The 72,089-nt window shown below is 33.0% G+C and overlaps 4 protein-coding genes across 4 annotated transcripts; 2 read left to right on the forward strand and 2 right to left on the reverse strand.

The window, feature by feature from the left end:
• Positions 1–23,151: 23,151 nt before the first annotated feature.
• BDBG_06153 (ubiquitin thiolesterase) lies at positions 23,152–27,533 on the reverse strand. Its single transcript, XM_031722479.1, has 6 exons — positions 27,362–27,533; positions 26,364–27,291; positions 25,501–26,277; positions 25,328–25,434; positions 25,086–25,248; positions 23,152–25,025 (listed from the first exon to the last, which is right to left on the reverse strand). The coding sequence occupies exons 2-6, from the start codon at positions 26,994–26,996 to the stop codon at positions 23,904–23,906; spliced, it is 2,802 nt and encodes a 933-aa protein (XP_031579717.1). The 5' UTR covers positions 26,997–27,291; positions 27,362–27,533; the 3' UTR covers positions 23,152–23,903.
• A 172-nt stretch (positions 27,534–27,705) lies between these two features.
• Positions 27,706–31,865, forward strand: BDBG_06154 (RING finger domain-containing protein). The gene is made up of 3 exons (XM_031722480.1): positions 27,706–28,419; positions 28,501–28,670; positions 28,735–31,865. The coding sequence occupies exon 3, from the start codon at positions 28,906–28,908 to the stop codon at positions 30,625–30,627; it is 1,722 nt and encodes a 573-aa protein (XP_031579718.1). The 5' UTR covers positions 27,706–28,419; positions 28,501–28,670; positions 28,735–28,905; the 3' UTR covers positions 30,628–31,865.
• Positions 31,866–31,898: 33 nt separating this feature from the next.
• On the forward strand, positions 31,899–35,403 carry BDBG_06155 (Delta(24(24(1)))-sterol reductase). The gene is made up of 6 exons (XM_002622929.2): positions 31,899–32,340; positions 32,407–32,668; positions 32,787–33,833; positions 33,922–34,253; positions 34,325–34,542; positions 34,618–35,403. The coding sequence occupies exons 2-6, from the start codon at positions 32,631–32,633 to the stop codon at positions 34,627–34,629; spliced, it is 1,647 nt and encodes a 548-aa protein (XP_002622975.1). The 5' UTR covers positions 31,899–32,340; positions 32,407–32,630; the 3' UTR covers positions 34,630–35,403.
• BDBG_06156 (TAM domain methyltransferase) lies at positions 34,710–39,099 on the reverse strand. The gene is made up of 11 exons (XM_031722481.1): positions 37,996–39,099; positions 37,147–37,917; positions 36,983–37,026; positions 36,838–36,882; positions 36,731–36,737; positions 36,595–36,639; positions 36,486–36,521; positions 36,296–36,417; positions 36,096–36,121; positions 35,469–36,001; positions 34,710–35,341 (listed from the first exon to the last, which is right to left on the reverse strand). The coding sequence occupies exons 2-11, from the start codon at positions 37,168–37,170 to the stop codon at positions 35,108–35,110; spliced, it is 1,116 nt and encodes a 371-aa protein (XP_031579719.1). The 5' UTR covers positions 37,171–37,917; positions 37,996–39,099; the 3' UTR covers positions 34,710–35,107.
• Between the last annotated feature and the right edge of the window lie 32,990 nt (positions 39,100–72,089).

The raw sequence follows: 72,089 nt of genomic DNA on the forward strand, positions 1-72,089 counted from the left end.
TATCTAGGTTTTATCATAGAAGCTGATAAGAGAATTTGAATAAATTCTGAGAAAGTCTTCATTATTCTTGAATGAGAAGCTTTATATACTGTGAAAGATATATGAAGCTTCATTGAATTTACTAAATTCTATCAGCAATTTATATAAAACTTCTCAGATATTGTGAGATCACTTATAGAACTTATTAAGAAGAACTCAGTATTTCAGTAATTAGTGAACACTGAAGCTGTATTTACACAGATAAAGAAGATGTTCATCAACATCTCTCTACTAATAATATTTAACTGTGATTATGAAATGATTATTAAAGCTGACTTCTCTGACTATATTATAGAGAGAGCTATATTACAATATAATAATAAAGATGTCTTACAATCATGTACTTTTATATCTAAGAAACTGAGTTCTGCTGAATACAACTATGAGATTTATAATAAGAAACTTCTTACAATTATACACTATCTAGAAGAATGAGACTCTGAACTTCAAAGTATCTTCAAATTTGAGATAATCATAGATTATAAGAATCTTAAGTATTTTATAATTATCTGTAAGCTTACTGAACATCAGATGCAATGATCTGAGCTATTAAGCTGTTTTCATTTCACTATACACTATCATCTCAGCAGTCAGAACTCAATGATAGATGCTCTCTCATGATAAGAGTAAGATATATCATTCAATATAACAGATACATGTTGAATGAACTGAGAATATCAGCTCTTGAATCTGAAGATATTAGTTAACTACAATAAGATCACTTATAATACTATAGATGCTTTGCTGATCAGAACATCTTCTGAATCTATACTGAATAAATTATAATATATAACAGCTCAAACTGATGAACTTCTTTAAACACTCACTGAAGCAGTATGTCAAGAAGCACTCTGATTCCCTTCAGAACTATGTATAAGAACTGACATCTCAGAATACTTAATCAATAACAATAATACTCTGTAATTTTATAAATAATGCTGAGTCTCTCACTCTGAACTCTTGCATACTCAGATAATACAAGAGATGTATAATTCTTATATAATCAGTTATTCAGGTTATAAACAACTATGTTAAATGATCTCTCAAGAGTTCTACTGATCTGAGATATTAAACAGTATCAGATGTTTTATCTGAAACTGTAATCATTATTATTTCATTATCTTGTAAAAGAACTGTAGAAAAGACCTGCTGAAACTGTTTAATATCTCTAATAAAATCTGATAAGATATGATAATTAACTTCACTATTAATCTCTCTGAGAGTAAGAGTTGTAGAAACATTCTGATTATTATGAACTGATTGAGTAAAGATATAATATTGAAATCTTATAATAAGATGAATACTGAATAAGTCACTGAAGCTTTTCTATAGAGCTCATTTTATTAGATGCATGAATTACTGAGATCTATAGTATCAGATTGAAACTATCAATTCAAAAGTACTCTCTGAATAAGAATCTGTCAAGTTCTCAAGATTATACACTGTTTATCAACTATCTATCACTCTGAGGCTGATAATATATTAAAATGGATAATTCAGACTATAAAGAATTACCTTTATAAGTTCTGTAATCACTTATAAGATGATTGATATGATCTTCTTCTACACACTGAAGTTGCTATCAATGACTGAGATGCTGTTTCAACAGATGTAAGCTTATTCTTTCTTTCATATAAATATCATATGAAGGTATTGAATCTTCTAAAGATTATATATTTCACACTGAATCTCTGCAGTCTGATTTAGATCACTGATAATATAGTAATAAAGCTCTGAGATGTCTGTGATTGAGCAGAAGTCTTCATAATAAGTGCTAAACAGAATTAAGAAGATTGAATTAATATTCACTGAGATCTCACTGAGTAATATGAGATAGAAGACCTGATGTGATTGAATCTTAAAAATATATAAATTATATACTCATCTTATACACTGAATTATCATCATATCAAATATAAAGTAATAGAAGTTCTAGACAGTTATAATTACTATCTTAACATATTATCAGAGATTTATAATATCTTTCATATAAGCTTGCTTCACTGCACTATCACTGATCTGTTTCCTTCTTAACTGACTTCTAATTAACAGTTATCAGAAATTGTAGAAGAAGACAATGAACTTGAGTAAGAGATTGAAGATATTCTTGATAAGAGATCTCACAGTCACAGCTGATAATATCTTATGAAATGAGTTAGTTATAATTATCTGATCTGAACTCTGAACTCTGTGTTATCTGAAACAGTGACTCTTGACTGATAAGAACTATACATAATCTCATCTCTGAAAAGAGAGAACTAATGTAACAGGCTGCATCTGATCAATTATATAGACTATTTTATTACACTTCATAGATTCTGCTGAAAGCTTCAATTCTCAGTCACTGATTCTTGACTGAAAAACTTATGAAATTCCTGTTTTTCCACCCTGAAGCTTTACTGCATACACATATAAATATTCACTTCAATTGCTGATTCTCACACTTTCTCTTTCTTTCCTTCTCTAATGTTTTTCACTTTTGTATTATATAATCTATATATTATACTGATCTATTCGGCGTAGGCCTCTTACACTTCACTTTCATATTTTTCTAAACATTATACATACTATAAAGATAATAAAATTCAATCTAGACTCGCTATCTCTCTGAGATTATAATTCAAATATTCGAGTTTATAAATCTTTCAACTCTCTACTCATCAATTCAGACCTGCTGTACTCTTCTTAATGTATTTCAATGCTGTGACAGAGACATTCTTGATAAATACTGACAGACTACTTTCAATCTTGCTTACACATTTCATCAACTATTATCTCTTATTGATAATAACTTGATAAAAAGAGATATTGTACTTGTTTTTCTGATGAAAACTACAGTGAAGTTTCTGAATTATGATTAGACAGATCTACTTATCTCAATTTATATCAAGTTTGTATACACACTGTCTAATGAAATTGATTTTCTTCAATGAATTTGAGAAAGTAAACTGAGACTCTTGACACTTTATTCAGTAAGAAGAAGATTGACATTCTTACTAGACAAACATGATGTGTTTAAGGTAGAGAATGAGGCAGAGATTCTAAGAGTTGATTTTGAGTATCTATCATGCATCAACATTGAAAAGTTGTCACTTGCTCTTGTTATTACTTCACACTTCTACTTTGATGACAATCTGTTGACTTCTGAAATGTCATTCATCTCTCACATATGCTTTCACTGTGAGTGTGATTTGTATTGCTCTTATCACTCTCAACAGATCTAATTTAGTTTGACTGAGATCTTATTGATCTCACAACAACTATGCTAATACTACAAGTGTAAGAATTGTGATCAGAAAAGTCTTTTATTAAATGATAGCTCAATACTAGTAAAGTTCAGAGATGAATGAACTTCACATTCAGAGTGTATAATATTTCACTGTAAAAGTTCTTAATCTCAGATACAATGTTAATTTAGCCAGTTATAAATACTTTCTTCTCAGTCAACCGCTGGCATTGTAGTATATATACAGGTTCTTCAAAGAGCTATAACAAATTGAAGTGAATCTGACAGAGAATATACACACAGCAGAAGGTGTGATTATAGTTTTATCATATCTGACTTTGCTCAGATACAGAGATGAGCTCAGAAGATTATTAAAGCTGCTAGAATAATGCATTATAATCTATATAGCAGATTAATCTTAAGTGATGTGAGATGTGATTTCACAGAGAGAGCTCAGCTAATATCAAGAACTCTCTCACAGATTTTATTCTAGTCTGATTAGTCAAATGCATCAAGATGTCAAAGAGATGACTTGATTTAAAAGTATAAAGATGTTCACTTTTCTCATTCTTCTAACATACTTATTCTTGCTATAATTATTATTTCTATTTTATCAGAGATCTAGAACTTAAACTAGTGAGATAAAAACTTGAATTGAGAATTCAGCTCAATTAAACAAGATAGTAGTATAGCTGAGATTAAATAGTCTGAGAAGTATAGCTTCTGACTCTATAAACATTAGAGATTTAGATACTTTGAATTTTAAGTAATAATTTCATACTCTGCTTCTGTATGAATTAAAAGATTCTTCAGAGTATTCAGTATCACTTTACAGATGTTATAATTGAGCTTCTTGAAATTCTTCAGATGCTTTCACTCAAAGTGTTTAATTATACTACTCTTATAATAGAAGTGTGTATGTTTCTGAAGCTTTGATTTCTCATTTTGAAGACAGAGAAAACATATTGTTAATCACTTGCTCTTCTTTAGCTCTTCACTACTCTTGATGAGAACCGAGCGGATAGCTTTCTCAATGAAAGATATGTGTGACTTATTTATCAATAACAGTGTATTCTCTCTGTCTTGAATTATTTTGTTTCTGACATTCGGGCTATAGTACTGACGCAGAAAGCTCTTCTGAATCTTGCAGTACAATGTGATCACATTGATTGTCTTGACCCGTCTATACTGCTCTATGTTTCAAAAGTTCTTCAGAAGAATCAGAAGAAAATCAATTAGAATTATCATCTCTGAGATCATATATTCTGTCTGCTCTAGCACACTCTTCACTACTTCATCAACTATTAGGCCTGTAAACTGGTGCTCACTGTCAATGATTTCGCCCCGGTGGCCGAATGGTTAATGCGGCCACCGGGTAGCGCCTTGGTGTGGGAAACCAAGGCGTGTAGGTTTGAAACCCGCAGGGGATACATTAAATCTGAAACCCAAGCACCTCAGGTTTCTAATAAATACAGAGGTGTACAAATCACTTCAATAAATCACTCTATGTTTCTGAACTGGGAAGTTATTATCGCATGTATCTAATTGTCACTTCTTTGTATTTCCTATGTTCTTGTTATATTGACATGGTCTCAACACCTGTATTTCCTCCTGTATAATCAACACTTGATCTGTATTTAACATCACACAAGAACTCATCATAAGCTCTGCTTGCATTGGAGTATAATGAAAGAATAATAATAATAATAATAACTGTCAATGATCAGCTGCTCTTTGTTATATCTTTTCAGCTTCTTTCTCTTCAGCTTAACTCTTGTCTACTGCTTGACATTATTCAAGTGTGTAGCGGGCTGCGCCCGATCAATCATATAGACTATTCTGTTACACTTCACAGATTTCAACTGCTTCATTCTTGAACACATACACTTCAATTCTCAGTCATTCTCAATCACTGATTCTCAGTTATCATGAACATGTATAGATTCTTTCACTCTGAAGCCTCACTGTGTACATCACCACATATGTGTATAAATATTCACTTTAATTACTAATTCTCACACTTTCTCTTTCTTTTCCTTCTCTAATGTTTTTCTCTTTGTTATATAAGACCTATAGATATTATATCAATCTATTTAACATGAGTCTCTTATACTAGAAAAACATTCATCATCTTCTTATTAGAAATAATTATTCATGTATTATCTCCTCATTAGAAATGATTATTTATCAAGAGATATTCAAACATATAACAATATATAAGAAAGAGAAACAATTAGTTAAAGCAGATACTGAGTTCTCAGATAGAAGCTTACTCATCAGTCACTCTGACTCTGTAACAAGATCTTATAAAGAGAATGTCAGTGAAAGATCTGAGAGTTCTGACACTACAGATATCTAAGATATTTATATAATTATACTTCTTCTGATTTCACAGATATCACACATTCAATGATTAATATAATCATGTCTAACAATGATATAGAAGAACTCTTGAACATGAGTATAGATACAGTGTTACAGTGACTCTGAGCAATGTTGAAATTACAATAACAATAAATAGCTGATATGCATGCAACTTAATAACATCAATATGAAGAAATTCAACAATTATCTCAATAAGAAATCCCTGTACAGACAATTTCAATATCAATAGAATTGAATATAAAAGTACTGAAAGAACACTTGAATACTTCTGTATATTTTAATACTTTCAATCTCACTCTCTACTCATCATAGAGAATGAAAATGCTCATGAAACTGAGTGTAGATGAAGATGTCATCAGTTTATTAATTAATCAAGATTAATATATCAATGAACAATTAAAGAATTGTGTGAAACAGAAGTTTCATTTATAGATAAAAGTATATGAATCAGTGTTATGAACATCTGATAATATTATCAAACATCTTAATATTCTGTTTCAAGACACTGTTATATAATAGAAAGTGTTAGATTGATTACAGAGTATCTGACAGAGAAACACTTCTCTTATAATATTCATTCCTGACTTTGACATCAACATTCTAGAAGCAGGTGATTAATGTTGAGAGAATTAAATAAAGATTAGTATACTTAAGAAGACATTAACTTTCAAACTCTTACAGACTCTTGTAAGCATAGATGAAGATCAGACTTATGAAGATTTCTACACACAGCTTCAGATATTGAATGATCATCTTACTAAGCTTAAAAGTATACAGAACAGTGATAGAAGATATTATACTTATACATCTGCACTGAGAAATAACTCAGTCACTCACACATCTGCACTGAGAAATAATAACAATGATACAGATGCTATGAACTGAGTAGACTTAAATATCTATACATAAGCAAGAGTCTCTGCTATCTGAATAGACTTCTAAGTCTCTGAGATCACTTCTGAAGAAGTCACTGATCAATATTAATAAGAAGTATGTATTAACTGTAACTGATTGAGACACATTGCTTTTAACTGTTGATTAGTCTATGTGTCTTCTTATTCAAAAAATGAATCAGCATCTGTCTGCATCAATCATGTTATATTAGAAGAGAATTTAGAAGATAACTATAAGAATACTCTGATAAAATAGAAAAAAGATTAGCTTCTGTTCAAATTTGTAAACAGAAGCTTGAAGAGATTAGATAATAATAATTCAAAGAGAAAATAATAATGAATATGATTCTTATATCTACTGTGGTTAATAATATGTATAATATAAAAGTTATGATAGACAGCAGTCTATGTTACTATGCAATGAATAAATCTTCAGTTGTAAGATATTATAACCTTCAGTGTATTCTCTTATCAAAATCCTGACTTCTTGCAGAATTCAATGATTTAAAAGACATTTGCATCTATTACATGATAAAACTAAATATAGATGTCAGAGAACATCAGTGTGAAAACATCTATGTATATAAAGTTGATAATCTTGATTATAATCTTATATTAGAACTTGTCTGACTATCTGAACAAGACATCTTATTAAATACTTGAAATAGAGGTTGAATATTCTCTAACAATGATAGAGTTCATAAGAATGACATTTACAAGACTATAGACCTGACACAGATCTCTATTAACATCTATAAAATGCTTAGAAAAAGAAGTTGCTGAAAGAATTACTGATAGCAGAATTATATATCAATCTATTCTATCAGTCTGACTAATATTAAAAAGACTCTAGAAAAGTTATTCTGTGTTATAATAAGAAATTCTTGTATAAAACTCTCTTAATAATATCATGAATATCTAGATGTCTTCTGATAAGATAATAATACTATAAATCTATCTCTCTTACAAGATTCAGAAGTGAAGCACAGTATCAAGTTAGAAAAGAAGAATGATAAGAACTCTGAATTATTATAAGACTCTCTTTATAACATGTTCTGAGATGAACTTCTTCTTCTTTGAAAGATACTCAATAATCTATTGAATAAAGAATTCATATATATTAGTAACTCTTTCACTGCAGCCTCTATTCTCTTTGTAAAGAAATCAGGTAAAGAACTCTGATTCTGCATGAATTATTAAGAATTGAACAGATTAATGAAAAAGAACTGGTATTCTTTATCTCTTATTAATGAATCACTAGCTTGCATTGAATAAGCTCAATGATTTACAAAGTTAGATATCATCACTGTGTTTTATAAGATCTGCATTGCTGACGAAGATGAGTAACTTACAGTATTCTGAACATAATATGATCTCTTTGAATGAGTAGTCACACTCTTTGAACTGGCTAATGTTCTCAGCATATTTCAGAAGTATATCAACTGAGTACTCTGAGATTTTCTTGATAAATTTGCATCTGTATATCTTGATGACATTCTCATCTTCACTGATGAATTCAGAAAAGAACATCAAGAATATGTGTGAAAGATATTATAACAGCTATGAAAAGCAGAACTGCTGATAGATATAGACAAGTGTAATTTTAAGATTAAAAGTATAAAATATCTAGACTTTATAATAGAAGCTGATAAGGAAATCTGAATGAATTCTGAGAAGATCTCTGCTATTCTTGAATGAGAGATCTCACACACTGTGAAGAATGTACAAAACTTCATCAGATTCACTAACTTCTATCAATAATTCATACAAAACTTCTCAGATATCATCAGACTACTTACAGAGCTCACTAAGAAGAACTCAGTATTTCAATGATCAGTAGACACTGAAGCTGTATTTACATAGATAAAGAAGATATTCATCAATATCTCTCTGCTTATAATATTTAATTCTGATTATAAAACAGTTGTTGAAGCTAATTTCTCTGATTATATCATAGAAGAAGCGATATTACAATATAATAATTAGACTAGCCGCCGGGACCATGAATTTCACATTTGATTCCATTTGGTCTGGTCTCATACATTTCTTGGCGTGAATCCCGCTGAGACTGGCTATCAAAAAAACATGTAAAGTGACTATATATCAGATCTTAAAATGAAACCATGACTTGAAAAAAATGAGAAAGTGATCTCATTTGATCTCATTTAGTTTCATTCTTGACATAAAGTTACTATTTTTAGACATTTTAAGGTTTTTTTTAGATTATTTTTAATTTTTTAAAAAGTAACACTTTTTGATAACACTCAAATGAGATTTAAAGTCATTTAAAGCAATAAAAATAATTTAAATTGAGAAGTGGAAATCATGGTCTCATTTGAAAAATGTGACAAGAGTAGACAGTAAGTCTCACTGAGACAGTATAAGACTACTATCTAATGTTAAAACTGTGTAATGGGATCAGTCAAATTGGTGATGAGACTATCAAAAAATCTGGTCCTGGTCTCAGACACGGTCACACAGTCAGTCTAATAATAATGAAGATGTCTTACAGTCATGCATCTTCATGTCTAAGAAACTGAGTTCTGCTGAATGCAACTATGAGATCTATGACAAGAAACTTCTTACAATTATACACTGTCTAGAAGAATGAGACTCTGAACTCTGAAGTGTCTCTGAATTTAAGATAATCACAGACTATAAGAATCTTAAGCACTTTATAATCATCTGTAAACTCATTAAATAACAGATATAATGATCTGAATTTCTAAGCTGCTTTCATTTTATAATACACTACTGCCTCAGCAGTCAGAACTTGATGACAGATACTCTCTTATAATGAGAATAAGATATACTGTCTGATGTAACAGATTGTAAGAAATCCCGCTCCTCGCGGATTCTTTACCTCTATTCCTATCTCTTGTGTAATCAATAGGGCTAGCGGCCCTTGGCTACACACAACTATATAGACTGGAGTTTGTGAATACTATTCATAACTCAGCTTGAATACTATTATACATTTGATCTCTACATTTTATCTTTCTACTTTGAATACTTCTAGTAGTTAACAGTACATATCACATCAAGCTGCAAACACCTGAATAATTGCCTGTAAGCACTTATTCTTACATTTCAAGCTCAGTCAGTCAGCAATCATCTGTTATAACTGAAAGAACTAGAATCTTGCATACTTCAATCTCTGCAAACTCTACTGCAGACACTCAGAAGCAGTCACTCAAATCATGAATAGCTCTTATAAAAGAAGTTTCAGAGAACTTATTAATTACTTACAGAACATCATTCTCTGTATCTGTGACAGAGAAACTCTCTGAACTCATGAATGAATCAATCTTAGTAAAGAATATTCTTGAGCATCTCTTACAGAATTAAGCTATTTTTTTACAAGAAATGCTTACTGTCTGTAAACATTCTTGAACTGAGTCTCTAGACATAATCTTCAGAGACACCTGTGAACTGAAAAGAAACTTTCTTAAGCTGCAATCACTTAAAGTCACTTATTAAATCACAATTTATAAAAGCTTTTATAAGTTTGTATTTGAAATTAACTTACAAGCTCAGCTGTATAATATGAAAGATGAAGAAGCTGTTATCTATATAATGACAGATCTCTATTACACTGAAGTCAAGAACTGGCTGAATTATCTAGAGAATGATTATAAGAGATTCTACTAATCTGTTCTCAAGACCTATCTAGAGAATAAGTGAAGAGACTCTGTAAGTCAGACAGAGAACACCTGAACTGCAATTATTAATATTAGAAAAAGAGGTGAGAAATCTGATAAAGACTACTCACAGTGCTTTATAAAATTGTGATGTGAATTAAGATCTGTGAAAACAGAGTTCTGAAACAAGATCTGAATAATGATGTTTATAAAGAGACTGAATAAAGATATATAGAACAAGCTCATTGAGTAAGACTCTAAGTTCTTGACTCTGAAGAAACTGATAACTCTTATTCACTACTTACAGATCACTGTGAGAGTCACAGATCTATGAAGAGTGAATCATTAATTAGCTCTGTAAGAGTCAGAACAACAGAGAACAGATTTATCAGAAAAAGATGACAAGATATAGAGAGATTTATGTCTGACTGTTGAGCAGAGAGAAAGAGCTTTATAAGCTTCTATGAACAGAGTGTATAACAGAGAGATTAAGAAAAAGAGACTCTGCTTCATCTGTTCTAAATCAGAATATCTCTATATAAACTGTCTGAATAAATTAAAATAGAAATTTGAGAAGTTACAGACAGAGTCAGCAACAGCCTTCTTAAGAGTCTTGAAGCTGATATCTGAATCTGTTACTCTCTCAATGAAAATACTTACTTATAAAAAGAGACTGTGCTGCAGTACTACTACTCTGCAAGTATAAAAAGTATTAATAAACTCAGAATCCCAGGTCACTGTAGTGTCTCTAAAGCTTGTAAAGTGAATAAGCTGAAAGATGAAAACTGAGAACCTGCTCTTATAATAAGCAGAGTGTAAGAACTCAGATCTGAGAACTGAGAGACTTATAAGAATTATCTTTGAATTGCAAGATCTCTCTGAAATCTGAAGAAGATTTACAGAAACTGTGATCATTGCAGACATCACAGATGACATGTACTTGAGACTTGTATAACTTCAAAGACATAATTCATATATAGCTGTCTGTGAGTCAGGTTTATACTTCTGATCAGTGTTAACAGACTCACTTATAGAGATAGAATCAGTTAATGCTACAGAGTTAATTAGAGAAGATAAGCTCATCTATATAATAACTTTATAAGTGTCTGAGAATCTCACAGTCATGAAAACTGAGCTTCAGATATCAGAGAAATATCAAAATCTCACAGAGATATTCAGCTCAGTAATGACAGCTGAGCTTCTCTCTTACTGTGAGAAGAATCTGATAATAGATTTAATAGAAGAGTAGAAACTCTTCTGAGAATCAATCTATAAGCTCTTTTATTATAAGAGAGAGGTCTTGCAGATCTATGTAAAGAAGAATCTGAAGAATAACTTTATCTGATCTTCACAGGTCTTTATAAGAGTCTCTGTGATATTTGTAAAGAAGAAGAATAGAGATCTCAGATTGTATGTAGACTATTATAATCTGAACTTCAAGATAATAAAGAGCTGTTATTCTCTGTCTCTGATTAAGAATATGATCAATCATCTTACAGAAGCTGTTATATTCACAAAACTGAATATAATTAATATATATACACAGCTGCAAATATAATCTGAGAATGAATGAAAGACTGTCTTTAGAACTGCACTGAGATTATTTGAATATCTAGTGATGTCTTTTAATCTAACTAATACTCTCACAGTATTTCAGTCTTTTATCAATAAAACACTTCATATATATCTGAATGTCTTCATGATAATATATCTGAATAATGTGATAATGTACTTCATAAAGAAGAAAGAACACACTGAGTATATATGAAGTGTGTTAAAGATCTTAAATGAGACAGAATTATATATTAAGCTTACAAAGTACAACTTCAGTATCTGTTAGATTAATTTTCTAGAATATGTAATCACTGCAGATGATATTCAGATGAAATCTTCACAGATTGAGATTATTCTATCATGATCAGAGTCAACTAGTATTTATAAGATTCAGATCTTTCTGAGCTTTATAAATTTCTATAGACAGTTTATCTTTATATTTACAAGAATCTTCTTAACTCTTACAGACATGCTGAAGAATGAAAATAAGAAGAAGTCATTCTATAAATGAAGAATGAAAAGATTATTAAGAAGAAAGAACTGTAAGCACTTTCTTATCTTAGAAGCTTGTGAGATCTTTATAAGATTAAAATAGATATTCACAGATACAGTGATACTGTTTCACTTTAATCTCTTACTCTTAATTAAATTAAAGACAGATGTCTTCTTCTTTACACTTTCAGAAATAGTCTTGTAACTACAGTTAAATAAGAACTGAGTTTCAGTGATCTTTTTCTTATAAAAGATACAATCTGTAGAGATTAACTATAGCATTCATGATCAGAAGCTTCTTATAATAGTGAAATTCTTCTATCACTGATATCACTACTTTTGAGAACCTTATAATAGTGATTACTGTTAGAACTGATTATAATAGCTTATAATAATTTACTTTAATTAAGAAACTCTCACAGTAGCAGATTTACTGAGCTCAGAGACTGAGTGAGTTCTGATTCAAGATAGAATATATCAAGAGAACTAAGAACTCAGCAGATGAACTCTCTCACAGATCAGACTATATTAAGAAGATCAGAATAACAGACACAGAGAGACTAGAGAAGACAGAAAAGCTTCACAGAATGCTCAGACTGAGTATTATAAAGAGATTGACTGAAGAGTCTCTTAATTCTCTGTGAGAGAAGAAGAAAGAGAGAGAGAAGAAGCCTGTACAACTACTCTCTATAATACTGAGAGTTAACACTCTGAGAATCTCTGTGAGAATTCTTGAAGAGAGTACTCATAATCTGAAGAGTTTGTAAGCTTTGAGAAGCACTGTGAAAGACCTGATATAAGAGAAAACAGAGTATAAGTCTTTATAAAATCTTCTATTCAGATTGTCTGAACTGTAACTGAAGAATGAATATACTTAGTATATTCAGAAACTGCTTACAGCAGAGATCAACTCTGCAGAAATAAAGAATTAAAGAGATTTAAATAATCTCTTATAAAGAAAGAACTGAATTTATATACCTGTAAATGAGTTTCTATATATAGAACTTATTAAAAGATATTATAACTCTTCTCTAGCAGATTATTTTACAGACACTAGAACTCATGAGTTACTTATAAGAAAATACTTCTGACTGAAAATATGAGAACTTATAAAGAAGATAGTGAATTCTTATACTATTTATTAGAATTCACAGATAGTGTAGTTCAGATTATATGAAGAACTTACTTCTCTACTCATCTCACAGAAACCTTAGAAACAGCTAGAAATGAATACTCTTATAAGTCTCTCTGAAAGTAAGAATATATATAATGCCTGCTTTGACAGTGTGCTGATAATAGTGAATTACTTTATCAAGATAACACACTTTATACTCACTTTCAAGAACTTGAAGTCAAAGAATTTAACTCATATCTTTGTTTATAATATGATTCAGTTATATGAGTTGTCTGTGAATATTGTCTCAGATAGAGAATTAATCTTTATAGAAGAGTTCTGATCTGATCTGATAACTATACTAAAGATTTCATAAGATCTAAGCATAGCTTTTCATTAACAGACAGATGATCAGATAGAATATCTGATAAGTATATTGAAACAGTATCTGCAGTGCTTTATCAATTATAATCAGAATAACTGAGTATATTAATTATCACTCACAGAGTTTATATACAACAACTCAAAGTATATTAGCACAGATAAAACCCTCTTTGAGATGCTCACTGAGACTTATCTATGAATAATCTTGATAAATCTGTGAGAGTACACTATAGAGTGTGATGATGTCTGTGAATGAGCTGAGAGAATTCAGAAGATTCAGAAGAAAGCTTATGAATTCTTGAGAAAGACTCAAGAGTATTAGAAGAGATACTATGACTTTAAGCATATTACAAAGAGTTTTAAGAAAGATGATAGAGTCTGACTGAGTTTAGAAAATATTATTATATAAAGATCTAGTAAGAAGCTGAATCTCTTACAGATAGAGTCTTATAAGATTATGAAGAAAATTAGCTTATAGTTCTATAGATTGAAACTGTCATCTGAGTTATAGATATATAATGTTTTTTATATCTCTTTACTTCACAAATATAAGAAATTCTTAGAAGAGAACTCTGTGACTCATCACTCTGTCTGTAAAGTACTAGAGAGTGAAAGAGAATATCAGATTAAAGAAATTATTAACTCAGAGAAGTGAGATTATGAGCTCTGATTCAAGGTTCAGTGATAAGAATATTCTGATAAGATGAATAAGTTCATTTGAGAATTATTCAGATAGATAAGATATCTGCAGAAGCTGAGACATGACTTTTATACTGTAAATTCTGATAAGTCAGAATAATACAGTCTTCACTAAGAACCTGATTATAATAAAGATATTAACACTGTTATTTATGAATTCTAGTCTATAAGATAATAAGTTTCTACTGAAATGAACAGTCTGCAGTATACATAAGAAAAGAAGAAATTATATTCTTATTAAAGCTAAAAAAAAAAACAAGAAAATAAACAGAGCTGTAAACACAATTTAGAGATTAATAAAGAAAAAATAAAGAAAACTCACACTCACATTCTCAATATCTGTAACACTCAATTCTCTCATAACTATCAATTTCTCTCTTCAAAGAAGCAGAGAGTATCATATTCACAGTACAGACAATTGTTGCATTTGACATGAAAACTGTCAGAAATGCACAGACTTTAGAAGAGTCAGATATCAGAATGCATGCAGTTATAACAGAATCTTGAGAGCTGGCTATCTGTGTATATAATCAGATATTTCTTGTAAAGCTGTGTTCACTTCTCTAGTTATGCTGAAGTATTCAGTCTGGAAATAATTAAGATGTGAAGAGAAGGCTCATCTGCTCAGATTAACTTCTGTCACAAATTCATGACATTCACATTGTCTTGATTACTCAGATTTTACAGGTATCTGAAGACTCATCTCTCATTAATAATGAGATTGCAGAAATGCACTGCAGTGTGAGGATCATTGATAGAAAACCTAGACATATTCACATATACCTGGTCAGAGATTGTATGAGTAGAAGAGAGGTGATTGTAGACCTGCAGAACTGCAGAAGACACTGACAACATCAGAAGCTTTGCAAGAACTGTCAGCTAGAGTCTGTAAGAAATTACTTATGAGAAGACTTACAGCAAAGAGAAGAACTGCACTGCTTAGAGTCAGAGACTGGTCTGAAAGAGACATGGAATTGACTGCTGACCTGAAGATCAGATGCAGTGATGAGACTGAGAGAAATGAAGATACAATTATAAACAGTGATACTTCTGCTTCATCAGTCAGTAAAAAGTGATCAGAGAAGTCACAGAGATATTCATAAGAAGCTCAGCAGCAGTCAGACATTGTTTATAAAGATATTGAAATTGAAAAAATTTTTTATTCTTAAGAAGTTCTTGAATCAATATGTGAATATTGTCAGAAACACTCTCTCTCTATTATCTGAGTGAAAACACTTTGTAAATGAATGAAAATACTCACAGTTTATAAGAATGAGAGCTATTATAGAAAAAGAGAAAGAAAGATAAGATTCTGTAGACAGATCTGAGATATTTATACTACTCTAGAGAGATTTACTTACACTGTGAGTGATTCTGTGAAATAGTCAGATCACTCTAGTAAATAAGAGTAATTATAAATCACAGATCTGAATCTTTCTATATGACTATAAAGAATGATTGCAGACTATAAATATCTTAATTCTATAATTCTACAGAGTTGATGAAAGAATGAAAAATTCCTCACAATTTTACAGTGTTAAAAAACAATGATTTATAAGAATAAGTAAAAGATCAACTTATAAATACTTCTCTTTAATAAGAGTAATCTCACAGAGAGTGATTTCTCTGTAAGATGAATCTGTGTGATGATTACACAAGAATCTCATGAAAATGATTGAGAGTTAACTGAAATTCTTTTATATGAAAGATATGAGATGAATCTGCATGATAATCAGAGAAGAATCTGTAGATTACAAAGAATCTTGTGAAATAAGAAACTAAGTGACAGACTCTTTTTTCTTCACAGTAACAAGGGATTTTTTCTTACTGAGATTTTTTATAGATGTGAAGAGTTTTTAGTGAGTATCACTGCAGTGCTGAGCTGATTCTATGAAGTCACTCAGTGAAAGACTTCATGAACAAAGCCTTAGAGAGAAGAGAATATGTAAGAAATCCTGCTTCTCACAGATTCTTTATTTCTATTTCTATCTCTTATATAATTAATAGAGCTAGCGGCCCTTGACTATACACAACTATATAGACTAAAGTTCATGAATACTATTCACAACTCAGCTTGAATGCTATTATATATTTAATCTCTATATTTTATCTTTCTACTGTGAATACTTCTAGTAGTTAACAGTACATATCACGCCAAGCTGCAAACACCTGAATAATCGCCTGCGAGCACTTATTCTTACACAGATACACACTGAATAAACTGAGAGCACTGACTCTTAGATCTGAAGATATTGATTAACTAAAATAGAATAACTTATAACACTATACACACTTCTCTGATTAGAACATCTTCTCTCTAAACTAATACTGATATTAATATCTTCACTTCTTCTACACTGAATGAACTGTGATATACAGCAGCTCAGACTGATGAACTTCTTCAGACTCTTACTGAAGCAGTATATCAAGAAGCATCTCAATTTCTCTCAGAACTATGTATAAGAACTGATATCTCAGAATGTTTAATTAATAATAATAACACTCTATAATTCTATGAATGATAACTGAGTCTCTTACTCTGAACTCTTATACATATGAATAATGCAAGAGATGCATGATTCATGTATAACTGATTATTCAGACTATAAATAACTATATTAAATAATCTCTCAAGAATTCTACTGACCTGAGATATTAAATAGCATCAGATGTTTTATCTGAAACTGCAACTATTGTTCTTCTATCATCTTATAAAAGAACTGTAGAAAAGACCTGCTGAAATCACTTGATATCTCTAATAGAATCTGATAAGATGTAATAATTGACTTCACTGTTAATCTTTCTGAGAGTAAAGATTATAGAATCATTCTGATCATTATAAATCAATTGAGTAAAGATGTAATATTGAAATCTTGTAATAAGATGAATACTGAACAAGTCACTGAAGCTTTTCTACAGAGCTTATTCTATTAGATATATGAATTGCTGAGATCTATAGTATTGAATTGAGACTGTCAATTTGTGAGCACTCTCTGAACAAGAATCTGTCAAGTTCTCAAGATTACATACTGTCTGTCAACTGTCTATCATCTCAAGATCAATGATGCATCAGAACAGATAATTCAGACTGTAAAGAATTATCTCTATAAGTTCTGCAATTACTTATAAGATGATTGACATGACCTGCTTCTACATGCAGAGATTGCTATTAATAAATGAGATGTCATTTCAACAGATGTAAGCCTGTTCTTTCTCACACACAGTTATCATATAAAGGTGTTGAATCTTCTAGAGATTATACAGTTCACACTGAATCTTCACAGTTCAATTCAGATCACTGATAATATAGTAACAAAGCTCTGAGATATCTGTAACTGAGCAGAGACCTTCATGATAACTGTAAAACAAGATTAAGAGAATCAAATCAATGTTCACTGAGATCTCACTGAATAATATAAGATAGAAGACTTGATATGATTAGACTGACCGTGTGACCGTGTCTGAGACCAGGATCAGATTTTTTAATAGTTTCATTATCAATTCAACTGATCCCATTACACAGTTTTAACATTAGATAGTAGTCTCATACTGTTTCAGTGAAACTTACTGTCTACTCTTATCACATTTTCTAAATGAGATCATGATTTCCACTTCTCAATTTAAATTATTTTTATTGCTTTAAATGACTTTAAATCTCATTTAAGTGTTATCAAAAAGTGTTACTTTTTAAAAAATTAAAAATAGTCTAAAAAAAACCTTAAAATGTCTGAAAATAGTAACTTTATACCAAGAATGGGACTAAATGAGACCAAATGAAATCACTTTCTCATTTTTTTCAAGTCATGGTTTCATTTTAAGATCTGATATATAGTCACTTTGCATGTTTTTTTAATGACTAGTCCCAGCGGGATTCACGCCAAGAAATGTATGAGATCAGATCAAATGAGATCAAACATGAAATTCATAATCTCAGCGGCCAGTCTAGATATAATTGAATCTTAAGAATATATAAATCACATATTCATCTTATACACTGAATTACTGCTCTGTTAAGTATAAAGTGATAGAAGTTCTAGATAGTCACAACTACTGTCTTAACATATCATCAGAGATTTATAATATCTTTCACACAAGCTTGTTTCACTGTACTATCACTGACCTGTTTTCTTCTTAACTTACTTCTGACTGACAGCTGCCAGGCATTATAGAAGAAGATAATGAGCTTGAGTAAGAGGTTGAGAATATTCTTGATAAGAGATTCTGCAGCTGCAGCTGATAATATCTTGTGAAATAAGTTGACTATGATCAACTGATCTGAACTCTGAGTTTCATGTTATCTGAAACAGTGACTCTTGACTGATAAGAACTGCTTCTGAAAGAAGAGGACTAATGTGACAGACTGTGCCTGATCAATTATATAGACTATTTCATTACACTTTATAGATTCTAATCACTTTATTCTTAAATATATACACTTTGATTCTCAGTCATTCTTAATCACTGATTCTTAGCTGTTATGAATATGTATAGATTCTTCTGCTCTGAAGTCTCATCATGTACATCACTACATACACATATAAATATTCACTTTAATTACTGATTCTCATACTTTCTCTTTCTTTTTCTTTTCTAACATTTTTCTCTTTGTTATATAAGACCTATAGATATTATACTGATCTATTCAGTGTAGGCCTCTTACAAAGTGCTTCTGAACAGCTTTGTATCAGTCTTTCAAGGTATTGCACTTCTTTTCAGAAGCTGTGATGTTAAACTTCTGTCTAAGCTTCTTAATCTTTCTTGCAAGCTTTTAGATCTTTAACTGTTCATTGACTGATCAGAACTCTTTGACTGTGAGCTTTCAGAGTTATTATAAGTTAATAGATAATCTTATTATATTTAAATTAAGATAGTCATCTGCTTTTAAATTAAGTCTGCAATAGTTTCTGTAGATGTTAACATTGATATTACAGTTCTGATAATGTTTTACAAAGATAGCAGTGTTTAGACTGATTATATAACTGTGTCTGAGATCAGAATCAGAATATTTAATAATCTCACTATTAATTTAACTGATTTCATTACACAGTTTTAACATTAGATAGTAGTTTCATACTGTCTCAGTGAGACTTACTGTCTACTCTTATCACATTTTTCAAATGAGATCATGATTTTCACTTCTTAATTTAAATTATTTTTATTGCTTTAAATGACTTTAAATCTCATTTGAACATTATCAAAAAGTGTTACTTTTTAAAAAATTAAAAATAGTCTAAAAAAAACCTTAAAATGTCTAAAAATAGTAACTTTATGCTAAGAATGAGACTAAATGAAATCAAATAAGATCACTTTCTTATTTTTTTCAAGTCATGTTTCATTTTAAAATCTGATATATAGTCACTTTGCATGTTTTTTTGATGACTAGTCTCAGCGGGATTCACGCCAAGAAATGTATGAGATCAGATCAAATGAAATCAAATGTGAAATTTATAATCTCAGCAGCCAGTCTAGTCCCAGCGTGATTCATATCAAGAAATGTATGAAATCAGATTAAATGAGATCAAATATGAAATTCATACTCTCAGTGATTAGTCTAGTAGTGTTAAAGTGTTTCAGAATCTGATTCTGAAGTGAATCACTCACATTCACTGTATAATTATTATCAGAGATATTAGATAGAAGTGAAGAAATAACTTACAATCTGAAGAAGCTTATGATTTTTATTCAACATATTTACACTACTATTATACAGTACATATAATTTAACTGTTTACTCAAACTCTGTTAACTTATCATCTTTTTTCATTTAATAGCTTATCTTCTTAGATGATAGTCACACTCTCTGAAGTAGCTTGATAGTCTTCTCTTCACAGATAGTCTTATAGAATAGAAACTTGTCTCTTAAATTATTCTGCAGAGATAGCTTTTACTGATTTAACTTTTCAAGAATTTCTAGGTTATACAGTCTCTCAGAGAACATGAGACTAAGTGATTTGAATACTTGAAAGTGAAACAGTATATCAAGGAGAAAGACATGAGAGCTGAGAATAAGTAATGAGTTGTAGATAATCTCTGAGAGTATGAAAGTATTACTATCTGATATAACTTAGTCAGTTAAGAGCTGCAGTATTGAGATCTAGATTCTGTGAGTACTAATCTCACTTTCTTACTCAGAAATCTCTTGGTGTAGTTAAATGTGACTTTGATCATCAGATGAGATCTTTTATATATTATATCTCTTACAAGTGTCAGCTTCAGATCTTCTAAGTGAATATTTAACAGTGTAAAAGACTGATTTACTTATACTCAGTAAAGTGACAGAACAGAATCAGCTGAATATGTAAATACTTAACAAGAAAGAGTATCTCTGTTATTATGAGAAGTATTCAGTAATACTTCATCAGATTCTGTACATATATTATTCTCTTCTTTATTTCCTTCTCACTGAGATCTTTCTCTTTTATGATAAATCTAAGAAGCTAAGTTGAAGATCTGTTCTAATACTTTCTGATCAAGAGAAGAGTTAATAACTCATATTATAAGACTGAGTAATAATCATCTAGTCAATTCTTCTATCAGTCTTGACTTTGTAGATTATCTGAAATCATTTTCAGAACATCTGTGAAGAGCTGAGTTACATAATTTCTCTTCATCTTTCATTCTGCTCTTGACAGCAGTCACAGACTCAAGAGAGAAATAAATAGAGAATTCAGATACTGATATTATCATAGATGTTAATAATACTCTAACTGATATAGCTGCAGTATCTAACAGAAAAGACAGCTGTTAATGAAGTCAATTATATATATTAACTGTTAAAAGTGAGATAGCTTATCTCTCTCAGTGCTCTTCAACCCAGTTGAGTCTCACCTGCGTGTTTAAACTGTAACACAGCTGTCAAAGTATAGAGGAATTGAGACTCACTTCTAACTATATGTAATATTTAAGTAGGTGATCTACTTTGTTCTACAGTCATTCTTCATCATTATTATAGTTCTTCTTATTACTTTCATTATCACTCTTCAGAGTAGATGAGTAGTCTGTCTCAGTATTTTCAGTATCTGAGAAGTAATTATTATTATAGTTGCTTTCTTAGTCACTATCTAACATAAGAGAATCATTATTACCTTCAGAAAAGATCATTCTCTCTCTTGAGAAAAACTAAGACACACAGAGAGTAGAAGAGAGAGTAAAATACTAAGCAGATCAGCAGAGATAAACAAAGTAAGAGTAGTCTGAATAGAAAATTATATAGAGAGAGAGAGAGAGATAGAGTACTAAGCTGTAGAGTTGAAAGAATAAAATAAGAAAGAACTGATCTTCTTTGTAAAATAAAGAGAGAGAAGAAGATCACTCACTCTCATATTAAAGTCAGATGAGTAAGAGAGAAGGCATTTTCAGTCTGTAATTCAGAAAAGTCTTCTAAAGAGTTGTAATAAACTTATCATGCAGGCAATTGAGCTCACTACATAGAGAGAGAAGTGTTATAATTATAGAAGCTCAGAAACTGAAAGATGATTAATATAATAAAGATAATATGTGTGATGATATAGATGATGTGTATGAAAACAGTTCTGGTGACTGAAAGGCTATAAATAACTGTGAAGAAGAGTCACTTTCAGTTATCTACTTATCAGATAAAAATGTATAAGAGATATATTATAGTATTAATTTTTCTATAATAAAATAGAGAGATGAATTGAGACTATTCAAATGCACTGAGAGAATGAGAATTCTCACACACTAGACAGTAGTGAAATAAGTATATTAATAAATATATAAGTTGTAAACTTGTAATAAATATAGAGAAGAGTATAAAGAATGTAAATATAGTAGAAAATATCTATAAAGAAAAGAATAAAGATTACTACAGAGCCGGTTACTATTTTATCTTATTTTAACAAGCTCAGACACTTCTTCAGATATTTATTACTATTTTAATACTGAATTAATAATTATATTATAAGTTAATCTCAAATAAGTAATAAGCTAACTTAAATAGTAAAATCAGATTATATAAGTAATAATATCTTATAAAGTATCTGAGAAGAAATAATTTCTGATTATTAATAACACAGAAATAATTTACTTAGTACTCTGAGTATAAAAGAGAATTTTAACTTAACTTTATAAATTCATTATTTCTGTATTATCTTGAAATCTTAGACTAATAATATTCTTATAATATATCTGATTTTTATATTTATATCTTAAGTTCTTAGAATAGAAGTATCATCTCAAAGTTAACTAGTATGTTTTTAAACACAGGAATTTTAATTCAATTTCTTATATAAAAAAAAGCTCTCAGAAATTCTGAGATTAAAAAATATAATCATTTTCAAGAGTATATATCTATCTTAAATATAGATTTTTTAGAAATATTAAAGAAATATTTCTATTCTTCTTCTCTTTAGCTATAAGCTAAGGTGATTTTCAAGTCTTAAAGATGTGTGAGTATATAGTAATAGAAAGTCAAAGTTGAAGAATCTGAAAAATTCTTGTAAATCTCAGAAATCTTCATTGAAGATGAAACCTTTTCTTCTCAGATTCTCTGACAAGGATTGCTCTGAGCACATGACTTATGCCAAAAGTAGGTTAGTGTCATGCTGGATTAAAAATGCTGCAACCCGCCCAAAACGAGCCAGAGGGTCTGAGCCCGCTGAGATAAGTTCCATCCATGGATTTGATGGGGTGCATGTGATATCACATGAGGTCACATTACAGGGCATTTTGCACAGAAAAGTTGAAAATAGAGAGATAAATAGAGAGATATTTGTATTTTTAATTTATTTTTTTTGTTGCTATTTGTAGGTTTTTTTTGCGCTTGTGAATGGATATTATTTATTTTTAATTATTAGAAAAATCATCTCCTGCTCTCTCTTGGAACAAATTAAGGGAAAGGTATTTACCAAGGTACGGTAATCAATGTGCATGCAGTACATACATATAAGCCCCCGTCGGTTAGCATTACAGTATCCTCCTTTTACTATTTTGAAAATAAGAAGTCACGTAAATAAAGAGGCAGGAATGTCATATAAACTCGGTAAAAATTATCATATTATGTATTTCATCTTTACCCTCCTCCGGCGCATATAGTTTTATTTCTCTTTTCTCTCCCATGTCTTGCGTTCCGTTTCAACAACGCCCAATATACAACAATGCAGTTTCACAACGACAACGACAACAACATCATCATCAACATCAACAACAATATTTTGTCATATTTTCAAGTGTAATATAATAGATCTCATGCATTGCCTAGGTAGAATGGGGCGCGCGCCCTCTGGATTTGGCTCATATGAGAGGTTTCGAGATACATGTAGGCAGATGGTAAGAAGGAAAAGACGGGATGGGGTGACAAGGGGGCGAGGAGGAGGTTGGATAGATGAATGGAACGGAGGTGTGGGTGTGGGACACGGGTTTGGCATTGAGGTTGTGAGGTTGAGTTGGTAGGAGTTCGGAATTTGGGGGTTTGAAGGAGTTCAGACAAATTAGGGTATTCATGAGGAAGATTTTGTTTAAATCTTCTGGTAGAAGAGGAGGTAGGCAACTTTGTTATCACGTACTCCAGACCCATATCGGCTGCTGCTCGGCGTCCGCTTGCCAGACGAAGACTCTCCTGACGGCGAGGTGGTTCCGTTAACAACAGCAGCCATGGACTTCTTGCCTGCATGGCCACTGCCACTGCCGCTTGTGTGGCCGTTGACATGGCTCCATCCTTGCTCATTCTCATGTCTTTGCTGCTGCTCCATATCGAACTGTTCGAAGATATTTCCCTGTGGTGTTGTATTCGCAATCTTGTGCTGCTCGAGGGCCGCAGCAAGAACCTTGGGGTCCTCCTCACTTCCAGCATTCGCGACGTCCTCGCTCCTGACGCGGCGGATCACAGTGTCATCAAGGCGGATCCATTCACGGCCATCTTGCCTGCGAACATCAACAGTATAGTGGCCGCCGCTCGCGTTTTTGCCGTGGTGGTATATGACTCCGGTGAGACGGTATTTGGGAAGGCCGCTACCTTGAGCAGAAATAATGTTGCGTCGATGAGGTGGGAAGGCTTCCTTGGGAAGCTCCAATTCCAGAGGATATCCAACCTTTTTCCAAATCTTTTGGGTACCCTTGGTAACGTTATCATATTGGAACCGCTTTAGGTGAAGAATGAGGACGGGGGGTAAGCTTTCGATGAAAACTTGCTTTGTAGCCGTAACTTTGGGGCCACGCGACGAGTTGAAGTCGCCTTGCATGGTCTCCGGCTTCGTGAGGCCTTTAAGCGCATCAATGATATTGTTGACCTGTGGAGAGCCAATGTCAAGTTGAAGAGACTGGTAAGGCTCGAGGGTAACGGAGTTTTTGTTTCCTGGCACTCTAAACTCTGATCTGAGTTTTCCACCGAATATTTTCGTAATTGGAGATTCTGCAGAGATGTGCCCAGATGACCGGGTGATTGCAGGCTTCTGTTTGTGGCCAACTTCCAACCATCCTTCCACAGAAGGTTCGGACGTTGCGGATACGAAATCAGCTTCAACGGCCGTGGAAATGTCAGATGCAGTAGATGTAGCTTGTTTAACTGCCTGGGTGCACTCGTCATGAAGCTCTTCAAGCAGGAAGCCAAGAAATTCTTGTGCGTCTTGTTGGTGGCCGCGCTATAGGGCATTAGCTTGACTGAAACAAAACTGCTAGGCGCAAGGAGCTTGTAGACTTACCCGCATGTCTCTAAACCGCGGAAGATGTCTAATGACTTGATAAACATATTCCGGAATGAATGATTCGCCGTATAGCTCTAATTCGTTTTGCTTCAATCGGAGTCTTAATTTCTCAACGGAGGTAGCAGCATCAATTACCCGAAATTCTCGCATAAACATGATCCTGAAAGGCGGAATAGCTGTTAGAAGCGGTAATAGTAATAACGGCAATGATATCTGGAGTTGGGGGTAGTACAACATACATAGCATCAATTAGTGGAAGATCGCTCTTAAAAGAATGAACCGCTCGCCGGCCGATTTTGTCAAGAAACTCATAGAACGGAACACAAAAAACCAGAATTTGAAGAATCTTGATAAATAAACAGTTAGCACCTCTGAGAAAAAAACTATTTTTAGAACTATAAGGGCTACTTACAGAATTCATATAACACATATTACCAGTATTTAAAAGCCCGCGCGGCTCAATAAATGCAATTTTGCCACCATCTCGTTCAGAGTTGGAGCCTAGATTGTTAATAACATCAAAGAGAGATTCGCCTTTAGACACTCCTAGGCCACCGATCCCAGTAGTTGTGGGCGAGGCGCCGCTAGTAGCCGTAGGTGCCGCGGTTCGCACAAGATCAGCCCACGACTTTGGGGGAGCTCGGACTGGAGTTGTGGGTTTAGGAGCTTCCTGTGTTACGGTGGCGGACTCCGTTGGCGAGAGTGCATTATCCGTCGTCCGCGCCCCATCTGGGGTGGAACTGAGTGGAACCTGTCCATCGCGTTTCAGGGTTTCAGGGGTAGTCTTAGCAGTGCTGGTAGATGGTTGTTTTGCTGTGTTGGGGCTGGAAGGAATTATTGGCACGATAGGAACAATAGGAGCAGCTTGCCGCGCGCCGCTAGTCTGCGCTGGGGTATGTTGCGACTGTGCCGATGTTTGAACAGGAGCAGTGGACGAAGGAGTGTTGGGTTGGACGGGGCTCGTTTCTGAGGAGGGTTGAGGAGATGCAGGGGCTTCTCCTTCTAACTCTGATGGTGCGTTCTTCGAGTGACATTCAATGGGTGTGCATTCCTCGGCCGCCACATCAGATTGTTCAGCGTTCGTTGAAAACTCTACTCGTACTGTGGATGTTTGCAAAATTCGGGCCTTCCGTCGTCGACGGGGAGCCCTAGCAGGAAAGGGAGCTTCGGGAACCGAGAGCCAAGGAAGCTAATAAAAAAAAGTGTGGTTAGCTTTCGACGTCTACGTTCTTTTTGCACTCAACCATGGGAATAGTGCTTGAGGAGAGTACATACGGGTGGTTGGAAGAGTTGTCTTGATAGAGGAGTTGCGGTTTTGGTTCTTTCAGGTGCATGTACTGTATGAGAAGGAGGGTGTATTTGAGGCACAGGGCTAGCGCTGCTGCCCTTGCTGTGGTTTGAACTTGCCGGTTGAGGAGGTAGAGAACTGACGACAGGGCTGGCAGGTAAGTTCCCGTGACTACTCTGAACAGCTGAACCTGGAGCTGAAGGAGGAGTTGGCGTGGGAGAGAATGAAGATTGTAAAGGGGTGGAAGACGTGGTGCTAGAGTGTGAGGGTATATGTGAATGTGGTGGTAGTGGTGGCCCCGAAAGCGTAGGCAGAGGCGGCTGCGAACGAGGGTAGGACGAAACAATTAGAGGCGTATTTGGTTGAAACTGTTGCGGTGGTGGAGGGTGTGGAGGAGGGGCTTGTTGGTAAGGATACCAGTGCTGATATTGTTGCGCTTGCGCTGGGTGGAGAGCAGTTGGTGGGCCATTCGCGTGGGCATGAGGCTGGTGATAGCCCATATAGCCGGGGGTGGACCGGATGTTGGGAGGCCCCGACACGTAAGGTATCTCATGCTGCCTTCTCGGAGCCGGTATAGGCGGCTGGCCATGGTGCATCGGGGGGAGATGATGGTTCATCATGCCCCCCAGATTGTGTAGAGATAACTCCTAGTGGACGCGCTGATACTGCGTTGACTGTGCAGTCAAACCTGACCTATCTGGGAGCCATACGAAAGTAGACAAAGGGGCTGTCGGGGGGATGAGAGAAGACGACGGCTCTGCACACGATCACAAAGCCATGTCTCTACAGCAGCAGCCACAAGAACAGTATATAAATATATCAAGACGGAGGGCTTGTTGGGGGGTATCGGCCACAGAGAGAGAAAACGATGCGGATCGGTGGTGGTAGTGGTGGTGAATAGTGGTGGGTGCAAGGCTAGAAGTAAATAGTTCGTCGTCAGAAGATATTTTGTTTCTCCACCGTAGGGGAATTTTTCAGGACATACCCGACTCACACCTCGTTACCCGGTAGGACGAGGAAAACGCGGGGTGGATTGGAGGCTAACAGCAGACACAGCAGACAGAGAGAGCACAGCTTTGCACAGACAACAGCCGGGGGAGCGGAGAGATAGAATAAGCGCGTAGGTGCTGGGGAGACGTCGCTGTCCTCGTCGTCGTGCTTCTTTTATTTTATATTTTTTATATTTTTTTTTCCTAGGCAGGATTTGGCGGCGAGCGAGGCTGATGAGTCAGCACGAGCCTCAAGCCTCCGTTTGTGACAGTATAATACCGTGTGGTATTGTTATATACAGTGTTATACACGCTGATACCTGATAAATCGTATTTATATTAGCGTTCCGTACGTGACGATACGACTCCGACCTCCCCTCCTCGCCCTAGCGTCAACTTCTTCGCATTCTCTCCATCTTCTTCTTCATCTCTTCTGCGTCATCTTCCTCTGCATCTTATTTCTTTTCGCTTCTTTGCGTCGTCCACGGGAGGGTCTGGCTTTTCAATGGACCCCCGGGATATCCGCTAGTATTTTCACAGGCTCTTGCCGGGCTGACTTCTTCCTGGTTCTTGTCTTTCTATTGTCTTGCCTCCTACGCCTTGTCGTCATACCTAGGTAGGTTACTAAGCTAGGGGGATACATCCATCTAACTACAGAATTACCCATCCGATCTCCCTGCCAATCGGCTTATTCCCCCGCAGCTAGCTATACTGATCTCCCTTCCAAGGTTCTTCGTCGTCGTTCCCCTGCCTGATCGACGACTGCACTGTCCTGCGCGTCCTTCCTGACACCCAAGGGATCATGTCGTCCGGTCCTGGCCAGTCTTCGGCCCCATCGAAAGCAGTCAACATCTCCAGCCAGCCTTCAACGTCGTTGCAGGTTGCCTCAAATCCGGGCATTGATACCGCGTCTCAACGGAGGGTATCAGCGGGCTTGGGAGCTGGGTCGTCATCCAAGAGCTTATCTTCTCCAAGGAACCATCAGAGTAGGAGGAATCAGCATAAACGGCATCGTCGTCCTCGTCTGGATGACGAGGATGTGGTTGCAGAATCTGTGTGTTTCCGTCACCCTGTATTGTTCATATATTACCTCAATCTGGTTTTCTATTTCTAAACTAGCATGTCGGGACAACAGGCTGCGATGAAGTCTACAATGAGCCGGAAGGGGCAGACCTCTATTACACACTTGATGAACTTTTCTCTTCCGCCTCGACCCCAACAGAATCCCAATGCATATCCTCGTGGTCCAAGGCGCAACAATACATGGGGCCCGCGTTCCGGGTACCATGCTGTTGACAAAGCTAGGTAATTAACATACTTATCCCATTTCTCTGCTGGGTGTCAACTGGACATTTGCTGACGTAAGCAGATATGTCCATGCAAATTATCGATTCATCGTCAATCCCAAGAACAACTACTATGCCCAAGCCACTAACGCAGACATTCATCTTGATTGGAATTCGGTGCTGCAAGTTCTAGTCTCGACTGACACCCAAGGACCAGCTGCCCGATCTGTCTCTCGACCCCCATTGCTCCTCGTATGGCTAAATGTGGACATGTCTTTTGCCTGCCTTGTCTTATCCGGTTCATGCACTCGACAGATGATTCGAATCCGCTTCCGGAAAAGAAGGCTCGCTGGAAGAAATGCCCAATTTGCTGGGACATCGTCTATATATCAGATACGCGGCCTGTCGGGTGGTACACCAGACAAACCGATCCACTCGTTGAAGGTGGGGACGTTGTTCTTAGGTTGGTGATGCGACGCCCGGGAAGTACGCTTGCTCTTCCACGGGATGGCGTTGAGGCGCCTAGTCAAGACGACGATATTCCCTGGTATCATGTTGCAGAGGTACCCGACTATGCGCGGATCATGAAAGGGGGTAAGGATTACATGACTTCACAATATGATAGTGAAATCGAAGACTTGCTACGGCAGGAACGGGAAGATGAATTGCTTTTCGGTGATGATACCACCTGGACTCGAAAAGCTGTCGCGGCAATAAAAGACGCGAAGGAGAGGGTTAGGGATATTGGGAACCCGCCAACCATGCACCGTCAACCGCTGGAGCGCCGACCGACCAGAGTTCCCATCAAATTCGAGGAGCCGCCGGAAGGTGTCCCAGAGATGTATAAAATCGAACATGCTACAAAATCCGGACAGAGTTTACCCAGCCATGTACATACACCGTCAAATCCTCAGCTTACCCTGCGAAATGATTCCTCTAATCACGACCAAATGGACGATGTTTCGTCTGCTTTATCGAAACTAGAGGTTAATAACCACTCCGAAATGCAAAACTGGAGGTCAGAAAGCAATCTTGATGCAGTGCCTAGACGTGTAGGAAAACCTAGAGACACCGATGGCGCCGTGCACCCCTCTGATCATCCTTTCTTCTTCTATCAAGCACTCCCCCACTTCTACCTCTCTCCATTAGACATCCGTATCCTCAAGACTGCCTTTGGGGACTACTCACAATTCCCCTCAACAATCCTTCCTCGAATAGAACGCATATCGTCGGGGCACATTGTAGACGAGGATCTGCGAAAACGCACGAAATATCTCGGTCACCTCCCTTATGGCTGTGAAGTTAGCTTTCTGGAATGCGATTGGAGAGATATAGTAGGCCCGGACGTACTCGACAAATTCCGTGACGATATTGAGCGACGACGAAAACGGAACCGAGAAAAGGCCGCACGGGAGGAAAAGGAACGCATCCGTGCTGAAAAGAATGAAGATGAACAGCGTTGGGCTGCAGCTCGACGGAAGCGACCAAGCATAACCTCCGCCGATCGGCCATTTTCCGAGAACGATTTCCAACCCCTTAGTCTCGAACCTTCGTCAGGGCCGGGATCCGGCTTCGACCCGAATATGTCTTCCGCCTCACCCCCTTGGTCCTCGTCGAGAGGCATAAATCGACCATCCTTTACCGCGCTGGCATCTCCCTCCGGAAGTCCGCCTGACTCGTCGTCTACTAGAAATACGGCTCATCGGACAGTTTGGGGCACGGCAGCTATCGCCCCAACCTCACCACGGGCTACATATAGGAACCCTGACCGCGAACCGAATGATGGATGGCTGCAGGACTGGGAGCGAGAGTTGATAGCGGAGCAAGAGCGCCAAATATTTGCTACCACAACTAATATGGACAGAAACGGGCCCAGTAGTAGTACCAATGCTGCAGGTACAACCACAGGGGGAGGGAAAAAGAAGAAAAACAAGAAGATTACGCTGATGTCGACGACGGCTCGGCGGGCTGCTTGACAGTATTCAAATTTGACGATATTGAATGTTTTTCCTCATTCCGCCCTTTCAGTATAGCGACTTTTGTCAAAGCCTATCCTGCTCTACATATCTTACTCTCCTTGGACTTGTTCCCCATTTTTCTTATATTGCTCCTTTTAGCCTCTTTCTGTATTTTGCATAATGAGCTCTTGTCTCACTAGTGGATTCGCTCTCCACGAATGATTGTGAGAAGGTCTTTTTTTATAGATCTATCTGTTTATATTTATATATTATTATTACCCACCTGCCTTCAATGCTATGAGAACTCTGTTGCTCATCCTGAATACAGTGCCGTCCCTACTTGTTTTTCGTTGTCCCTCATTGGACTACCACCCCCATCCTATCTGTTTATTTTGAGCGAATCCAAATAGTTGGCTGGGTTGGTTATGTACGGACACTACACATGAAGTGCTTGATGTGGAATTTTGCTCCGGTGGCTTGGACGCTCGATTATACGGGTAGATGTGACAAGCGGAGCACGGCGGAGGAGCGAGGGACGATAAGAGAACGGTTAGAGGCTGCACGCTTCCCTCTTATCTATCTTCCCTGGAAGCCAGGCGTTCCGCTTGTGTTATTAGATGTGAGATAATAACTTACATGCGCTGAGCTCACGAATGCATGAGTGCTTCTTTTCTTTTAGCTTCCACCCCCTTCTTCGTCTTCTTATCTATTGCTTGTTCACGCACGTTTATTTTACGATGTGGTACATCGCATGCTGGACCTAGTTCTGACCGGATACATCAAAATGCTGGCCTAGATTGGGGGTGTTTGTTTGGCACGATATAGACATCACAGAGAGGGTCTCCGCCACCATACCTGTGGTCGGTCATGGATGCGCTGCCATATTTCAATTCGCTTGCAATATGTTGTATTGCGTGGTGTCTGTTTCTCACGGTTTGAGTTTCTGGAGTCTGCGCTTTTTAAGTACTCTGCTAAGGTTCGAAGACAGACCATTGAGTGTTTGCTTCTACGTGCACCGATGCGAGAGGAATTTTGGATGTCTCTTTGACTACATCCGAGTTACATAAAGGGGAAGGCAACCTGGTTGGTGTTCGGCTGCTGGTGGGTTTTATTACTAGTGGCGAAGCCTGGGGAGAGAGGTGTGACGTAGGGCTTTCACTGCTTGTACAGTGCTTACTGTATACTTTTGCCCAAGATTCTATCAAATTATTTTTTCAATATAAACGTACATGAGAAGATTTGAAGTTTTTTTTTTTTTTTTTTTTTTTTTTTTTTTTTTTTACAAGTTGTCGCTCTGGTGGTATATACTGATGATTCGCTACTACTACTGAATATTTGGGCTGTAGGAGCGAGGCCGGGCCTGGTGTGTGGGGATATATATGGATTAATTCGGAGGTTAGCTCTTTTTCTTCGAGTTCAGAATAAAATAAAACGCCTGTCGGGCTCACAGTTCATCCAATCATCGACGCCTTATGCTTCACCTGCCAGCTTACCCTGTATCTCATCCTTATGTTCTGAGGGACCTCAAGGGAATTCTGATTTGCCAATTGTTGATATTTTGCCCACGCAGAATTCATGATACTTTAGCATCAATCACGACATTCTCCGTTTTGCAGAAGGCAGCGTCCAAAGCATTATAGATTGCATAGATTGGAAGATGCTGCAGCCTCATGTAAACACACTTCTGGTTTGGGACTACCCTCAAAATGCATGAAAAAAACAAATACAGGGGTAATACAAATTAAGACCCCTCTGTTTTATAGCAAGCGATTATAACTCGCTAATTTCGCATATTAGCTCATACTAGCGGTATCCTTTTCCGTTATTTTTCAAAAGTTAAAATTGAACCACGGATTTTTCGCGATTTCCTCTTTTAGCCGCATTCGGGTTTGAGGACAACTTCACCTTCAACTTTGCTGTCGCGGTTGCTGTTGCTGTTTTTCTTTTTCCCTTATTCCTCTCCGTCCTCTCCATCTTCTCCTATTCCTGACGCTGGACGCCCATCTCCCACTAGCGTCACTATGACCGTCACTCGCTCACAGACGGGGAAAACCCCCAAGTAAGCACGCCCTGGGCGCATTCCACGTAACGCAGCACGTCTTGCTGTTCAATTGAAACCAGGATCTCCTGAGTTGATCTTCACCCTATTGCCACCGCTAACTTTTGATTGCACCTAGGAAAATTCAGCGTGAGGGTTTCGTAGAGACACCACGTCGTGTCACCAGAAGTCGTGCGTCCATGACTCCCGACCTGAGTGCGGACACCGAAGTCTCCAACTCTGCATCTTCGAGCCTAATCCTCGTGAATCCACTGACATCCAATTCAACTGCAAGGAGGCGTGCCGCCGATAAGGAAAAAAACAGTGATGTCGTGGATAACCTCGTCGATGACAAGAAGCCCGCCAATGGACATGTCAACGATGCTAATGCCAACGGGACCACCCCGAAGAACTACAAAATCGATGAATCGGGCCACTTCGAGTTTGGCGGGTCTCTAGGCTGTTTATCTATGATGATTGGATTCCCGCTGCTGATGTACTATATGTGGATTGGCGCGACATATTATGGTGGACGCATGCCATTGCCTGAGGAAGGGCAGACTGCGAAAGAGTTTGGGCTTCATTTGGTTAACCTCGCGTATGAGGGCGCGTTCCCTAGCACCAAAGCGTGGATCACATACTGGACCTTCTTTATCTTTGAGGGACTGTGTTATTTGTTTCTCCCCGGCATCTATGTTAATGGCCGAAAATTGGAGCATTTGGGCGGAAAACAATTGCCGTATTATTGCTCTGCATATGCGTCCTTCTACACTACGATTGCTGTTGCCGTTGGTCTGCACGTTAGTGGATTGTACAAACTATATACAATTGTTGATGAGTTTGGCCCCTTGATGAGCGTTGCCATCTTGACCGGTTTCATTGTTTCCATCATCGCTTATATCTCCGCTCGAGTTCGTGGTGCTGAGCATCGCATGAGTGGCTACCCCATTTACGACTTCTTCATGGGTGCTGAGCTCAACCCGAGATTATTTGGAATCTTGGATTTCAAAATGTTTTTTGAGGTCCGACTTCCTTGGTATATTCTATTTCTGATTAGTTTGGGAGCTGCGGCTAGACAGTGGGAGACCTATGGCTATGTTTCTGGCGAGGTTGCGTTCTTAGTGATGGCGCATTATTTGTACGCCAATGCATGCTCGAAGGGCGAAGAATGTATCATATCCACATGGTTCGTAACTCCTCTCCCCGCTCCTGATACCAATTATGCTTTGGGAGCAAGCAGTCGTAAGTGGGAGTCGCTAACATACCGCCTATAGGGATATGTACTACGAAAAATGGGGATTTATGCTTATCTTCTGGAATCTTGCTGGTGTTCCTCTGAGTTACTGCCACTGCACCATCTATCTTGCGAATCACCACCCAGATACCTACCGAATGAACAGATATTTGCTTGCCGCCTTATTAATTGTCTATCTGTTTGTTTACTGGGTGTGGGACACGACCAACAGCCAGAAGAACCGTTTCCGACAGCAACGGGAGGGCGGTATTACCTATAGGAAGACTTTCCCACAACTACCTTGGCAAACTGTCCAAAATCCTCGGACTATCACGTCCAAGGATGGCCATACGATTTTGGCCGATGGGTGGTGTATGTTAAATCTCATTCCCACAGTTACTGTACTTTTCTTCCAGCTAACCTTTTCTTCCTTTTTTTTCTAGATGGATATGCCCGGAAAATCCATTACACCTGCGATCTCTTTTTCGCTATGAGCTGGGGCTTGGTGACTGGATTTAAGAGTCCTTTCCCCTGGTTCTACCCTGTCTTCTTCGCTACCATGATCAGCCATCGTGCGCTTCGAGATATTCAACGCTGCAGGCAGAAGTACGGAGAAGCCTGGACCCAGTATGAGAAGGAGGTCCCTTACCTCTTTATTCCCGTAAGTTGCACAAGTATTCTTTTTATCTTGTTGTTTCCAGCCGCTTTGCTCAAAATAAGCTGACAAAAGAATCAGTACGTAATTTAATCGACATGGATACATACGTACCATTAGTATGCCCGTGCACGCGAGGATACGATACCCCATAGACAAGAAACTGCCAGTGTGGCTTTTCAAAAGTTATCATTCCCAACGAAATAACTTTTTCTCTCCTTCGATGTATTAAATTTTGCGAGGACTAATTTTTAATGCTGCCCTTTTCCCCTTCCTTTTCGTTTTTACTTTCCCAATGGGACGATTCTGAGAGATGGGCTGGCCATCCATATATCCATTTGCTGGAGAGCAACTTTTTACATTAATAGAAACAAATTCATAGTTACTTAGTTTTGATAACTTTACTCATCTGTTTGAAAATTCCAATCTCCCCCTTATTGCAAGGGTATCAAGAACCCCCTACCACAAACGCAATCTGCGCAAGAGAAAAAGAGACTCGTCAAGTATTCCCGAAATAAAGCACCACGAACCAATAAATGAATAAATAAACAAATAAAAAATAAAATAAAATTCACTCCCGTTTCCGTCCATAGACGACCCTCAGCTTCGTATAAAGGTGGGTCCCCCTATTCCTCAAATCGTTACCCACCGCCCACAGCAGGACATCAAGCTCGTCTTTACTCCACCCCAACACTCGAGTGAAGAGCGCAAGCGAATATGACCGCATCATCTCCTGGACATGGGTTGCCTGATAGCGACCTAGTTCTTTCAAGCGTGGGTCCTGGGGCCAGGGGGAGAGAGGGACCTGGTTCGTTGTTATTGGCCAGTTAGTCCAAGTCTTGTATCCCCTCCCACGTCCACTCCTCCTCAACTATCCATAACCCAGGGTTATTTCATAAACCCGGAGTTTCTCAATGGAGCCTACAACATACCTTAAACACCACCTCCTCAACGTCAACAAACCCCGCTTGCTCCATCCACTGCTTCCAACTCCCCTCAACACCTAACTCCTTCCCAACCTGCCGACTCGCCTCCTCTAGCAACTGCTGCCACTGCGTAGCCGTCACGGCCCGCTCGTGCGTCCCGTCGTCTGAGAAGAACTTCGTTTCCATGCCTTGCACCTCCAGGAAGCCGCCGGGGGCTAGGTGGCGGTAGGCCTGTCCGAAGAGTTTGGGGTAGTCGTGGACTGAGCCGGCGATTTCGCGCATGTGGATAAAGTCAAAGGGGCTGTGGGCAGGATCTGGGGTGGGTACGGGAGCAGACGGGGCATCGTTATTGTAGACGTCATTGGTAATGGTGCTAGCGCAACCGGTGCTTTGGAGACTGTCGGCTGAGGCGGTTTGTTCAAGGGGAGGTGTGTCGGCTTTCGCGCTAGCTGTGTATGGCCATTCGGCTTCGAAGTCGTCTATTTCAAAGGTGCAGTTTGGGGGTATGTGGATGCGTTGGATTGGGCTTATGTCCATCCCTATTATTTATTAGCGTCTGATGGATTCGTCCACCTACGGTCCGTCCCATCTATCTCTTGGTCTTGTTTCATTTTGACATTTCTTTTCACGCACCGATAACTTGTGACTTCTGGTGCTGGCTGCCATGCATATTAATAAACAGAGTTAGCTTCATAGTGCATTTCGTCAAGGCAATTTCTATGTTTCCGTCTTCCTTTTGCTTCTTGGAATTTTCAGTCCTCGCACGCTCCTTCTCCTCACTCAACCACCACAAGATTTGACCAATTGCACGTCCGGGAGGGCATGGAACTCACTCCGCAAATTCAACTGCCCAACTCCCTGTTCCCGTACCTAAATCAAGTACTCGTCCAGGGTTTCGCTTTATCGGAGCGCAGTACAGACGGCGATCTAATACATGGCGGTATATGAAGTGTAACTAGATATTGCAAGAATGGTTAGTGATTTTGATTATCACCTCAAAAAGAGAATGGAACATGCACATACCAAGTCCATACGGTCTTGCTCCCGTTTGTCGTTTGGCTGATGTGTATGGTATGTTAATTCGCAGACAACAGGGATATATGGTAAATGGATAGAGGATGAAATAGCGCACCAAAAAGTATGCTCCATCTTCCAATCTGTGATATCGCCGGCCATTCTGAAAGCACCGCCAAGATTGCATTGTGAATATCATGATGCCAAATGATCGTAGTCCTTTTCCAATGGTTGATGGACATTTGCCAGCTTACCTCGTTCCTGAAATGAATATAGAACACGGCATTAGCATCACTTCACTCCATCGTAGGTAGGGTAAACTAGACGATGCTGGATGCGGATGCAAAGATTTCCCCCTCACCTGTAGTTAAATACAGTGGAAGCTATTGATGAAGTATCACTACATCTTAACGGTAAAGGGTTAGCAGTTGCGACCATTTATATACACACTATCCCACCCACGTAAGTCTGCAGACTTTCTTTTAGGGGTTGGAGGAGGGACTCACGGGCTTCCACGTCGTGGCTGGAGGTCAGATTCCTGGATTTCATCCTGCCATTCCAATCCTTTTAATCAGCAGCTGCTTGTTATTTTATTCCGAGTGCGGTAGTATCACAATGGGCAGTTCTCGCCGGTTGGGGACGGAAGTCAGAAGGAGCAGGCTGATCCTACATCGCACACAATAGGCAGATCCATCCTGGCTGCACCGCTCAGAATGGCTTGCCAGTTGAATGATGCCGTTATGATTGTATGAAGAAGCTGCAGCAACCTCGCAGACAAGTTTCAACCTACGTATTGGCGTATTGCTAGAATCTCGGCCGCACAAAATAGAAAATAAATAAATATAAATAAATAAATAAAAAGAGGTATTGGAAACTGTTTGGATGGTGTAAGCGAAGGATAGTTTAGGACCTTGTGGCTCGTGGGTATTCAGTGACTTGATTTATGTATGGTCTTCATCCAGGCAGTTTTTCTCGCCTGCGACGGTTATCTGTCAATGGTGTATAACGGAAGAATAAAGCAGGAAAATATCCCTTTCAGTCTCAAAAGAGTAGAGCCAGGAGATGAAGTTTAATGAATAAAAAATCACACTTAAAGAACGCCGGAAAGACTTATTACATGGCTCAGCCTCGTTCAATCGGCTACTCGCATCGGATCACGGCGCACGCATCCTCAACTGCATTGCCGATGCAGCTGTTGGATAATATCTGAGTGGGCATTTCCGGGACAGAGGGAGTCTACCGGGTTTTTTGGGAAAATTCTGGGTGACAATGTGATCAACTTTGCTTTCCGCGGAGGGTATTGATTCGATGCTGAATGGTCGACCGCGGTCCTGGACGGAATAACTAATCGTTGTGATCTGCGATGTCGCCAGTTTCCTGTGCTGCTGAGCTGCGATTGTCTGAGCGGGGATTTACGATCCGAACACGCACGCTATTCTTTCTATATTCTCAGATTGTTCGATTAGTTGAAGTAAAACCAGAAATATCATCATTCTTCTTTAATCTTCGGTTTCCTTACTACGTAGATATATTAAATATTCATTCGCCGGCCATGCACTCTTTCGCGGGTCATAAACAACTAGCTGCATACGACCTCTGCAGTATTAGAGGGATCCTGCAAGCACCTTTCGCAGTAATTCCCTTCCTTATATGGTTTAACATCATGTAAATTAACATTCAGTGGTGTTTTTAATTAACATCACTATCACACAGGTGGATCTGTACATGCGATGTTTCCACATGAATTCATACACAGAATTGACATGCAGTTATAATGATTGACACTTCATCATCTGCTGTAGAATAGATATAATCAATCTCATTAATCTCATCAACCTAATAATCAATGTCAACATTTTTTTAAGAAGTTAGTCTTATATCTCATATTATTGTTGTGAGAATGAAAGATACTGAAATCATGAATAAAAGTCAGTAGTGAGACAGATTGACTGTCAACTTCATCTAAATCTTTCTCTATTCATATTATCTTTTCTGATTTACATTCACAATTATCATTATCATTGTCATTATTATTATCAAGTTGTCAATCTTCTCAATATGAATTTTTATTTTCTAATTTGCGGAGCGAAGCGAAGCAATATGTTAAGTGCTTTCAAAACCTGATTAGAATAGAAGACACAATCTTGCAGATCTCATTCAGTGATATAAGTTCTGATTCAAGATAGAGTATATCAAGAAAATCAGAAATCTGGTGAATGAACTCTCTCACAGATCTGACTATGTCAAGAAAATAAGAGCAATGAATACAGAAATATTAGAGAAAACAGAAAAGCTTCACAGAATACTCAGACTAAGTGTGGCGGGCTGCGCCCGATCATAAGACTATTTCATTACACTTCATAGATTCCTGCCGAAAGCCCCGATTCTCAGTCGCCGATCCTCAGCCGAAGAACTCACAGAGTTCCTATTGTTTTCATCTCAAAAGCTTCTATTCTTCCACCCTGAGGCTCCACCTTGTACATGTATAAATATTCACTTTGATCACTGATTCTTGCACTTTCTCTTTTGTTTTTCTTCTCTAATGTTTTCCACTTTTGTTATATAAGACCTATATATTAATATTAATCTATTCAGTGTAGGTGTAAGAGGCCTACGCCGAATAGATCGGTATAGATATAGGTCTTATATAACAAAAGTGGAAAACGTTAGAGAAGGAAAAAAAGAGAAAGTGCGGGAATCAGCGATCAGAGTGGATAATTATACGCGTCCGAGGTGGAGCTTCGGGGCGGAAGAATAGGAATTCCGTGGGTTCTTCGGCCGAGGATCGGCGACCGAGAATCGGAGCTTTCAGCAGGAATCTATGAAGTGTAATGGAATAGTCTATATGATTGATCAGGCGCAGCCCGCCACAGTAGGCTCTCTACACTTGAAAAACATTCATTATCTTCTCATTAGAAATGATTATTCATTGAAAAGATATCTAAATGTGTAATAACATGTAAAAAGTAGAGAAATGAATAATTAGTTAAGTGAATACTGAGTCTCTAAATAGAAGCTTACTTATCAGTCATTCTGATCTTGCAACAAGATCTCACAAAGAGAATAAGAACTTATAAAGAAAATGTCAGTGAAAGATCTAAGATTTCTCATATCTTAGATATATAAAATATTTATATGATTATACTTCTTCTGATTCTGCAAATATTACATATTTAATAAATAATATAACTATATCTACTGATAATATAAGATAACTCTTAAACACAAGTATAGATAGACTGACTGTGTGACTGTATCTCAGATCAGAATCAGAATATTTAATAATTTCATTACTATTTTAATTAATCTTATTACACAGTTTTAAGATTAAATAGTAGTCTTATACTATTTCAGTAAGACTTACTATCTACTCTTATTACATTTTTCAAATAAGATTATAATTTTCACTTCTCAATTTAAATTCTTTTTATTACTTTAAATGACTTTAAATTTCATTTAAGTGTTATCAAAAAGTGTTACTTTTTAAAAAATTAAAAATAGTCTAAAAAAAACCTTAAAATGTCTAAAAATAATAACTTTATATCAAGAATGAGACTAAATGAGATTAAATAAAATCACTTTCTTATTTTTTCTAAGTCATAGTCTTATTTTAAGATCTGATAAATAGTCACTTTGTATGTTTTTTTAATGATTAGTCTCAGTGAGATTCATGTTAAGAAATGTATAAGATCAGATTAAATAAGATTAAATATAAAATTCATAGTCTTAGTAGCTAGTCTAAGTATAGACATAGTACTGCAGTGACTATAGATAATGTTAAAATTACAACAATAATAGATAGCTGATATATATACAACTCAACAATATCAATATAAAGAAATTCAATAATTATATTAATAAGAAATTCCTGTACAGACAATTTCAACACTGATTAAATCAGATATGAATATAATACAAGTGCTGAAGAAATATCTACATACTCTTATATATTTTACTACTTCTAATCTCACTTTCTATTCATTACAAAGATTGAATATGCTCATGAAACTAAGTGTAGATAAAGATATTATTAGTTCATTAACTAATTAAGATTAATATATTAATAATTAATTAAAAGATTATGTGAAACAGAACTTTTATTTATAAATGAAGACATGTGAATCAGTATTATATACATCTGATCATATTATTAGATATCTCAATGTTCTGTTCAGAGACACTGCTATGCAGTAGAAGATATTAAATTGATTATAAAGTATTTAATAGAGAAATACTTCTCTTATAACATTCATCTCTGACTTTAATATCAAGATTCTAGAAGTAGATGATTGATTCTGAGAGAATTAAATAAAGATTAGCATGCTTAAGAAGATACTAACTTTTAAACTTCTATAAGCTCTTATAAGTATAAATAAAGACTTAACTTATAAAGACTTCTGCATACAACTCTGAACATTAGATAACTCTCTTATTAAACTTAAGAGTATACAGAATAATAGTAGAAGATATTACATCTTAGTTACTTATATATCTATGTTAAAGAATAATAATATAGATGTCATGAATTGAGTAGACTTGAACATCTATATATAAACAAGAGTTTCTGCTATCTGAACAGACTTCTGAGTTTCTGAGATTACTTCTGAAGAAGCTGCTAATTAATATTAATAAGAGATGTGTATTAACTGTAACTGATCAGAATATATTACTTTTAACTACTAATTAATCTATATATCTTCTCATTTGAAAGAAAGATTAATACTAACAGTTCATGTTAAATTGAAAGCTGCAATTCTCAGTCATATACATAGAGAGTGAATTATTAAAGTAAGTGTATAAATATTACATGAAAGTAATACTTTTTGACATTGTCAATTATGTTACATTAGAGAAAGATTTGAAAGATAACTATAAGAATATCTCAATGAAATAGGAAAAAGATTAGCTTATGCTCAAACTTATAAGTAGAAGCTTGAAGAGATCAGATAACAATAATTTGAAGAGAAAATAATAATGAATATAATTCTTATATCTATCATAATAGATAATATATATAATATAAAAGTCATGATAGACATCAGTCTATGTTACTATACAATGATTAAATCTTCAGTTGTAAGATACTGTAATCTTCAGTATATTCTCTTATCAAAACCTCAATTTCTTGCAGAATTTGATGACTTAAAAGATATTTACACTTATTATATGATGAAACTAAACATAGATATCAGAGAATATTAATATGAGAATACTTATACATATAAAGTTAATAATCTTAACTATAATCTTATACTAGAACTTGTCTGATTATCTGAACAAGGCATTCTATTAGACACTTAAAACAGAAGTGTAATATTTCTTAATAATAATTAAGTTCATGAGAATAATGTTCATAAGACTATGAACCTGACACAGATCTCTGTCAATACTTATAAAATACTCTGAAAGAATTTCTGATAAAGTTGCTAACAAGATTACTGATAGTAGAATTATATAGTAATCTACTTCATTAGTCTGACTGATATTAAAAAAGCTCTAGAGAAGTTATCTCATGTTACAATAACAGATTCTCATACAAAACTCTCTTAATAATATTATAAATATCTAGATATCTTCTGATAAGATAATGTTATAAATCTATCTCTCTTATAAGACTTAGAAGTAGATTACAGTATCAAGCTGAAAAAGAAAAATGATAAGAATCTTGAATTATTATAAGACTCTCTTTATAATATATTCTGAGATGAACTTCTTCTTCTTTAAAAGACACTCAATGATCTGTTAAATAAGAGATTTATATATATTAGTAACTCTTTCATCATAGCTTCTATTCTCTTTATAAAGAAATCAGATAAGAGACTCTAATTCTATATGAACTATCAAGAACTGAATAGATTAATAAAGAAAGACTGCTATTCTTTATCTCTTATTAATGAAATTCTAGCTTATATTAGACAAGCTTAATAATTTACAAAACTAGATATTATCACTGTTTCTCATAAGATCTGTATCACTGAAGAAGATGAGTGATTTACAGTATTTTAAATATAATATAATTTCTTTGAATAAGTAGTCACATCTTTTGAATTGACTAACACTCTCAGTACATTTCAGAAGTATATTAACTAAGTACTCTGAGATTTTCTTAATAAGTTTATATCTGCTTATCTCAATGACATTCTCATCTTCACTGATGAGTTTAGAAAAAAATATCAAGAATATGTATAAAGAGTATTATAATAACTACAAGAAGCAGAACTACTGATAGATATAGATAAGTATAATTTTCAATTTAAAAGTATGAAATATCTAGATTTTATTATAGAAGCTGATAAGAGAATTTGAATGAATTCTGAAAAGATCTCTGCTATTCTTGAATAAGAGACTTTATACACTGTGAAAGATATATAAAGCTTTATTAGATTTGTCAACTTCTATCAATAATTTATGTAAAACTTCTCAGATATTATAAGATTACTTATAGAACTTATTAAGAAGAACTTAGTATTTCAATAATTAGTAACCACTGAAGCTATATTTACACAGATAAAGAAGATGTTTATTAATATCTCTCTACTAATAATATTTAACTCTGATTATGAAATAGTTATTAAAGCTAACTTTTCTGACTATGTTACAGAGAGAGCTATATTATAATATAATAATAAAGATATTTTATAATTATATATTTTCATATCTAAGAAACTGAGTTTCATTGAATATAATTATAAGATCTATAATAAGAAACTTCTTACAATAGTATACTATCTAGAAGAATGAGACTCTGAACTCTGAAGCATCTTCAAATTTAAGATAATTATAGATTATAAAAATCTTAAGTATTTTATACTTATTTATAAGCTTACTGAATAACAGATGCAATGATCTGAGCTATTAAACTATTTTTATTTTATTATACACTACTGTCTCAGCAGTCAGAACTTAATAACAGATACTCTTTTATAATAAGAGTAAGATATATCTTCTGATATAACAGATACTCACTGAATAAACTAAGAGTATTAGCTCTTGAATTCAAAGATACTAGTTAATTATAATAAAATAATCTATAATACTATATATACTTCTCTGATTAAAATATCCTCTCTTTAAACTATTACTGATATCTCAACTTCTTCTGAATCTTCACTGAAAGAACTATGATATATAGTAACTTAAACTAATAAACTTCTTCAGACTCTTACTAACGCAGTATAATAAGAAGTGTCTTAATTCTCTTCAGAACTACATATAAAGACTGATATCTCAGAATATTTAATTAATGATAATAATACTCTGTAATTTCATGAATAATATTGAGTCTTTAAGTCTGAATTCTTATACACTCAGATAATGTAAGAGATATATAATTTATATATAATCAGTTATTCAGATTATAAATAACTATATTAAATAATCTCTTAAGAGTTCTACTGATCTGAGATATTAAACAGTATCAGACATTTTATCTGAAACTGTAACTATTATTCTTCTATTGTCTTATAAAAGAACTGTAGAAAAGATCTACTAAAATCACTTAATATCTCTGATAGAATCTAGTAAGATATTGTAATTAACTTCACTATCAATCTCTTTAAGAGTGAGAATTACAAGAACATTCTGATTATCATTGACTGATTAAGTAAAGATATAATATTGAAATCTTATAATAAAATAAATACTGAACAAGTCACTGAAGTCTTCTTACAGAGTTTATTCTATCAGATATATAACTTACTGAGATCTATAGTATCTGACTAAGACTGTCAATTTATAAGTACTTCATGAACAAGAATCTATTAAGTTCTCAAGATTATATACTATTTATTAACTATCTATCACTCTGAGACTGATAATATATTAGAATAAACATTTCAGACTATAAAGAACTATCTTTATAAGTTCTATAATTATTTATAAAATAATTGATATAATCTTCTTCTATACACAGAGATTGTTATCAATGACTGAGATACTATTTCAATAGATATAAGCCTGTTCTTTCTTATATATAGTTATTATATGAAAGTGTTAAATCTTCTAGAGATTATACAGTTCACACTAAATCTCTGCAGTTTAATTCAGATTGCTGATAATATAGTAATAAAGCTCTGAGATGCTTATAACTGAGTAGACGCCTTTATAATAAGTACTAAATAAGACTAGAAAGATTAAGTCAATGTTTACTGAGATTCTACTGAGTAATATAAGATAGAAAATCTGATGTGATTAAATCTTAAAAATATACAGATTACATACTCATCTGTAAGAATAAGTACTCACAGGCGATTATTCGGGTGTTTACAGCTTGACGTGATATGTACTGATAGCTACTAGAAGTATTCACAGTAGAAAGATAAAATGTAAAGATTAAATATAGACTCACTACTATAATAATCACTGATTATAATGATAATATTACACTATATATAAAGCACTGATAAGTGATAATAAATGAAATTAATACACACAACTGATCAATATTCAAAGACTTTCTCACTTAATAATTTATACATAATTTGAAGACTCATGTATAAACATTTATTTAAATCTCTCTTAAGAATCTATGTTAAGAAATTTCAAAGACATCTGTTTCTGAGATTAATCTTAATAATCTTATTGATAATCTTATCTGCTACAAGCCAGTTATCAGATTAAATAATAATAAAAAGAAAATATCAGTAAAAGAAGCTGAAAAGAAAAAGAAAAAGAAAAAGAATAATAATAATAATAGTAAAGCAGAACTCACTGAAGTAGAGAAGCTTAAGAAACAGCAGTCTACAGATAATTGAAGAGAAAACACTCTCTATATCTATTAAGAGAGTATGTTTAACTCAGATCTCAAATGTAAATATTATAGTTACTGAGATCACACTGAAACAGTCTGCTACTATAAGAACTGAAAGACTCAATAACAGAAATGATAAAATATCAATTACTCTAGTATTAAATGTTATATATAATAGTATATAATCTCTGAGAAAAAAGTTAAGAATAATAGCTTTATGAAAACTATAAAAGATCTATCTGTAATAAGTGAGAAGACTCTGTTAATAATCTGTAGAGATTCTCTATAATATCTAGACACTGTAGTCTTCTATATCATATTATCTGATAAGAGTGTATTCAAATATATATACACTTCAGATTATAAAGAAGAACTTGACTCTGTAGAAGAAATTAATAATGAGTTGATTATATTAACTGATATTAATAAGATCTATATTTATATAAATGAAATGAAATTGAATCTGCAGAATGTTTATGTGGCGGGCTGCGCCTGATCAATCATATAGACTATTTTATTACACTTCACAGATTTCAATCACTTCATTCTTGAATGTGTATGCTCTGATTCTCAGCTATTCTTGATTGCCAATTCTCAGCTGCTATAAACACGCGTATATTCTTCCACCCTGAAGCTCCACCGCGTATGCCATCACATACACGTATAAATATTCACCTTGATCACTGATTCTCACACTTTCTCTTTCTTTTCTTCTCTAACATTTTTATCTTTGTTATATAAGACCTATCAATATTATACTGATCTATTCAGTGTAGGCCTCTTATACTATAAAAACATTCATCATCTTCTCATTAGAAATGATTATTCATTGAGAGATATCTGAACATGTAACAACATATAAGAAAGAGAAAGCACAGTTAAGCAGATACTGAGTTCTCAGATAGAAGCTTGCTTATCAGTCATTCTGGCTCTGTAATAAAGATTTTATAAGAGAATATCAGTGAAAGACCTGAGAGTTCTGACACTCAGATATATGAGAATATAATTACATTTCTTCAGATTTCACAGATATTATACATCTGACAATTGATATAATCATGTCTAATGATAATATAGAACTCTCAAACATGAGTATAGACATAATATCACAGTGGCTCTGAGCAATGTTGAAATTACAACAGCAACAGATAGCAGACATGCATGTGACTCAATAACTTCAATATGAAGAGATTCAATGATTAATTCATAAAATTTCAACATCTACAGAACTGAATACAAAAGCACTGAAAGAATGCTTGAGTGCTTCTGTATATTTTAATGCTTCTGATCTCACTCTCTACTCATCATGAAGAATGGAAATGCTCATGAAACTGAGTGTAGATGAAGATGTCATCAGTTTATTAACTAATCAAGATTGATATATCAATGAACAATTGAAAGATCGCATGAAACAGAAGTTTTATTCATGAATGAAAGCATGTGAATCAGTGTTACAAATGCCTGATAATATTATGAAACATCTTGATATTCTATTCTGAGACACTGTTATGCAACAGAAAGTATTAGATTGATTACAGAGTATCTGACAGAGAAACACTTCTCTTACAACATTCATCTCTGACTTCAACACCAAGATTCTAGAAGCAGGTGATCAATCTTGAGAGGATCAAATGAAGATTAGCATGCTCAAGAAGACATTAACTTTCAAACTCTTACAGGCCCTTGTAAGTGCAGATGAAGACCAGACTTATGAAGACTTCTGCACACAGCTCCGAACAATGAATGACCGTCATAACCTTCAGCGTATTCCTTTATCAAAACCTTGACTCCTCCCAGGATTTGATGGTTCAAAAGACATTTGTACTCATTACATGATGAAGCTGACTATAGATGTGAGAGAACATCAATATAAAGATGCCTATGCATATGAAGTTGATAATCTTGATTACAATCTTATGTTAGAACTTGCCTGACTATCTGAACAAGGCATCTTGTTGAATGCTTAAAACAGAAGCTTGATATTTCCTAACAATAATAGAATTCATGAAGATGACATTCACAAGACTATTAACCTGATACAGATCTCTGTCAACACCTATGAAATGCTCAGAAAAAGAAGTTGCTGAAAGAATTGCTAACAGCAGAATCATGTGTCAATCTACTCTGTCAGTCTGACTGATATTAAAAAGACTCTAGAAAAATTATTCTGTATTACAATAACAGATCCTTGTATGAAACTCTCTCAATAATATCATGAATATCTAGATGTCTTCTGATAAGACAATATTATGAATATACCTCTCTTATAAGATCTCCGAGTGAATCACAGTATCAAGTTAGAGAAAAAGAATAATAAGAATCTTAAACTGTTATAAGACTCTCTTTATAACATGTCTTAAGATGAACTTCTTCTTCTTTGAAAGACACTCAATAATCTGTTGAATAAAGAATTCATACATATTAGAAACTCTTTCATCACAGTCTCTATTCTCTTTGCAAAGAAATCAGATAAAGAACTTCAATTCTGTGTGAACTACTGAGATCTGAATAGATTGACAAAGAAAGATTGATATTTCTTATCTCTTATCAATGAAACTCTAGCACAGATCAGATGAGCTCAATGATTTATAAAACTAGATATCATCACTGTGTTTCATAAGATTCATATCACTGAAGAAGATGAATAACTTACAGCATTCTGAACATGTTATGATCTCTTTGAATGAATAGTCACACTCTTTGAACTGACTAATATTCTCAGCATATTTCAGAAGTATATTAACTGAGCACTCTGAGATTTCTTTAATGAGTTTGTATCTGCTTATCTAGATAACATTCTCATCTTTACTGATGAATTCAGAAAAGAATATCAAGAGCATGTGTGAAAGATATTACAATGACTATAAGAAGCAGAACTACTGATAGATATTGATAAGTGTGATTTTAAAGTCAAGAGCATCAAGTATCTGGGTTTTATTATAGAAGCTGATAAGAGAATTTAAATGAATTCTGAGAAAGTCTTCATTATTCTTGAATGAGAAGCTCTGTATACTGTGAAAGATATATAAAGCTTCATCAGATTTACTAACTTCTATCAGTAATTTATATGAAACTTCTCAGATATTGTGAGACTACTTACAGATCTCACTAAGAAAGACTCAGTATTTCAATAATTAGTGAATACTGAAGCTGCATTTACACAGATGAAGAAGATGTTCATTAATATCTCTCTACTGATAATATTTGATTCTGATTATAAGACAGTTATTAAAGCTGATTTCTCTGACTATATAATAGAAGAAGTGATATTATAATATGATAATGAAGATGTTCTATAATCATATATCTTCATATCTAAGAAACTGAGTCCTGTTGAATACAATTATGAGATCTATGATAAGAAACTTCTTATGATTATATACTGTTTAGAAGAATGAGACTCTGAACTCTGAAGTATCTCTGAATTTAAGATAGTCACAGATCATAAGAATCTCAAATACTTCACAACTATTCATAAACTCACTGAATAACAGATGTGATAATCTGAGTTCTTAAACTGCTTTCATTTTACAATACACTACTGTTCTGATAGCCAGAACTCAATGACAGATATTCTCTCATAATGAGAGTAAGATATATCATCTGATATAACAGATACTCACTGAATGAATTGAGAGCATCAGCTCTTGAACTCAAAGATACTAGTTAATTAAGATGAAACAGTTTATAATACTATATATGCTTCTTCAGTTAGAACTGTTATTGATATCTTCACTTTCTCTACACTGAATGAACTGTGATATACAGCAGCTCAGATAGATGAACTTCTTCAGATTCTCACTAAAGTAGTATATTAAGAAGCACTCTGATTTCTCTCAGAACTATATATAAGAATTGATATCTCAGAATGTTCAATTGATAATAATAACACTTTATAATTCTATGAACAATGCTAAGTCTCTCACTCTGAACTCTTATACACTCAGATAATGCAAGAGATGCATGATTCATATATAACTGATTATTCAGACTGTGAACAACTGTATAGAATGATCTTCTGAGAGTTCTACTAATCTGAGATATTAAACAGCATCAGATACTTTGTCTGAAACTATAATCACTGTTCTTCTGTTATCTCATGAAAGAACTGTAGAAAAGATCTATTGAAATTACTCAATATCTCTGATAGAATCTGACAAGATGTAGTAATTAACTTCACTGTTAATCTATCTAAGAGTAAGAATTATAGAAATATTCTGATCATTATAAATTGACTGAGTAAAGATATAATATTGAAATCTTGTAATAAGATAAATACTGAATAAGTCACTGAAGCTTTTCTACAGAGTCTGTTCTATCAGATGCATGAATTACTGAGATCTATAGTATCAGATTAAGATTATCAATTCATAAGCACTCTCTGAACAAGAATCTGTCAAGTTCTCAAGATTACACACTGTCTATCAACTGTCTATCACTCTGAGACTGATGATGTGTCAGAGCAGATAATTTAGACTGTGAAGAATTATCTCTGTAAGTTCTGTAATCACTTATAAGACAATTGACATAATCTTCTTCTACATACAGAGATTGCTATCAATGATCAAGATGCTACTTCAATAGATGTAAGTTTGTTCTTTCTTACACATGAATATCACATGAAAGTGTTGAATCTTCTAGAGATCACACAGTTCATATCAGACCTCTGCAGTTCAATTCAGATCACTGATAATATAGTAATAAAGCTCTGAGATATCTGTAATTGAGCAGAGGTCTTCATGATAACTGTGAAACAAGATCAAGAGAATCAAATCAATGTTCACTGAGACTGTGCTGAACAATATAAGATAGAAGATCTGATATAATTGAATCTTAAGAATATATGAATCACATATTCATCTCATACACTAGATTACCATTATATTAAGTATAAAGTGATAGAAGTTCTAGATAGTCATAACTACTGTCTTAACATATTATCAGAAATTCATGATGTATTTCACACAAGCTTGCTCTGTCACATCATCATCAATCTGTTCTCTTCTCAACTGACTTCTGACTGACAGTCATCAGATATCATAGAAGAAGATAATAAGCTTGAGTGAGAGATTGAGAATATTCTTGATAAGAGATCTCATGACTGCAGTCAGCAATATCTTGTGAAATGAGTCAGCTACAATCAATCAACCTGAACTCTGAGTTTCACATTATCTGAAACAGCAGTTCTTGACTGATGAGAACTGCTTCTGAAAGAGAGGGCTAATGTGGCAGACTGCATCTGATCAATCATATAGACTATTTCATTACACTTCACAGATTTCAATCACTTCATTCTTAAATGTGTATGCTCTGATTCTCAGCCATTCTTGATTGCTGATTCTCAGCTGCTACAAATGTGTGTATATTCTTCCACCCTGAAGCTTCACTATGTACACCATCACATACATGTATAAATATTCACCTTGATCACTGATTCTCACACTTTCTCTTTCTTTCCTTCTCTAATGTTTTTATCTTTGTTATATAAGACCTATCAATATTATACCGATCTATTCGGCGTAGGCCTCTTACAGTTTACTACTTATCAGTAGTCTTCTACAATCTCTTAAGCTTTAACTAACTTGTCAACCGCTTCACCATGAACTCGCTCGATTTTTTGAATAAGAACCCGCCGATAGATTCATCGAAAAGCCCTCGATCATACAAGCATTTTTACCCCATCGCCGACCGCATACCCCATGTGGTGGTGGAGTTATCCAGCCAAATGTGAACCAGATGTTGTTCGAAACTCCTGTGTGGGATTATCCCCTGTTCTCCCCTATCACATCACAACCCCGGGCCAAATTGCCATACAAATTGTAAGGTGAAAAGACCTAGTCATATACATCAATCTTCTTGATTTTGGAAGATCTCTGATCTGTAATTGTGAAGATATCTGAGAAGTGACATCTGTGAAAACCCTGTTCATCTTTGATGTTTCAAAACATCAATACCAAGTTCCACCCTTGTACCGCTCTTTTCAATCTGGCTCATCTCTGGCAGAAAAATACAAAAAGATATCTTGATAATAATATCAAATATATAATCAATGGACACTTCTGAAGTGCAATCTCTGTGAATACTCTATCTGTCTTCAGTGTATCTAGACATCAATGCCAAGTCTTATTCTTGTATCACTTCTCTCAATCTGACTCATTCTCAGCAGAATAATACAAAAAGATACCTTGATAACAGTATTTAATACATAATCAGTGAACAATGAGTCAATAGAACAAGTTAACAGCATATTAATAACTATAAATTCAGTATATCTCAAGATCTGACTGAGTCTTTGATCTCTGCACAGTGAGATATATTAAATCTAGTTTTAATATCTCAATATTTAATAGAATCTGCAAGAGATTGAGAACAGTAATACTAGATTTCTATTGAATTTAAGAATTAACTCTATATTGATATAATCATTGACAAAGTCTTCTATTTTGAGATATAAATAATCAGTTTCTCTACATCTCACTGACAATATTTATATTATTATATAGAAATAGACTTATATTCTCTATAATATCAAGACTCTGAAGAGAGAAAGTCTTGATAGAGAGTATACAGCAGTATATATCTTAGCAGTTTCTATCTCATTCTTCTGCAGCAGTTAATGTAAAAAAAAAGATCTTAGAAATAGTTTTTTACTTCTCTTGAAAAAGTGAGATGTTTTTCTCTGAGTTTTATACAATAGTCTTATAAAAAATTAAAAACAGAGTTATTTTCTATTATAATTTCATATTCTTTTAAGTAAGAATTACTTTTTCAGTGACTAAAGAGCTTTTATTAATACTTAATTCTCTTTTACACTCTTTATTAACTGATTTGAGTTGCATACTTGTTGTGTGAGAAGAATTGAATGATTTAGAATAAAATTAAATAGTTTTAATCAATTTCTCTGTAAAAAATTGACTTATTTTTTATCAGTTTTTCTCTCAAAAACTGTCATATTATCTGATTTATTATTAATTAATATCATACTTTTTCTCACTGTATTTCAAGAAAGAGTTTGTAAAGATTTTATTGATTTATCTTAAAAATTAATTTTAGTTTATTAGATTCTCTTCAAAAATCTAATCTAGTTACTGAACTAGTGTGAAAAAAATCAGATATTTTATACATAAAAGTCTTTCATTCTTCTTTTGAAACAGTCTGATCAACTTTTTAATTGAAAATAGACTAATAAATCTCTTAACTGAAACAGTCTGATCAACTTTTCATTTGAAAATAGATTAATAAATCTCTTAATTGAAACAGTCTGATCAACTTTTCATTTGAAAATAGACTGATAAATCTCTTAATTGAAACAGTCTGATCAACTTTTCATTCAGTGAGTAAAATGAGTTCAAGAGTATACTCAGTTAATGTGAAAAAAGATATTTTTCCAGATACTGTTTCTGAGATTGAAATTCTAAAGAGAAGAAAGAAGAAAGAAATAGAGAAATAACAAGTTCTTGAAATACAGAAACTGAAAAAAGCAAGTAAAATTCTTAAAAAACAGTGTCTGAGTGAGAAGAATGAAGAAGTTCTGTTAATTCTTCATACTCAGGCTAGACAACTATAAGAAGTGATCAAGTTCAAACTTGAAATTTCAAACACAATTTAAAAAACATTGAAATCTTCTAGTACAGTCACTGACTCTTTTTCATCTTCTACTTCTTCATCTTCTTCTTTAAATGAGAAGAAAATATATACTCAAGTAGTAGAATCTACTATCTCTAAATCTACTAGTTCAAAACCTGCTCAAAATTCTGAGAAAACTGAGAAGAATATTAATCAGATCTCTGTTCATAGAAAGAAAAAAAAAGAAATGCAAAAAGAGAAGAACTTTCAAATCTTCAGAAATAGAAGATTTATTCTCAAAGACTCAAATCAGAAGATCTTATAAAAAAACAAGCTAAACTCAAATCTCATTTTCAGAATTAGAAATGAAATTAATCAACAGTTCTTTTCTCAGTTAATAACTGATATTAAAGTTCAAAAATCAGTTATAGCTTCAATTGAGTCATCTTTCTTTGAAAATTCTATTATTTTAACTACAATGCCTGAATTCAGTGCAGAATTTCTTATTTAGAATGAGAATCTCTAAAAATCAGTAATAGAATCTCTACTGAATACAATAATTCTATCTAAGAGAGATGAAAAGTGAGACAAATTCATTCTTTATAATATTTCAGTTGAAATTTTTAACTATGAGAAAGAAATGCTACTTCTTAAAAATAAATTAGAAGAATATAATTCTATTCAACTGAGAAAGGAGTCTGTATAACTTAATTCAATTGAGTTCAGACAGAGTAGAAGAAATGCCTCTATTCTAGTGTATACAAAGATACTTGAATAATCAAGAATCTCTGAAGTAAGAGTAGCAGATTTGAAAATGAGAGTTCATGAATACAAAGACTCAAGAATAAATCTCAAAGCTCAAACACAGTGTTCAAACTGTCAAAGATATGAATACTTTACAATCTCTTGTTTTAGAGACTCAAAATACATATTCTATACTAGAGATCACAGAACTAGTGAGCATAAATATGAAACATGCTTAAAAAGAGATGAAATATATTAATATACTCTGCTTAAGTACTTCAATTACAAAGAAAAATATACATCTAGCTCAAAAGAATGTGTATTTACTTCAAGAACTCAGAAGAACTGAAGAAAAGATAAAGCTTAAAGTGAATCTAAAATTGAAGAGAAAAGTCAAGCTAGTAAATCTACAACTGCAAGCTCAAAAAGAAAAAACTCTCAACTATCTAGATTTTTAAACTTCAATTCTTCAGCTAAATGTAAACAGAATTTGAATTCTTAAACATCTGTTAAGATTAGAGAATTGAGAAATACCTCTGATGATAAACTAGATAGAATGCAAGCAGTTGAGATTTCTGCTTTTCAAAATAGTTATAATCTACTATCTGATGATAGTGATTAGATTCTACTCTATCTTCACTCTCTTTTAGTATGAATGTATAACAAAAACAATAAAAAAAGTTTAAAAACTCTTTAAAAATTACATTTATTCAAAACAATGTGAATAGAAACTTAAATTACATTTATTCTTATCTTCAGATTGCATTTAAATAAAAAGTTGACTTTGTACTTCTTCAAGAACCAAACTTTGATACTGAGTAAAAGTATATTATTTCTCATTCAAGCTATTACTGCTTTCTTTCTGAAAAATCTGAGATAAAATCAAGAGTAGTGATCTATGAGAGAAAAAGATCAAGATATTAATTTAATCTGAGATTTGATATTATATCTGACTCTGATATTCTAGTGAGTGATATTATAGATAAAGATAATGAGTTTAATACTATTCAACTTATAAATTTCTATAATGAAAAGTTATTGAAAGAAAACAATAATATCTGAATAATTAATAGAGAATTTTTGAATATAACTCTCTTAAAAAACTCTATAATTGTAGAAGACTTCAATGCATATCATCTCTGATGAAACTCAGAGTACACAAGAGCAGTAAGAGCAGATAAACTGATTGAATGAACTTTTGAGTATTTAATAGATTTAGTTAACAAGTCTGATCAATAAACATTCTTTAGAAAAGATATGAAACAGAAATCTATTATAGATCTAACTTTCATATTATAAAATCTAATTGAAAAAATACTTATAAACTGATTTATTAATTCAAATGAAACCTCAGAATCAGATCATGAGATCATTCAATCTGATATTGAACTGAGTGAAAAATAAAGAAGTGAAAATCCTCTTCTCTCTAATCAGTATAACTTTGAAAAAGCTGATTGAAAAGCAGTTGAAGAAAGAGTAAAACAGCTGAAATCTGAAAGATAGAGTAAGCTCCATTGAAATCAAAGTCAAGATATCTCAAATGAAATACTTAAAAATAGAGTAAAGTTGATTACATCTATTCTTCTAACAAGTATTGAAGAAAATATTTCAAAGAAAAAGTCTTCTGAGTATTTCAAATCTTGATGAAATGAGAATATCACTTCTAAAAGAAAGTAATTAGTCACTGCTAAGAGAGATTGAAAGAATAACTTAATATCTAATAAAGAGTTCAAAGCTGTTCAAAATGAATATTTTTCAGATATTAAAAAAGTCAAAACAGATTACTGAAACAAATTTCTTAAAGAAGTATAAGAAAAACAAGTTTTTAAAGTCTTTAACTATACTAAAATATAAAGTGTAGCAAAGCTTTCAACCTTAGAATATGAATTTCAGAATGAATTGTATATAGCAAACTCTTTTGAGAAAAAATATTAAGCTTTTATAAGAATTCTCTTTCAAAACTTATTACATTTAGAAGAGAAGAATATATCATTTCATGAATATATTAATAAAAATAACTGAGAATGATCTGAGCTTACATGTGATAAACTAGAGTCAGTAATATTCTCAAGTTCAATTAAAACTGCTGCAGAACCTGATTCAATTAATCACTTGATTATTCAAAACATATATTTCTACTTGAAGAATGAATATTTTGAGCTCTTTTTCAATCTCTTAAAAAATGATTATCATTCTGAATGCTGGAGAGAGGCTACTAAAGTAATCCTTACAAAATCTAATAGAAAAGCTTCAATTTCTAAGTCATATAGAGTAATATCTCTGTTGAACTGTTTGAGAAAAATTCTAGAAAAGATAATAGCTACTAGATTATCTTTTATAAGCTCTATTAGTGATTCTCTTCTATTTAATGAATAAATGAGAGGTAGAAAACAATGTTCTACAATTGATTCTGTTCTCTCAGTTATTCATGATATTTAAGTAGTAAAGTATGAAGACCTGGTCTCAACTGCAGTTGTTATTGATATAAAAGATGTATTTAATCATGTTTCAAAGTCTAAGATGATTCACACTTTGAAGATGTTAAAACTGTCACTTTCTCTAATAAAATGAGTTAATTGTTTCATATCTAAAAGAACTATATAACTATTCTTTGATGAAAGAAAACAAGATAAAACTGAGATAAAAATAGAAGTATCATAAGAATCTTCAATCTCATCTGTTTTATTTGCAATATACACTGCATATCTATTCAAGAATAGAGAGATGAAAATAGTGAGATCTTCAAGTTATATAGATGATATTGATCTACTCCACAGTTCAAAGATAATTAAAGAGAATTTAGAAGTGATTGAGAAAGCAGCAAAGAAAATCTTTGTTAGAGTAGATATCATTCTAATTCAATTTGATATGAATAAAACTGAATTAATTTACTTTTTTCTCAGATTTAATGAGAAAGAACTAAGTCTAACTCTTCTGAATAAAGAGATTAAACCCAGTTTGAATGTCAAATGACTAGGAGTATGATTAAACTCCAAGTTGAATTTTAAATATTATATTTAACAAAGAATCATTAAGACAGAGAAACTACTGAATAGTATAATCAGACTATCAAAGACTGAGAGAGATCTATTCTTTCAGACTATGAGACAGTTATACATAGTCTGTATTATCTCAGTAGCTGATTATAGAGTTCAAGTTTAGTGAAATAATTAAGATAACTTCACTGAACTCTTTCAGAGTCTATAAAACAGAGCTTTGAGAAGAATTCTAAGAGCATTTAAATTATCTTCTATTAAAACAATGAAAATTGAAGCTTCAATTTCATCTTCTGCTATTCAATTTGAAAAGGCCTGTATAAACTATACTCTGAGAGTCATGAAGATGAGCTCAAATCATATAATCAGAGAAAGAGTTTCTTCTTCATTTTCATCAGTTAACTCAGGAAATGAACTGAATTAAAATAGATTTCTTGATTGAAATGAGAATAATGCTTTAAAGAAAATGCTCTCTCAACTGTATAGACTATGTTCACTTATTAAGAATCAATTTTCTTCATTAAATATTGAGAAAATTGATCATGAGAAGATATCTCTCTGAAGAGAAAAGCTTTAATCTCTCATAGACTTATAAATAAGTGAACTATCTAAAGAGAGAGAATATGAACAGCATTTGAAGAAGATCTCTACAATTAATATAAAAGACTCTACTCTGATTTTCTCAGATGACTTAAAAAATGAGAATTTGAATAGATTAGACACAGGCATTGCTTATACTGAAGATAATATCAATTTTATCTCAGATTTCTGAAATTTAGACTGTGAATCTGAAGTCTTTGATACTGAACTATTTATAATAGTGAAAGCTTTCAAACTCATTGAAATAAAATCTTATAAAAGAGGAAATAGTTTGAAAGAGATATAAATATTCTCTGATAGTCAAGCTGCTTTAAAAAGACTTAGAAATAGTCAGATTCATAATGATTAAATGAATCTTGAACTGATTTTAAACTCTGTTTTGAAAATTCAAAAGAGAAGAACATCAAAACTGATAATTTATCTGCATTGAGTTTCTGCTCATGAATATTCATGATAATGAATTAGCTGATTCAGCTGTAAAAAAGAGTTCAGAATTAAGCAGATCTATTCAGAAAACAGTGTTCTAATCTTTCATAAAGAGAAAGATAAAAGAATCTTATTTAAACAAGTGAAATGAAAGCTGACAGAAATGAAAGAAGAGCATACATTATTCAAGATTTGAGATAAAATCAAAGTGAAAATCTTGTTCAATTAAATGTAAAAAGAAAATATTCTCATGTATAATTCAGCTGAAACTAGGACATGATTATTTCAAATTCTATATACAAAGATTTAATGATAGATTTGATTCAACAGAGTGCTCATTCTGCAATATGAATGAAAATCCTGAGTATATTGTAATGCATTGTGCATTAAACAATAGTCTCAGAGTCAGATTAAAGCAGAAGTATGATTTAAATCAATTAAATATGAGATTCTTATTCTCAACTGAGACAGAAATTAAATACTTAATAGACTTTCTGTCAGAAACTCAAGCAGCTATAAGAAAATGACTGAATTCAGAAGTATCTGAATATGAAGAGGCAGAAATTGATTAGATATAGTCTGTTAAAACAGCTATACACTATCTTTTAATAATTTTATTTTGTTATAGTCTCTCTTTACTGTACTTGTTTCTTTCTGTTCTTTTCTATCTATCTATTTAATGTATCTATCTTTAAGACTATGTTCTCTTTTCTCTTGTCATGATATTTTCAAATGATTGCAAAGTATCAGAAGATGTTGAAATACTGCAATTTGTAAACAGTTTTTATATTCCGAGCTGGAATTTTCTGATTTTGCAAATCTGAAATTGATAAATGTATAATAGTTGACTCTATAGATATAGAAAAATCCCTGAGAACTAAAGGTTCTTAGGTAGATGTCATAGTCTCTGACTGCATACATCTATAATTGAAGAATAATAATAATAATAATAATTTAACTAACTTGTTAATAAAGAATTTGACTTTGAACTTCTTCATAATAAGAATTATCAAATAATTGAATTTAAAATAATTGATGAAAATAATTAAAAATTTTATACAGTAATAATTAAGCACTGTGTTTATCTTATTTATAATATCTGAGAGGCTGCTGCTACTACAGTTGTAGAGACTGTCTTAAATTATATATTCTTTTCTATATATGCATTTCTGAAAGATACTGCTCTACTGTTCACTATCACTGTCACAGGCTGTAATGTAAGAATAAGTACTCGCAGGTGATTATTCAGGTGTTTGCAGCTTGATGTGATATGTACTGATACCTACTAGAAGTATTCACAGTAGAAAGATAAGATGTAAAGATTAATTATATAATAGTATTTAAGCTGAGTTATAAATAGTATTTGCACACTTTAGTCTATATAGTTATGCATAGTTAAGAGCTACTAATTCTATTAATTACATAAGAGATAGAAATAGAGATAAAGAATTTGTAAGAAGTAAGATTTCTTACATATCTATCTCTCTCTAAGACTTTATCTGTGAAGTCTTTCACGAGTAATTCATAGAATCAGAGACAGACTGCAGCATACTCCCAAAAACTCGCAATCTCTCTAATAAACTTCAGTAAGGAACAATTTCTCATATTATAAAGAGAAAAGAGTCTGTTACTCAGTTTCTTATTCTATAATTCTTTATAATCTGTAGATCTTTCTCTGACTATTATACAGATTTATTCTATATATTTTATATAGAAGAATTTCAGTTGACTCTTAATTATTTCTGTAATATTCTTATGTAATTATTATATAGATTTATTTCATATCTTTTAATCTGAAAAGTTTCAGTTGATTTTTAATTATTTTTTCATGAGATTCTTATGTAATTATTATACAGAGTTATTCTGCAGATGAATTACTTTCTATAAGATTACTCTTATTAAAAAGAAGTATTTATAAGTTAATCTTTCACTTATTTTTATAAATTATCATTCTTTAATACTGTAGAGTTGTAAGAAATTTTTCATTCTTTTATCAACTCTATAGAACTGTGGCGGGCTGCGCCCGATCAATCATATAGACTATTTCATTACACTTCATAGATTCTTTCATTCCTGATTGCTGATCCGCGGTTGCTATGAACACGCGCATATTCTTCTGCCCTGAAGCTTCACTGCGTACACCATCACATACACATATAAATATTCATCTCAATCACTGATTCTTGCACTTTCTCTTTCTTTTCTTCTTTAACATTTTTATCTTTGTTACATAAGACCTATAATACTATACTGATCTATTCAGTGTAGGCCTCTTACACTATAAAAATATTTATTATCTTCTTATTAGAAAATGATTATTCACATATTATCTTCTCATCAGAAACAATTATTCATTGAGAGATATTTAAACATATAATAACATGTAAGAAGTAGAGAAACAGTTAAACAGTTAAGCAGACACTGAGTTCTCAGATAGAAGCTTGTTTATCAGTCACTCTGACTCTGTAATAAGATCTTATAAAGAGAATAAGATCTTATAAGAGAATATCAGTGAAAGACCTGAGAGTTCTGACACTCAGATATATGAGAATATGATTACACTTCTTCAGATTTCATAGATATTATACATCTGATAATTGATATAATCATGTCTAATGATAATATGAAACTCTTGAACATGAGTATAGATGTGATATCATAGTGACTCTGAGTAATGTTGAAATTATAATAATAATAAATAACTGATATGTATATAACTCAACAACTTCAATATAAAGAGATTCAATAATTAATTCATGTAATTTCAACATCTACAGAATCAAATACAAAAGCACTGAAAGAATACTTAGATACTCTTATATATTTTAATACTTCTGATCTCACTCTCTACTCATCATGAAGAATGAAAATGCTTGTGAAACTGAGTGTAGATGAAGATTTCATTGATTCATTAATCAATTAAGATTGATATATCAATGAACAATTGAAGAATTATATAACATAGAAGTTTCATTCATGAATGAAAGTATGTAAATCAGTGTTATGAATATCTGACAATATTATTAAATATCTTGATATTCTATTCTGAGACACTGCTATGCAATAGAAAGTATTAGATTGATTACAGAGTGTCTGACAGAGAAACACTTCTCTTACAACATTTATCTCTGACTTCAACATCAAGATTCTAGAAGCAGGTGATCAATCTTGAGAGAATTGAATGAAGATTAGCCTGCTTAAGAAGACATTAACTTTCAAACTCTTACAGACTCTTGTAAGTGTAGACAAAGATCAGACTTATAAAGACTTCTGCACACAGCTCTGAACAATGAATGACTGTCTTATCAAGCTCAAGAATATACAGAACAGTGATAGAAGACATTATATCTCAGTGACTCATATATCTGTGCTGAGGAATAACAATGATGCAGATGCTATGAATTGAGTAGACTTGAATGTCTACACACAAGCAAGAGTCTTCACTGTTCAGACAGACTTTCAAGTCTCTGAGATCACTTCTGAAGAAGTTGCTGATCAATGTTAATATAAAGTGTGTATTAACTGTAACTGATCAGAATACATTGCTTTTAACTGCTAATCAATCTATATATCTTCATACTCAAGAGAAAGATCAGTGTCTTCTTATTCAAAGAATGAATCAGTATCTGTCTGCATCAATCATGTTACATTAGAGAAAGATTTGAAAGATAACTATAAGAATGTCTCAGTGAAACAGAGAAAAGATTAGCTTCTATTCAAGTTCATAAACAGAAGCTTGAAGAGATTGAATGATAATAATTTGAAGAGAAGATAATAATGAATATGATTCTTGTATCTACTGTGATTGATAATATATATAATATAAAAGCTATGATAAACAGTGATCTATGTTACTATGCAATGATAAAATCTTCAGTTGTAAGATGTTATAATCTTCAGTGTATTTCTTTATCAAAATCTCAACTTCTCACAGAATTTGATGATTTAAAAGACATTTGTACTCATTACATAATGAAGCTGACTATAGATATGAAAGAATATCAGTATAAAGATACCTATATATATGAAGTTGATAATCTTGATTATAATCTTATATTAGAACTTGTCTGACTATCTGAACAAGATATTTTATTGAACACTTAAAACAGAAGCTTGATATTCTCTAACAATGATAGAATTCATGAAGATGATATTCATAAGACTATTGATCTGATACAGATCTCTGTCAATATCTATGAAATGCTCAGAAAAAGAAGTCTCTGAAAGAATTACTGATAGCAGAACTATATATCAATCTATTTCATTAGTCTGACTAATATTAAAAAGACTTTAGAAAAGTTATTCTATATTATAATAACAGATTCTTATATAAAACTTTCTCAATAATATTATGAATATCTAGATGTCTTTTAATAAGATAATATTATAAATATACCTCTCTTACAAGGTTTTGAAGTGAATCACAGTATCAAGTTAGAGAAAAAGAATGATAAGAACTCTGAACTATTATAAGACTCTCTTTATAACATGTTCTGAGATAAACTTCTTCTTCTTTGAAAGACACTCAATAATCTGTTAAATAAAGAATTTATATATATTAGTAACTCTTTCACTGCAGTCTCTATTCTCTTTACAAAGAAATCAGATAAAGAACTCTGATTCTGTATGAACTACTGAGATCTGAACAGATTTATAAAGAAAGATCAATATCTCTTATCTCTTATCAATGAAATCCTAGCATGAATCAGATAAGCTCAATGATTTATAAAATTAGATATTATCACTGTGTTTCATAAGATTCATATCACTGAAGAAGATGAATGACTTACAGTATTCTGAACATGTTATAATCTCTTTGAATGAATAGTCACACTCTTTGAACTGACTAATATTCTCAGTATATTTCAGAAGTATATCAACTGAGTGCTCTGAGATTTTCTTAATAAGTTTATATCTGCTTATCTAGATAACATTCTCATCTTCACTGATGAATCTAGAAAAGAATATCAAGAGTATGTATAAAAGATATTACAATAGCTACAAGAAGTAGAACTACTGATAGATATTAATAAGTGTGATTTTAAAGTCAAGAGTATCAAGTATCTGAGTTTTATTATAGAAGCTAGTAAGAGAATTTGATTGAATTCTGAGAAAGTCTTTATTATTCTTGAATGAGAAGCTTTATATACTGTGAAAGATATATAAAGCTTCATCAGATTTACTAACTTCTATCAGTAATTTATATAAAACTTCTCAGATATTATAAGATTACTTACAGATCTCACTAAGAAAGACTTAGTATTTTAATGATCAGTGAATGCTGAAGCTGCATTTACACAGATAAAGAAGATATTTATTAATACTTCTCTGCTAATAACATTTGATTCTGATTATAAGATAGTTATTAAAGCTGATTTCTCTGACTATATAATAGAAGAAGTAATATTGTAATATAATGATAAAGATATTCTATAATTATGTATCTTTATATCTAAGAAACTGAGTTCTGCTGAATGTAATTATGAGATCTATGATAAGAAACTTCTTATAATCATACACTGTTTAGAAGAATGAGGCTCTGAACTTTAAAATATCTCTGAATTTGAGATAGTTATAGATTATAAGAATCTTAAATACTTCACAACTATCTGTAAACTTACTGAATAATAGATATAATAATCTGAGTTTCTAAGCTACTTTCATTTTATAATACACTACTACTCTGATAGTCAGAACTTGATAACAGATACTCTCTTATAATGAGAGTAAGATATATTATCTGATGTAATAGATACTCACTGAATGAACTGAGAGCATCAGCTCTTGAATTCAAAGATATTAGTTAATCAAGATAAAACAGCTTACAGCATTATATATGCTTCTCTGATTAGAACTGACATTAATATCTTCACTTTCTCTACACTGAATGAACTGTGATATACAGCAGCTCAGACTGATGAACTTCTTCAGACTCTCACTGAAGCAGTATATCAAGAAGTATTCTGATTCTTCTCAGAACTATGTATAAGAACTGATATCTCAGAATACTTAATTAATGATAATAATACTCTATAATTTCATAAATAATACTGAGTCTCTCACTCTGAACTCTTATACACTCAGATAATGTAAGAGATGCATGATTTGTATATAACTGATTATTCAGGCTGTGAACAACTGTATAAAATAATCTTCTGAGAATTCTACTGATCTGAGATATTAAATAGTATCAGATACTTTGTCTGAAACTGTAATTACTGTTCTTCTATTATCTTATAAAAGAACTGTAGAAAAGATCTACTGAAATCACTCAATATTTCTGATAAAATCTGATAAGATGTAGAGATTGATTTCACTATTAATCTATCTAAGAGTAAGAGTTGTAGAAATATTCTGATCATTATTAACTAACTAAGTAAGAATATAATATTGAAATCTTATAATAAGATAAATACTGAACAAGTTACTGAAGTCTTCTTACAGAGTTCATTCTATCAGATATATAAGTTACTGAGATTAATAGTATTGAATCAGAGCTGCTAATTTGTGAGTACTCTCTGAACAAGAATCTATCAAGTTCTCAAGATTATATACTATCTGTTAACTGCCTATCATTCTGAGACTGATAATATATCAGAATGAACAATTCAGACTGTAAAGAATTATCTTTATAAGTTCTGTAATTATTTATAAGATGATTAATATAATCTTCTTCTACACACAGAGATCACTATCAACAGTTGAGATGCTATTTTAATAGATATAAGTCTGTTCTTTCTTACACACAGATATTACATGAAAGTGTTAAATCTTCTAAAGATTACATAGTTCATATTAAATCTCTGCAGTTTAATTCAGATCACTGATAATATAGTAATAAAGCTCTGAGATATCTATGACTGAGCAGAGGTCTTTATGATAACTATGAAACAAGATTAAGAAGATTAAATCAATATCTGACAAGATTCTGCAGAGCAGTATAAGATAGAAGACCTTGTATAATTAAATCTCAAGAATATATGAATCACATGTTTATCTTATATACTAGACTATTATCATATCAGATATAAAGTAATAGAAGTTCTAGATAGTCATAACTACTGTCTTGACACATTATCAGAGATTCATAATGTATTTCATACAAGCTTGCTCTGCTGTGCTATCACTGATCTGTTCTCTTCTCAGCTGACTTCTGACTGACAGCTGCCAGACATCATAGAAGAAGATAATAAGCTTGAGTGAGAGATTGAAGATATTCTTAATAAGAGATCTCACAGCTGTGACTGACAATATCTTACAAAATGAATTAGCTATAATTAACTGACCTGAACTCTGAGTTTCACATTATCTGAAACAGCAGTTCTTGACTGATGAGAACTGCTTCTGGAAAGAGGGGGCTAATGTGATGAGCTGCGCCTGATCAATTATATAGACTATTTCATTACACTTCATAGATTCTTTCATTCCTGATTGCTGATCCGCGGTTGCTATGAACACGCGCATATTCTTCTGCCCTGAAGCTTCACTGCGTACACCATCACATACACATATAAATATTCATCTCAATCACTGATTCTTGCACTTTCTCTTTCTTTTCTTCTTTAACATTTTTATCTTTGTTACATAAGACCTATAATATTATACTGATCTATTCGGCGTAGGCCTCTTACAAGAACTATAGAATTAAGATATTTATAATCTATAATCACTCTTTATAGTTATATAGAAAGATTTAGATCTGTGATTTATAATTACTTTTTATTTACTAGAGTAATCTGATTATTCTATAAAATCACTTATAGTATAAATAAATCTCTTTAGAGTAGTATCAATATCTCAGATCTGTTTACAGAATCTTATCTTCTTTTCTCTTTTTCTATAATAGCTCTTATTCTTATAAACTGTGAGTATTCTCATTTATCTGTAAAATGTTTTTATTCAGATAATACAGAGAGTGTGTTTCTAATAATATTTATATATTAATTTAAGAACTTCTTAAGAATAAAATTTTTTCACTTTTAATATCTTTATAAATAATATCTAATTACTATTAAGCTTTTTATAAGTATCTCTGTAATATTTCTAATCACTTTCTACTGACTGATAATGTAGAAATACTGTTATTTATAATAGTATTTTCACTTCTCTCAGCTTTGTCATTATACTCTATTTTTAAGTTAGTAATTAACTCTGTGTCTCTCTCAGATCAGCTTCTAACTCTTAGTAGTACAGTTCTACTCTTTACTATAAGTCTCTTTATAAGTGATTTTTACAGACTCTAGCTGATAATTTCTGCAAAGCTCTCAGTGCTATCAGTACTCTCTACAGTTCTATAAGTCTATAATTACTTTCTTTCTACTTATACAATCTCTGATCAGATATATGTAAATATATCTAGATTCTCTATTAATAGTTCTGTGATTTAAAGATTGCTTGAGTCAGTGTACGATTACAGGCGTACGCTGACTTCTTATATACAGTACACTAAATTAATTAGTAGCCGCTATGACTCCTTTACATTCATAAGCAATTTCAGGAGTGTAAGCATGTTTAAAAGCAGCTGTATTATTATTCAGTGATTATATGTTCTTCTGAATCACATTCTCTCTCATCAGATTCAGTCACGCTCACATGACTATAATATACATTCTAGCTTCATGCAGATTAGTGTGTCACTAGCACTTGCAATAGTGTAGTCTATTTCTGATTTAGCTAGCATTCTGTGTACACTCTCACAAAGAAACTTTCACTATATTATATTACTCATTCACTAACTTTTTTCATTCTTTAATTATCTTCTTCATCATCATCATTATTAAATATTATCATCTTATTCAAGATTTCTATCTCTTCTTCTTCTATTCAACATCTTCTATCAGTTCATCTATTATATTATATACATTTCTGACAATAACTCTCTGTTTTCATAAGAAGTGTCATTGTAGTGCTCATATCAGACAGTTTGTTAACAGTAAATGTAATGTATTATGAAATGTGATCAGCACTTGTTTATCTTCTAATGATTATTAAAACATACTATTATAAATGATACATTTTCTTTATCTTCTTATATACTCTTAATCTTCTTTTTTCAGTAGATATCTGATAATGTTTTCTGATCATATTTTCTGATTGTTTTGTATAGATGCAAATACTGATATATTTATTTTAATTTATGTAGAATCTTCATGTGTTGACAGATCTGCATCTGCTGATGATCATGATCTCAATGTTGAATTATTAATTAAGAACTTGAGAGACATTATAATAAAGAAATTGCTTATATCATATATAACTGAGTCTTTCATATTTCTCTCTGTCTTCTCTGTTTCTTTCTCTGCTACTTCTTCTCAATCTTCTATACCTGCTTCTGTATCTGATTCTCTCACTTCTACTATTTCTGTTTCTGAGACTCTTACTTCTACTACTTCTGCTTCTTCTGTCTCTGCTATCTCTCTGCTTTTATTATCAGCTCTCCCTGTTTTAAGAAGATATTATATAGACTTGATGAACTACATTTCTTAGTATATATACTCTCACTCTTCTTACTGATCTCTAAAATGATTTATTATATGAAGACTGTGTATGACATGACTATCTAAAGCTTGATCACAGAGACTGATTATTACATTTATTTTAAGTATTTATAATAAGATAATTATTTATTTATACTGAAGAATCACTTCTCTCTTTAACAGTATTAAGATTGTAAGTCTTTTCTTTTTTCATCTTTTCTTTCTGACACTGATTTTTCTGTTCTTATGTGATTCAAAGGTTGCTTGACCCAGCGTACGATTACAGGCGTACACCGGCTTCTTATATATTGTACACTAAATTAATTAGTGGCCGCTATGGCCCTCTTACATTTGTAAGCAAGTTCAGAAGCAGCTGTGTTATTATCTGACAGGCGCACGTTCTTTCAAACCACACTGACAGTTGTATGTTCTTCCGAACCACATTCTCCCTCATCAGATTCAGTCACACTCATATGACCATGACATCCGCTCTAGCTTCATGCGGATTAGCATGCCACTAGTATTCGCGATTTTGTGACCTATTTCTGATTTGGCTAGTGTTCTGTGTACACTCTCATAAAGAAACTTTCACTATATTACATCTCTTATTCACTAACTTTTTTCATTCTCTAATCATCTTCTTCATCATTATCATCATTGAACATCATCACTATTCAAGATTTCTATCTCTACTTCTATTCAACTCTTTCTATCTGTTCATCTATTACATTGTACATGTTTCTGACAATGATTCTCTGTTCTCATAACAAGCATCATTGTAGTACTTATACTGAGCAGTTTATTAGCAGTAAGTATAACATGTTGTGAAACATGATCAGGACTTGTTTATCTTCTAATGATTGTCAGAACATATTATTATAAATGGCACATCTTCTTCATCTTCTCATATACTCTTGACTGTTTTTTTTTTTCTTCTTAGTGAGTTTCTGATCATGTTTTCTGATGTGATTTTATATGAACACAGATGCTGATATGTTTGTTTTTATTCACATAGAATTTTCATGTGTTGACAGATCTGTGTCTGCTAATGATAGTAAACTCAATGTTGAATCATTGATTGAGAACTTGAAGAATGTGATAATAAAGAAATTGTCTGTATTATATGTGACTGAATCTCTTATATTTCTCTCTACTCTCTCTGTTTCTTTCTCTGCTGCTCTCTCTCAATCTTCTATATCTGTCTCTGTGTCTGATTCTCCTGCTTCTGCTACTCCTGTTCCTGCAACTCTCACTTCTGCTACTTCTGGTTTTATCATCTCTGCTTTTGTTATCAGCTCTCCTCATTTCAAGAAGATGTTGTATAGACTTAATGAATCATATTTCTCAGTGTATATACTTCTGCTCTTCTTGCTGACTCTTAGAATAATTTATTATATAAAGACTGTGTATAACATGACTATCTGAAGCTTGATCACAGACATCAATTATTACATTCATTTTAAATATTTATGATAAAACAATTATTTATTTATATCAGAGAATCATCTCTCTCTTTAACAGTGTTAAGATTATAAGTCTTTTTCTTTTTCATCTTTTCTTTCTAATGCTGATTTTTCTGTTCTTAGGAAAAATTGTTATGAGTTTTACTGTGTACAAAGTCATAATATTCATAGATATTAAGAAGCTTTTTATAACTGTAAAGTTCAATATCACAGAGATATCTGCTCTAATGAATTTCTTTGAAATAATAAATCTGTATCAGTCTATTCTCTGATATTTATTATCTGACTTCATAATACAGATGAAGAATATCTGTGTTTTCAGAAATAAGAATATGAATATTGTAGTTTTTTACACCTGTAAGTGTGAGACTTATACATCTTATCTGAGATGTTATTGTAAGAATGAGCTGTTTACACACTGTATTCTACTTTCTGTATTCTTTTATATTTCTCTCTCTCTTTCTGAGAAGTCTTATATGTGTTGTAATTATATATACAACTCTAAGATCAGCAGATGTTCATTTAATAACTGTTTTTATCTCTGATTTTGTAGTTTTCATACACTAATAATGATTCTTAGTTGCTCTGATGCCAGAGATTATTCTAATTAAAGATGATAACACTGCTGAGATCACTCTCTCTCATTCTTAAGCTTCTTCTATTGTTCTCTCTTTCTTTCCTGCAGAAAAGAATATATATATACTGAATTATAAGTATTCAGTTCTGAGTGACTCTCACTGTTATTTATCTGATTCTACACTCTCTTTCTCTTTCATTTCTTTCATCTTCACTCTCTCTGTTCTGGCTTCTGATTCTGTGAGTTCTGTACTCTTCTTCAATTTTTCTATACACATGTGTACACATTTCTATATTGACATTTCAGTCAATCTTGTAATAAATAATATTAATGTTATACACACAGTGATAGAGAAATTAAAGATATATACACTGTTATTACAAGAGCAGCTTACAGCTCTTGAATCTCTTACAGATCTCAAGTTTTAACATTTTCTTTATTTTTGATGTTTTTTAAGTAGTGTGGTGTTAGAAATAGATTAAATATGTGATATATGAAAATGAATGAAATATGTATAATAACATTTATCTTTTACAGCTGACTCTTACAGTTGATGATCAATTCATTATTTCTTTTCTTTCTTATACTTTTTCTTTGTCTGCTAGTTACTACTCTTACATAATCTCTATATAATACAGTGTTTGATAACTAGGTTTGACAGCTTTTATCTTGTAATTCTGTCTCACATATTATACTATCTCTCTTCACCTGCTCAGACTACTACAGTAAATAGCTCATTGAAACTAATCTTACTCAATATCTAAGCATTCTCAGAGATTAAGATAGCTTAATCTCATGTGTCTGTGAATATTTCAGATACTTCATTCTCTGTTGTCTCTGTAATTGAACTGATGTAAACAGTTAAATTCAACTCTGAATTTCTTTTTCTTCTGCAATCTGATTTATATATAAGTCTATCACTCTAAGAGTACTCTTTACTGTGTTGTATCTACTATCTACAGTGTGTTATTAGACAACTGACTACAGTCTTATTACTTATTAAAGTGTGATATTCATCTGATTTCTTCATTTCTTCTCATTCTTTTCTTATAATTGTGAAAAGATTGAAATAAGTGAGATTATCTGATTTATAAATGTCTATGATTTCTCTTACTTTGTGAGGCTTTTTAATTATAAGTCTCTTCTTTTTTAACACTGATAATAGTGCTGTGAATAATTATAATCTACTCAGATCTTGCATCTTTACTTCTATAAGATATGAATCATTTATTAAGTTATATAAGATCTGTCTCTCTGATTCTTTCAATGCATATGTTCTCAGAGAATGTGATTTGAGTATTTTATATAGCTTAAATTATCTAGATTGAAACTTCTCAGAATTCTCATTATATATAAGAACTTATATTCTTATCTTGAGACTTAATTTCTTAACTAGTGAGTCTCATATTCTTTTCAATTGAATTACTCAGTTCAGAAGTAACTTATTAGCTTTTACACATGCATGACTAATCTCTTTCAATCTTAATTCTGTGTCTGTGACTGCTGTGTCTATAACTATTACATCTATAACTATTGTTTCTACTGTGTTTGCAACTGCTATATTCACAATCACTGTTCTCTCTCTCATCTTTTTCAAAGCATTCTTTAGAATGCGCGGATGCAATTCATATAACAGATAGAATGATGAACACTTGAAGAATGCATGCTGTTAAATCTGTGTGACTAATAGTGTCTGTCTGAGATATTCATCTCATAGTCTTATAGACTTACTTACTAGATATTTCATCAGCATGTTACTTAAGATTTCATTCAAGCATTTTATCTTTCTGTTCATTCATGAATAATATGATGTTGTTCTACAATGTCTTGTCTGTAACTGACTTATAAAATGCCTTATCACTTCTTCTACAAGATTTATATCATTATCAGTTAGAATCTCATATAGTATTTCATAGTTGATATAGATCTTATTATATAGAAACTTCTAGACTGGCCGCCGGGATCATGAATTTCACGTTTGGTCTCATTTGGTCTGGTCTCATACATTTCTTGGCGTGAATCCCGCTGAGACTGACTATCAAAAAAACATGTAAAGTGACTATATATCAGATCTTAAAATGAAATCATGACTTGAAAAAAATGAGAAAGTGATCTCATTTGGTTTCATTTAGTCTCATTCTTGGCATAAAGTTACTATTTTTAGACATTTTAAGGTTTTTTTTAGACTATTTTTAATTTTTTAAAAAGTAATACTTTTTGATAATACTCAAATGAGATTTAAAGTCATTTAAAGCAATAAAAATAATATAAATTGAGAAGTGGAAATCATAATCTCATTTGAAAAATGTGACAAGAGTAGACAGTAAGTCCCACTGAGACAGTATGAGACTACTATCTAATGTTAAACCGTGTAATGGGATCAGTCGAATTGGTAATGAGACTATCAAAAATCTGGTCCTGGTCCCAGACACGATCCACACGAGTCAGTCTAGAAACTTCATCATCATCTTCTTCATTATCTCTGAAACTACTTTCATAACTGATCAGTCAGTAGTATAGTCAATAGTAGTGACTATTCAATGATTTTCATTTAATATTCATAGTAATATATCTACAAGGTTCATCTCTCATTATTTAAATAATTGTATCTTACATTTTATCTGATATTGTACTTTCTTGCATTCTAATCCTTTCTTAGATTCTTTCACAACCTGATAATTTAGATACTTGTGAGTGTATATCTGAATATTCTCAGTCATGCTTGATCAGTACACTCTTAGTTTAAGTACACTTATGAGTTCAGAGCTTCTCAAGTAACTGAATTCCTTATGCATTTAAGTTACTAAGTTGTGTCTAAATAAATGTTTCAGATAGAGAGCTTCTATATATTCTAGATCACAGTAAAGTATAACATCATTTTTCAATTTTCTCAGCTTGAAGTTTGAAAGCATCTCTTCTATCACTTTCACAAGATGCTTATTATCTGACATCTTGTCATTCTTTAAGTAAGAGATCATTATGTTCACTCATTCTGATTTCTTGCATTCTCTCAGTG

This window comes from Blastomyces gilchristii, assembly GCF_000003855.2.
Source record: "Blastomyces gilchristii SLH14081 genomic scaffold supercont1.15, whole genome shotgun sequence".
Taxonomy (NCBI): domain Eukaryota; kingdom Fungi; phylum Ascomycota; class Eurotiomycetes; order Onygenales; family Ajellomycetaceae; genus Blastomyces; species Blastomyces gilchristii.

Excerpts from the sequence above, each read along its gene's own strand:
- BDBG_06155 (XM_002622929.2), top strand. The coding sequence starts at position 32,631 with ATGACCGTCACTCGCTCACAGACGGGGAAAACCCCCAA. Across the intron at positions 32,669-32,786 it reads CAGACGGGGAAAACCCCCAA|GAAAATTCAGCGTGAGGGTT; the intron begins GTAAGCACGCCC and ends GATTGCACCTAG. Across the intron at positions 33,834-33,921 it reads GAATGTATCATATCCACATG|GGATATGTACTACGAAAAAT; the intron begins GTTCGTAACTCC and ends TACCGCCTATAG.
- BDBG_06156 (XM_031722481.1), bottom strand. The coding sequence starts at position 37,170 with ATGGATCTGCCTATTGTGTGCGAT. Across the intron at positions 36,883-36,982 it reads CAGCCACGACGTGGAAGCCC|ATGTAGTGATACTTCATCAA; the intron begins GTGAGTCCCTCC and ends TTTACCGTTAAG. Across the intron at positions 35,342-35,468 it reads TTGAGGAGGTGGTGTTTAAG|GTCCCTCTCTCCCCCTGGCC; the intron begins GTATGTTGTAGG and ends ACAACGAACCAG.
- BDBG_06154 (XM_031722480.1), top strand. The coding sequence starts at position 28,906 with ATGGCTAAATGTGGACATGTCTTTTGCCTGCCTTGTCTTATCCGGTTC.
- BDBG_06153 (XM_031722479.1), bottom strand. The coding sequence starts at position 26,996 with ATGATGAACCATCATCTCCCCCCGATGCACCATGGCCAGCCGCCTATA. Across the intron at positions 25,249-25,327 it reads CTTCCACTAATTGATGCTAT|GATCATGTTTATGCGAGAAT; the intron begins GTATGTTGTACT and ends TCCGCCTTTCAG. Across the intron at positions 25,026-25,085 it reads CGCGGTTTAGAGACATGCGG|CGCGGCCACCAACAAGACGC; the intron begins GTAAGTCTACAA and ends AATGCCCTATAG.